This window comes from Neltuma alba, unplaced genomic scaffold (assembly GCF_004799145.2).
Source record: "Neltuma alba isolate B1F8T4 unplaced genomic scaffold, ASM479914v2 tig00012076_pilon, whole genome shotgun sequence".
In the NCBI taxonomy this organism is placed as follows: domain Eukaryota; kingdom Viridiplantae; phylum Streptophyta; class Magnoliopsida; order Fabales; family Fabaceae; genus Neltuma; species Neltuma alba.
Genome location: NW_021636636.1, coordinates 28,009 through 100,097, shown reverse-complemented (window position 1 = coordinate 100,097; position 72,089 = coordinate 28,009). Strand labels below are relative to the sequence as shown.

Genomic DNA, 72,089 nt, shown 5'->3' with positions numbered 1-72,089 from the left:
TAATATGACCTGGCATGTCTAATAAGCAGGTGACGTGGCTTTTCTCATTAATTCCTTTGTTTTGTCTGAATATTATCTCTAAAATATTGCGTCTGGGGTGAAACGACTCGCAGAGGAAAAACGAAAGTAGGCTTTTCTTCTCCATGTTTCGTCTTCAACAAATAGTAATCCCTGTGGTGTGAAATTTTCTTCTCCGACCAAATTGATTGAAGTTTGTACTTGTTTTCCTCTCTATGTCAGTGGCCGCACCCGTTGAAATCTGAGAAACATTGCTCTTCTATTTGTGCCCCCCTTTTGCATTTGAAAATCTGATGGGTGAATCAAACTCAGATTCGATGGCAATGAGCAAAAGAAAGATTGGTTTGGTTAGACAAGTTGGAATAGAGACCGAGTATGAAGGGCGTCGAAGGAATTGCTTGTTTGTCTTGAATATGTTCTTGAATATATTATAGAGAGCCGGTCAGACAAGTTGGAATAGAGACTGAGTATGAAGGGCGTCGAAGGTTCTGTTTTTGTGGTACAGTGGCTCCTCGATGGACAGCATGGAGTGAGAAGAACCCTGGCAGAAGGTTTTACGGGTGTCGAAAATACAACCAAGTAAGTTAAATTGATAGTTAGTTGATCTAGAAATTGGTTGATCTGAGAAACATTGCTTATCTATTTGTGTCCCCCTTCTGCATTTGAATATCTGATGGGTGAATCAAACTCAGATTCGACGGCGACGAGCAAAAGAAGGATTGGTTTGGTCGGACAAGTTAGAATAGAGACCGAGTATGAAGCATCAACCAAATGTATTTTCTGGTGCAGCCACTGACATAGAGGGAAAAACAAGTACAAATTTCAATCGATTTGGTCGGAGAAGAAAATTTCACACCACAGGGATTACGATTTGTTGAAGACGAAACATGGAGAAGAAAAGCCTACTTTTGTTTTCCTCTGCAAGTCGTTTCACCCCAGACGCAATATTTCAGAGATAAAAATATATATTCTTAAATTATAAATTAATATTCACTTTATTTTTATCATAACTTACTACTCAAATTCAAGATTCAAAGCCTAATTTTAACATTTCAAATTAAGCTTAACTTATATTAATAATAATAGTTTTTATTTTTTTTATAAATATATATATATATATAGGCGGGCTGGCCCGCCAACCCACTTTGGCGGGCTCGGGCTGGCATTTAGGTGCGGGCTACTTCAGCCCCCACCGCTTTTGGCCCATACCGCCGCGTGCTGACCTGTATCCGTACTGCCAGCCCGCATTACCACCTCCCTATTGAGGCGTGCTGATAATTGAATGCTAAAAATGTAGGGCTGTTGAATAAGGTGTTACTGAAGATTCAGTGGCTGAAAATAAATAGTGCTCGAGCGAGAGTCTGGCTCCAAAATTTACTAGACTCAAATTATTTCCAATTAGCTGAAGAAATCTTCTTCTTTTTTTCAGTGGAACAAGGGAAAAGCTAAAATCAAGCTAATTACACAGTAAATAAAATACTCCTAGAAATTCCTGGTCCATTAATATCTTCCCGTAAGAATCTGGTGACGTCCTTATCTTCCTTCAGGGGGTGCGGTATCTCTCTGTACCTAAAGAAATCACTTTGATCACAATGCTAAAGGACATTCTCAGATTTTTTTTTAAACATAATATCTTTCTATTCAAGTCAATCTTATTTGAGATACTATTAGACATTAAATATGAGTACCTCCCACAATGAGAATTCGAATTTTGATTTATTACGTTGTGAAAAACTAACTCTTTCCGTTAGATCCAATTCTTTTGATAAAAAACATCGTCAGATTTTATTTTAATTGGATTTTTGTTTTTGTTTTTGTTTTTGCCCAACAATTGGCTTTTTGCTTGTGTTATGGGTTTGTCGAATCTCTTGTAGCACTGTTGTTTTGTTGGATATTAAATTTAGCTATGGTTTCTAGTTTTCCATGAGAAAGTCCGCAAAGGAAGATAGATGAAAAGACGATGCTTAGCTATGGTTTGGAATTCTTAAATTTAAGAACCTGATTTAAAACTAAATTATGAGGACTGTAAGGTTAATTTTTTCTTTTTCTTTTCATAAACGTAATTATGTGTTAATTAATATAAGTGTAACAAATAAAACTGTCAAGCATAACCCTTATATTCTGGATTAAGTAGCTAACAAATCGGGGACCACACTTTGAGACAAAAGTATTTTAACATGAGATAATTAGGAAGTTTATTTTTTTGTTTTGGGTTAATACAAACTTTGATCTTTCAAATTTACTTACATTTTAGTATTGGTTCCTCAAGTATTAAACCATAATTTTTGGTCTTTTAAATTTCTTTTCATTTATAATATTGATCTCTATAATCTAATAAAGACTTAGACTATTTTGCCCCTTAAGGGATCAAAACCTATGATTTAAAACTTGAGAGACTAAAACAAAAATGAGGACAAATTTGAAGAATAAAAAATTTTATTAACCTTTTGTGCTATTTAGTAAAGCGTCCAAGTTCTATTAATTATTAACTAATTTAGTAAAACAGCAGAGCTATTTAGTGGCTTCAATTAGAGCAATTTGAAAAGGAAAAAAGTGATTAAGGACCGCCGTAAATGTTTGTTCTGTTTTGTGTCTTAATGAAATGCAGCCATTTCTCTTTTTACTGATTGTCTTCAATTTCTTAAATACGATATTTGCAACATGTTTTCTAATTCAAAGTAGTTTAGTATCTTTTCTTCTTTCTTTTTTTTTTTTGACAAATTAGGAAAATTGGTTTATTGTTGTTTCAATGAGGGAAATGAATATCAGGAACCCAAATATTATTTCTGGCACATGACTCGCAGGCTATGATGTTATGGACTTTTTTGTTTGCTTAGGCTAGCCGGCATTTTTTCTGCTTTTGCCTTTTTCTTTTGAGAAAATCGCAAAAAAAAAAAAATCGATTTACTACATTTTAATAATAATTGATAATATTTAAAAAGCCATTGACAACATATTTTTATAACCATTTCTAATTTGAGATTTGAAATTTCAGAGGTAATTTTTTGAATTTTTTGAATTTTTTTTTCCAGTTACTTCGCTTTTTAGTTTGCTCCGTATGCTTTATCAATTTTACTATTTTTTCAGTCTGTAAGGAAACTTGCTCTTGACTTGGAAGTAGTAATAAATTAATAATATGTCTTGCTTTTCATAAAATGTGTGTGTATGGTTGAACAACATGAAATATTATTTCTCGAACTGCGCCTTTTTTTGTAAGAGATAAAATTATTCAAAACTACAACTTTGATATATATATATATATATATATATATATATATTATATATGCATATATAGAGAATAAATTTGAATTTTAAAAATAATTCCAAATAATTTTTTTAAACTCTAATTGTTTTGAATGTATTAAGCCATCAAATGCAATCCTTCCCAACACATATGGTCCTATCAATCATATGATTTTTTTATATCACCTTAGCAAGCGACCTGATGGGTGCTGGTCAACTACATTTAGGTCGATAATTATTATTAATTATACCCAATTACAAGGATGATACAACTCAACGAAAAAATATTCAAAATAAAACAATACAAGATTATAAAATATATATATATATGGAAAAAAAAATTATGTGTTTCAATACTTTAAATACTACCAAGAAAAATACATACTGCACAACTAAGTATTTTTCTAAACATTGAGTGATTTTCTGATAATGAAGTAGGGGGACCAATTGATAGAACTGATACTATTACATATAATGCACCGTTTTTAAACAGAATTACACTTAATTATCTTATAATTTTTTAGCCTTTTTTGGCCTAAAAACTGTTTTTATCTTTAGTACATATATTATAGATTTGACTTTGGGAGAATCTCAATTAAATCCGGTTGAAATATCAAAATCCAAATTAAGGTTTACACTTTTAACAAATCCTTAATTAAGTGAAGGGGCCTTATTAAGAATTTTTTAATGTTATTAAAAGACTAAAATATCCCTTTAAGTTAACAAATTAGTAATTGCTCTAATCAATTTATGACCTTGCTTCCTTTCTTTTTTTTTGACATGCTACCAAATGATATATCAGCTTTATACATTCTATGATTTTTTTCTGTATAAATTTATATTAAGTAGTTCATATTACTCCATCTGTCCCATCAAATGTTAGAAAAATGATTTAGATTTCTAATGCAATTTCATCTTAATTATTAGTATGAACTTTAATAATAAGATTATGAAATATAACATTATGAGAACCTCTATATGGCAGATATAGCGAAATACTTGAGAAAAAATAACAAACTTTATGCACAAATCTACAAATATATTGAGATTCTGATTTTTTATTATAAGAAAAAGATTTCTTTGAAAACTTATTAATTTAATGGTCTTCGAATCAAGTAATTAAAAGGTCACTGTTCCCATTACCAAAAAAAAAAGTCTCTATTCCCATAAATTTCTTATCAATACATTAGAGTTAGTATAAAATATTATATTATGCATTGTCAATTTTTTGCTTTTAGCATTTTCATATTTTTTTTTATGTAAAATATTTTTTTAAAATAAATACTATTCAAGTTTTTATGGTTTAATTTTTTGTCTTAAAATTAATATTATTTAAATAATAATAATAAGGCATTTTAGTCTTTTAACAATATTCAAAAATTCTTGTAAAATATTAGAATACTACAAATTTATTACAGTTCAATTGGCAAAGATTCTGTACAAGGTCAAGAGTTTAAAACTTGGAGAAACTCATTGTTGCTCTGATACCAGTGTTGGCTGCTCTAATATCATTGGAGAATACTACTTCATAATGAATTAGAATAGATTTGGCAACATGACAGAAATATCAATGCACAAGTTTTTCTTTATTATATAGGCACATGTTTCATCCTTCTTATTTATTATATGTTTTATAAATTTTAATATTTGTATTAACATAGAAAAAGTATTTGTATTAATATTTGAAAAAAGGATTCAACATGTACTTTTAATGACGACTATATAATCACCAATAGCATGATAAGTAATATTATCAAGCAAGATCTTATACTTGCAAAAGATCAGCTACATACCTTTTTATGTATTGACTGATTTATTTGTTTGACATTGATTGTGCTTATATTAAGTATCACCCAAAATGGAGGACCATAATGATATAGCCGAATATATTATCCTTGACATAATCAACATGGCACAAGGAATTTTCTGTCATGTTGTCCAATGTTGCATTTATAGGATTCCACAATTTTTGAGGAGGAATTGTAAGGAAGCCCTCATACTATTCATAGTTTTCATCGACCTATTTCGTCATGATAATAGGAGATTAGAAGAGATATAAAAATAGAAGATGATTACTACAACTACTTTTATGACAGTCTAACCTTGGAAAGAGATCAAGAAAGAAAAGTTTACAGAATTTTACAAAGAGGTTGGATGGAAATAAGAAAGAAATGTGGACCTTCACTATATAATATTTCCCGAAATCTTCACTATATATAGGTATGTATATATAATATTATATTATATGATTGTGAAATTTGTAATTTTCATCGAACCATTAATGTGCATATGGGTAGAGTACTCAATAGTGGACCTGAGCTTGCTTTTGATTTCCCAATAGTGATTATATATATTAAAAGCTCATGTGGGCTTCTTAACATTTTTCATGCCTTGCCTAGAAAATCAATAAACACTGTACATACTCTAATTAAGTTCCACTATAATGGTAGGGTAGGGCCGAGTTGCAGTGAAAGGGCCGAGTTGCAGTCGCAACAACTGATGAGTGTGGGGATGTTGTTAGAAAACTTTTGTGGGTGACACTTATTTAGCAACAATCTTAAGTGGCAAAGAGCATTTATACTTTTTCTATTGTAATGAGCAAAAATGGGCGAGCATGCTGAGTAGAAGCATGGGCATTAAAGTAATGGTAATGCTTTGTATCTGATCAAGAACATAGCTTTCAAAAACCTAGCTCCATTATAGCCGCTCATTACTTTGCTTCTCCTTAGTTGGCTTGGTTTTTTTCCTATTTCAACAATTGGTGAGTCTTCTTTGATATAGGCTTCTATAATCAATGCATCTTCTCCTTTTATGACTGAAACTTTAGTTTTTGAATTTTACTTTTAAGAATAGTAAAGTTTTGTCATTTGGTGACCGAGGCAATGAGAAGAATGATACCTATTGGATGGCTTTTACAACCTCCATCCTCTTTGTGTGATGTGTTAGATTCTAATTTAAGCTCCTTTGTGGCTTCTTATTGTAATAGATCTAGTGTAAGTTAATTAGTTTGCTTTGCATAGGTTAAAATGGCATAGCATTCAGTTGCCAAGCCATTTTTAATTCCCTCATTTAGGTTTTTTAACTATTTTTTTAATTTTCTATTATTCTATATGTTTGACATTGATTGTGCATATATTAGGTAATTGCCCCAAATAGAGGATCACGTCGATGTAGCCAAATATGTCATCCTTACCATAGTTAACCGGACATATGGAATTCCCTATCGTGCGGTCCAATGTTACATCTACATGATTCCGCAATCTCTAAGAAGGAATTGTAGGAAGTCTTTATGCTACTAACGGTTTTTATTGATCCATTTTTACATGATGACAGGAGATTAGAAGAAATAGAAAAACAAAAGCACAATATTTCAACCATTTTCATGATGGTTTGACTTTGGAAGAAGAGAAAAGTAAGTTTAGAGAATTTGCATGGATGTTGGACGAAAAACAAGAAAGAAATACAAGTGTTATATTCTAAAGAACTTACAGGGTTTAACAAAGCAAAGCTTGTTTCTTATGACCTTGTTAGATTCCATATTCATCATGGAAACACTCTTAAGAAAGAAAGATCCAACTCCTATTTTTAATTATGATTATTTAATCACCAATAGCATGATAAATAACATTATCAAGTGAGATCTTCTGTTTGCGGAAAACCAGTTACCTTTTTATATCTTGACTGATTTATTTGATTGGATGGTATCAGGTAGGCGGAAATATGGATATCAAAGTCTTATAAAGTTAACATATAACCATTTTTAAAGTTATGATTTACAATTTACACTGAGGGAGGATAAAATCACTAACATGGTATTACTATATGTAAATTGGAATGTGCTTAAGCATTCTATAGATTTGATTTGAGCTTTGAACATTTCAATTGATTTTAGGAATAAAACGAAATCTATTGGTCATGGTAATGATAAGAAATCTGGAGTTACCCCATCATTAATGAAGTCTATAAAAAAATTGAAAAAAATTATGTATAATCTAAAATTCAAAATTTGTTTTATTTAGCATTAATATGATATTAAAACTTGGAGAAATTGATAGCTACTTTGATACCAGTATTGACTGCTCTGATACCATTTGGGATTACTACTTCATGATAAAGTAGAATAATGTTGATAACATGATGATAGTAACAGTGTGTGAGTTTTTTTTTATTACATAGGCGCCCGCTTCACCTTTCTTATTCATTATAACTTTTATAAATTTTAATATTTTTATTAATATTAAAAAAAATATTTATATTAATATTTAAAAGAAGAATCAAATCCCTACTTTCAATAATAATTATTTAATCACTAATAGTATGATAAGTAACATTATCAAGCAAGATCTTATGCTTACAGAAAATTAGCTACCATGAATTTTTTTCTTATTATATGGGTGCCCACTTCACTCTTTTATTTATTATAATTTTTATAAATTTTAATATTTTTATTAATATTATTAGGAAAATATTAATATTAATATTTAAAAAAAGGATCCAACCCCTACTTTTAATAATGATTATTTAATCCAATAGCATGATAAGTAACATTATCAAACAAGATCTTATACTTATAGAATATCAGCTACCTATTTATATCTTGACTGATTTATTTGATTGGGTGGTATCAGGGAGACAGAAATATCGATGGTAAAGTTTTATAGAGTTAGCATAACTATTTCCAAAGTTATAATCCATGCTTCACACTAAGGGAGGATGAAATCACTAACAAGGCATTGTTGTATGCAAATTGAAATATGACTAAGTATTTTTGTAAACTTGATTCGATCTTTGAACATTTCAGTTGGTTTTAGAAGTGATATAAAATCTATTAGTCATGATAATGATAAAAAATCTGAACCTACCCTGTCATTAATGAAATCTAAAAAAAATTGAAAAAATTATTTATAATTTAAAATTTGTTTCATTTGAGATTAATATTATATTAAAAATAATTTTTAAAGAAATACAAAAATTATAAATACAGGTGTAACATTTTAATGGGAGGGATGGAGCCACAGAGAAAATGGGTAGAGGAGAGAAGCTGCCCCCAAATTATAAAATATAAATTAATACTATAAATGGATAGCAAGATTTTCAACCACGAAAAAGTACGAGCCCTAATTCACATTCTTCTCGGTTCTCAGTTTATAGTATGTTCCTCTTCATCGTCCATCCTCTTCATCGTCTTTTAGTGTCCATCCTCTTCATCGGTGCCATGCTGGTCATTCAAGATTTCAGTCTCAAGTGAGTTGGAATTGCTGTATGTCAAGTCAATAGTTATACATTTGTCCTTCTTTGTGTTCTTTTTAGAATAAATTACCTCTGGTATTTGATTACGGTGTTTCTGCATCCGTCAAAGAGTTATCTAGATTGGGCAAAAAGTTACTAATATGATGAATATTTGGGTCCATTGAGGGTAAGATTAGAAGTGAGTTATGTGTTAATGTCCATCCCTTTGCAGAAGCATGTCTCATATACCCAAAGCTCCCCTGGGAGATAGTCTTTCGAAAAAGTGGTTGGTTTTCAATAAAATAAACTTCACTTCAGCGGTCACATAAATCATTTTTGTACCAAAACATTGATGCCCCATGTGGGCCATTTGGCGCTGAGTCAATAGATTCATTTTAAAGTGTAGTAATCAAGCTTAAAATGAAGATTTCTTATCATTAATTTCCTTTGTGGTCTGACCTCTTTCTCACTTCTCTATCATTATTTTCCCTTGAGGTGACCAGAGGGTATCTAGTTTGTTTGGATAATAAGAGATTTTTGGCACATAAGATTTTTGCAAAGCTTTAAATAATGATTCTATAAAATTTAGTAGGAACTTTTTCCAGCAATTAGTGAATTCAAAGAGGGATATAAATTATTGGAATTACTAAAAGAGTTTGAATTTTGAAAATGAAAAAATTTTCCTACTACCAGGAGATGGTTTATAAGAAACGTGTTTGATTGCTCAGATTTGACATCAATATATAGATTTGTAAACTGTGCGGCTTGTTGGAGTTTTCACTGTAGATAAATTGTTGTATAGACTAAGAAATCCTCATTTATTTGCTCCACATGTAGAAGAAAAAAATAAGAAAATGAATATTACAGCAGGTTATGACAATGATTTATCCATGTTTTATTTTTATTGTGATTATAATTTCTTGCTACATGAGCTCTTGTCTCTCGATAGATTGCATATTAAGATGACGCTTCGGATGATCCGCTCGAGAATGGGGAATCGAATTAGTAAAGAAAGTAAGTATTATTATTTTTATATTTTGCCTTTTGCAAAAACTCAAGTCCTACCCAATGTCAAGGGTTCAAAACTTGAAAAAGTTGATAGTTGCTCTGACACTAGTGTTGGCTACTCTGATACCACTGGGAAATACTACTTCAAAATGAGGTAGAATAATTTTGACTACATGACGACGATAGCAGTATGCGAGTTTTTCCTCATAATATTTTTATTAATATTGGGAAAATATTTGTATTAATATTTGAAAGAAGGATCTAACTCCTACTTTTACTGATGATTACTTAAGAACAGTTAAAATTGATTAAAAGTAATAAATGAGTAAAAAATCTTTTTTGCTGAGAGATTGGACGAAAACAAGAAAGAAATACAAGTGTTATATTCTAAAAAACTTACAAGCTTTAACAACGCAAAGCCTGTTTCTTATGGTCTTCTTAGATTCCCTATTTATCATGGAGACACTCTTAAGAAGATAGGATTTGACTCTTACTTTTAATGATTATTATTTAATCACCAATAGCATGATAATTATCAAGTGAGATCTTATGCTTGCGGAAAACCAACTATCTTTTTATATTTTGGCTGATTTATTTGATTGGGTAGTATCAAGTAGACGGAAATATGGATGTCAAAGTCTTATAAAGTTAACATATAACCATTTTCAAAGTTATGATCTACAATTTACACTAGTGAGAATGAAATTACTAACAAGGTATTACAATATGCAAATTGGAATGTGTCTAAACATTCTATAGATTTGATTCGATCTTTGAACATTTCAATTGGTCTTAGGAATAAAACGAAATCTATTAGTCATGATAATAATAAAAAATCTAAACTTACCACATCATTAATGATGTCTGCAAAAAAATTGAAAAGATTATGTATAATCTTAAATTCAAAATTTGTTTCATTTAGCATTAATATGATATTAGTATTGATTGCTACTCTGATACCAGTATTGATTGTTCTGATACCATTTAGGAATACTATTTCATGATGAAATAGAATAATTTTAACAGCATGACGATAATAACAGTGTGCGAGTTTTTTCTTATTATATAGATGTCCTTTTCACCTTTCCTATTCATTATAACTTTTATAAATTTTAATATTTTTATTAATATTGAAAAAATATTTATATTAATATTTAAAAGAAGGATCCAATCCCTACTTTCAATAATGATTATTTAATCACTAATAGCATGATAAGTAACATTATCAAGCAAGATCTCATGCTTACAGAAAATTAGTTACCATGAATTTTTCCTTATTATATAGGTGCCCACTTCATCCTTCTATTTATTATAACTTTTATAAATTTTAATATTTTTATTAATATTATTGGGGAAATATTAATATTGATATTTAAAAGAAGGATCCAACCCTTACCTTTAATAATGATTATTTAATCACCAATAATATGATAAGCAACATTATCAAACAAGATGTTATACTTATAGAATATCAGCTCCTTTTTTATGTCTTGACTTATTTATTTGATTGGGTGATATCATGTAGACAGAAATATCAATGGCAAAGTTTTATAGAGTTAGCATAACTATTTTCAAAGTTATAATCCATACTTCACACTGATGAAGGATGAAATCACTAACAAAGCATTGCTGTATGCAAATTGAAATATGAGTAAGTATTTTATAAATTTGATTCGATCTTGGAATATTTCAGTTAGCCTTAGAAATGATACAAAATCTATTAGTCATGATAATGATAAAAAAATCTGGACCTGCTCCATCATTAATGAAGTCTAAAAAAAATTAAAAATAATTATTTATAAATTAAAATTTTTTCATTTGAGATTAATATTATATTCAAATAATTTTTAAAGAAAAAAAAAATTATAAATAAATAGTAAGTTAAATATTTAAAAATTATTTTCTCATAGTAATTGTTAATATCAAAATTATCATATATTTTTATTTAGTTATAATACATATGTGTCTATATATTTATTTTAATCAAAAAATATTACATATGTATATATATTTAATTTTATATTAGAATACCACAAATTTATTACAATTCAACTGGCAAAGACTCTACACAAGTTCAAGAGTTCAAAACTTGGAGAAACTCATTGTTGCTCTGATACCAGTGTTGACTGCTCTAATATCATTGGAAAATACTACTTCATAATGAACTAGAATAATTTTGACAACATGATGGAAATAGCAATGCACAAGTTTTTTCTTATTATATAGACACCTGTTTCACCATTCCTATTCATTACGTGTTTTATAAATTTTAATATTTGTATTAACATAAGAAAAATATTTGTATTAATATTTGAAAAAAGGATTCAACCTGTACTTTTAATGACGACTATTTAATCACCAATAGCATGATAAGTAAAATTATCAAGTAAGATCTTATACTTGCAGAAAATCAGCTACGTACCTTTTTATGTATTGGCTAATTTATTTGATTGGGTGGTATCAAGTAGGCGGAAATATGGATATCAAAGTTTTATAAAGTTAACACATGACCATTTCCAAAGTTATGATCTACACTTTGCACTGAGGAAGGGTGAAATCACTAACAAGGCATTGCTATATGCAAATTGGAATGTGACTAGATATTTTATAGATTTGATTTAATTTTTGAACATTTCAATTGGTCTTAGAAATGAAACAAAATCTATTGGTCACAATAATGATAAAAAATCTGGACCTGCCCCATCATTAATGAAGTATACAAAAAAATTGAATACAATTATTTATAATTTAAAATTTAAAATTTGTTTCATTTGAGATTATTATTATATTAAAAATAATTTTTAAAGAAATAAAAAATTATAAATAAATAGTAAGTTAAATATTTAAAATTATTTTTTCATATGAATTGTTAATATCAAAATTATCATATAATTTATTTTTATTTATTTTATAATATATGTGTATATAAAATTGTTTAAGTCAAAGAATATTTTTGTATATTAATATTCAATTTTGTATTAGAATACTGCAAATTCATTGCAGTTCAACTAGCAAAAACTCAAGCCCCTACAAAAGGCCAATGATTCAAAACTTGGAGAAATTAATAGTTGCGTTGATACCAATATTGGCTGCTCCAATACTATTAGGGAATACTACTTCATAATAAGGTAGAATAATTTTGGTAACATAACAGCAGTAGCAATATGCAAGTTTTCCCTTTTTATGTAGGCACCCGCTTCACCCTTTCTATTCATTATAACTTTTATAAATTTTAATATTTGTATTAATATTGGTGAATACTACTTCATAATGAGGTCGAATAATTTTAGCAGCATGGCGCTAATAACAATATGCGAGTTTCCCCTTATTATATAGGCACTCGCATCACCCTTTGTATTTGCTATAACTTTTATAAATTTTAATATTTGTATTAATTATTCGTGAAAGAATAATGCGAGTTTTTGTTATACATGCTCCCACCAAAAGAACGTCACTGGAACTGTTTTGCAAGACAACATTTGAAGAATGGTGACGCCTTTAGAGCCCATTTGAAAAAAAAAATTTCGAAACAGGGTTCTCCTACTTACAGTTTGACTTCACAAAGAGGCGGAATGATTTTTTTTTTAATAATACTAAATAACATTACTAAATAAAGACAAACACCAATACAAAAGAACTAAATTTGATCAACATCCACCCCTTCGATTAGGGGTGAGCAAAACCGAACCGTAACCGAAAACCGAACCGAACCGAATTTAATTTTGGTTTTTCGGTTCTGTTATTTCGGTTTTCGGTTATATATTCGGTTTTTATTTTTAAACAATTTGGTTTCGGTGTTCGGTTCGGTTAGTAGAAAAAAATTTCGGTTATAACCGAATAACTGAAATAAATATATTATATATTTATATTTAATAAATATTATTATAATAAATATATATGTGGGTATATGTGAACTTTTTAAATATATTTATATTCAATAAATATGGTTATAATGAATATTATTATAATAAATCACATTGAATGATGAAATATTTATTAATTAATAGTTGTAATTGTGTTTTATTATTATTTTTAATTTAATATCATTTTTCATATTTATATATTTCGGTTAATCGGTTAACCGAACCGAAATTTTCGGTTAATTCGGTTTCGGTTCGGTGTTTAAAATTTACTCTATTCGGTTAATTCGGTTATTACCGATAACCGAACCGAAAAACCGAATACTCACCCCTACCTTCGATCCAATATGAAGATTGATCAAAGATACAAAAAATTTCTTCTAACCTATGAGCAACTTTCGCTAAACTATCAGCATCAAATAAATGACTCCTGTCCACATGTCTAATTAAGACTTGCCGGCTCATATTAAATATTCCAGCACATTTGCAATCCATTAATGATTCCAATTAGTTCTGCTATTGCTGGAGGGACTGAGGTTAATTTGCAAGAAAACCCACAAGTCCACCTTTCTTCCTCATCTTTTATAACTCCTCCACAACTACTTCTTCCGTCCACGAGCACCGAACCATCTCCAAAATGATTTCAACATGGCACGATGGCGGCATTCAAAAGAAATCTCCAAAAAGCAGGTAAGTCATAAATGTGAATGATGCAAGTTTTGTTGGGAAAAAAACGCAAGTTTTTCTCCTATTATGTATGGGCCCAGCTTCACCTTTCTCAATGTGCATTAGCTATAATTTTTTTGTAAATTTTAATATTTTTATTCATGTATAATCCACTCCACCAAACATGACATTATGATCTGGCCATCCACACTAGAAAATGCATTAGTGAAATATGGTCATGTGTTTATCGACGGAAAATTCGAAACGACGTCGCTTGGGTTAGGTTCTGCTGGCTGGCCCTCCTTGTGAACGGTGATCACGTGAGAGCCACAAACCATTGCACGCTTCAAAAGCCTAATAGCTCTCTTGCTCTAGCGTCTTACCTTCACCGTTATTGTATATTCAAAGATGTAATGCAGACAAAATTTGAGTCTTACATATAATTATATTCCTGACCTTTCCAGGAACTGGAACGGTGAAAGTAGGAAAAAGCCTGCGAGCAGAGAAGAAGTAATGGGGGAACTGATAGACGTGGTAAATCTAAATTAGAATTATGACCCCGAATCTTTCGAATAATCGGATTTTTACAATCTCATTCCTCCTTGAAGTAAAGCTTGGTGGTCTGATTTCTAGCTATTTTTGCAGATAGAAACACAAATTTACACCCCGAATAGCATAAAGAAAAGAAGACTGTTCGCGTGGAGTGCAAATGCCCAATCTTTGGGGGTATATTTAAAGATTTTCATAAGATTGTTCATGGATATTAGAAACACCATGGCAAAACCAGACCATCTGATTCATCTATCACTGTTCTATCAGTTTGTGGATGATGTTGAGTTTTGGTTTCAACATGTGAAGAACTCATTTGTGGGGTATCGGTCTGCATCAAGATGGGAAACTTTGAATTTGATGCAAACAGAAAGAGAATCAAGGACTCCTCCATTCTTCCTAAATGTAAGACTCTTTTATAGTCTAATTTGTACTAGAAAAGAGTTTTATATTTAGAATCAGAAGAGTAATATACAAGCATAGCATCACTCTCTCTTTTTTTTTTTTTTGTGTTTTCGCTCTACTTGCATGCATATTGGTATGATTGAAAGAATCTTACTGGGTTAATACAGGCATTGCGACAAGAGTTGAGAAGAAAGGATGGGCATCTCAAGACACATTATGAGAACAATATTGTGCAGAAAATTTAAGTAATCATAGCTGCCATCAAATTTAATTTAGAATCTCAGCTATTGTTTGATTGTTTCTTTGAGAAAAAAAATCATAGCCTGGAATGATATCTTCTTGTACTGGACTGCAAAAGATCAAGCAAAGCTTTAACAGTAAAAGCATTCTGGTCTCAATCCTTGTTTCTCCCCTTCCCTTGCATATGAATTTCAACCAATTCAGATATTGTCTGTACCACATGTGGATATTTCAACTCGTTTTTCATTAAAAATAAAAGGAAAAAAATTGGGACTAGGAATTGAAAAACTTGTTAAAAAAAAATTTAGTATAAGGAATTGTATATTATTTGGGATTCTTGTATAAGTGGAATTGGATTTATTTTTACCTCTCATTCTCAATGCTCCCTACCAAACAAGACCTTGAAAGTTGGACTGTTTAGTTAAATTTAATGGTAAACTTTCTAAAATGTTTATTATGAAGTTGTCTGTCAATTAAGATTTTACCGTTTCTTAATAATAAAAAAAATCATTAAATGGATTAAAAATACTAGCTTAAAATTTATATGTATATATATTATTATTCAAAAAATAAAACTTAAGGACTTCGGTTAACATATAAAAATTGTTCTTTTCTAGCTCCAATTAGAACAGTTGTATTTTCCTTTTTTCTGTGCATGTAATTTTAAAAGGAAAATATTCCAGTTTCATTGGGATACAATAAAGTAAATGCCTAAGTTTCTCCTTGATAAATATTTCACCTAGATTTTCTCCTTGCTAAATATTTAGAAAAGATCAAGGAGTGATTAAATTAATTGCAATCAAACTATTAATTTTAACTTATTTTTATCATTTTTTAATCAAATTTTACATATTCTAATTTTTTTTAAGGGTTCTGCTTTGTAGCAGTATTCATTTCACTGATTTACCCATCAATCTAGTTAACACAAATTTCTTTCAAAAAAAAAACTGGGGAAAAAAGTCATTTAGTTATGTTTAAATTGACAATTTTGATAATAAACACCTAAAACCCGTACTTTATGCTTTCCCAAATTTAAACGCATTAGACACAACAGAAACTCCTCAAGCCTAATGGTCATGTATTATTGATCTCATATCAACCACCATCCATGTTCTCTGGGTTTTCATTTTCAACTACATTACTCAAAAGTGGTTCAGCATCCATCGATATTGAGTGGGATCTATTGTTCAAGTGAGTATCAGAATCTACTGTGTCAGACATAACTGTGGACACACCGTTGGCAGTGTTCTGCTGGCTACAATCCTTTATAGTCTCCGATGGTGATCCACAAGAGGCACCATTTTTAGAAGACATGTCACTCCCTGTAGGAGTCAGAGCCCTCTCTTTGTCCATTGGCAACATGTTACTCATAACAGCCTCATCAACAGAGTACAACCCTCGTGGGATCGGCGAAACACAAATCACCGATAGGTCGACATCCATGTCGGCCGGTAACATGCCTGAACCACCATTTACTAATCCAGGAACTTCACTTCCTTCTGCAGAACTGTCACCTTTACGAGATGAAGCAACATTTCTATGTCTTGTCCGGCCCAACAATGTTTCTAAACTGGATGTTTGTTGATTGGTGTAATCAATGGTCTGTTTCTCACTAGGAGGATCCATAACATTCTGGCGGCTTTCTGAATCAAGCAGCATATTTAATTGCTTCTGAACAGAGACCGCCAATGACACAGCATGATCACGAATCAAAGAATCATAGGGTGGGCAGTGCAGCATGTCGATTAACGCCTGGTGGTACTGAAATAAACTGATAGATGGGAGAATGGATCTTTTCTTCTGACAGATACTAACAACTTTTAGGATGTGCTCACAAAGGTTGCCTTCCTGTGCCCAATTACAATTACAAATTCCAAACATAGAACCAGGATTCCAGACAACATAAACTAATTCATCGAGTTGATCGATAACCTTAGCACATCCATCTTCTTCCATGACAGCATCAGAATCTGGCAACTTCAGTGCTTTGCGCCATGATGTTAAACCACTTGCCCATTCATTTTTCCAATATCGTGCAAAATCATCTTTTCCTGTATATTCATCAAGCCAAAAATAAGAATGAACTTTGGTGCCCAACTTGTCAACCAACCAATCAGCACGCTGATAAACACTGATGTTTTTCTCATTCAACAGTCTAATCTTCAGTTGGTTGTGGTAAAATTCTATCGCTGCACAAGTCTCCTGGCTGGCGAGAGGAAGAGTTTTTAGTGCACTGGTCCACCTCCCTGGGTCACATGCCAAAAACGTCATAACACAATTCAAAACAATATCAAACTCGTATTGCTTTTCTCCTAAAACAAAAATGATTTTATTCATCAATTGACAGCCACTAAATTGGCAGACCAATTACCCCTAATTACCAAGAAGTAATGTCTAAAAGCACAAAGTAACAGCAAGAGCAACATGAAAGAGGTTTCTTATCATAATAATTTCAAAGTCTAGTTTCTATATCTAGTTTTAAAACTCCATGAACAACTCTTCAAGTGCAGAGTTTCAAAAAAGGGGGGGGGAAAAAAATTCTCATCATTCTGACCGAGGCAAAACTATTCCAAAGTAGGCGCTGACTGTTTTTCCTACTTTCAAAACAAAAGGGCACTGGTAAACAAGCAGGAATGTTCAGTGGGAATGATATTCTGTTAGCCAGATAAAATCACCAACCTATTCTGGGATACCAGGTAGCCTTAAAATAATCCAAAAAATCCCATTCATGAACAAAATCTTCCATAAAATCTTCAAAGAGGGACTCTGTTCCCTGGCCCCGGCATATTTTGTCCACTATCTGTCCAAGGCGTCTGGATATTTCCGCTTGCACCCCAGTATCCGAACACTTCTTCATAATGTTTTTATGCAATGCATGGCGAATCCTCCAGAAGCTTATCAATACTGAACACTGAAAAACATCCCTGAGGAACATATAGGAAAGACTGATACTCAAAACTCAGATTTTGACGAAGAGAGGAAAAAAATTTAAATTTATTAAAAAAAAAAAAAAACCCTTTCCTTAAGCTTGCATTAGTCATCAGCAATCAGCATATTTGAATTTGAATTTTAATGAAAAGGCTTCAAATCCACACAGCTTCATGTTTGAATTAGTCATCAGCACTACCATAAACACAAATCTAAATCATCTGGAACATGTCTCATGACAAGGACAAGAGGACTCGGTCATAGTTACAGTTCATCTCACCCATTTTCTAGTGCTAGTAACGTATACATATAATATATATATATATATATATATATATTATATATATAAGTGTTTAATTCTTATTGTTGGAACTTTGATAGGGAGGCCTATGCTAAACAGACTTACACGAGAAGGCATAAATAAATACAAGAAAATGGGAAGGCCGCTTTATAAGTTGACTTCCGGTTTCCTACCTTTTTGGAGTAACTGTCAGTAGCCTAGTTTACTTTTGTGTGTTTTAGACCTGTGACCGTATTAGGGTATTTTTGGAGGCTGTGTAGACGAACGTTTTGGGGGCATATAGTCGTTGGTATGTCCAGGGGAGGGTAGGTTAATTTTTGAGCAGTGTTCTGTAAAGAGAGCTAGCCTCTCGAATGCTAGGTCCCGTTTGTATTCTTGGTGAGATGTTATTGTAGTCTGAGTTGCAGAACGTTCTCTATCTCAGTTAAGGGAGGAGAACTAAACAATATTGTTTTGATTTGATCTATTTATCTCGTGTTCATTCTGGTTCCTATCAAACTTAAAGAATGAAAATGAAAAGGGTCAATTTTTGGTTCAAAGAGAAAAAAGAACACATGAAGCACTGATCCCATGTTGGCAACAGTGAAAACAGAAGCATCTACATCTGTTTCCCAATGATAAAATTCAAATATAGCTGTAGAGGACTGGTTTGGAATAACTTATAAGTAACTTTTCAATCATAAATTACAGAATACGAGATAAGGATGTGATGGGAGTTTTGTCTCAACTCACACAAAACGCACTTATAAGTGTTTTTGAATGCTATCCCAAACAAGCCCGGAGTCACAAGTTTTTTGCACTGCATTCCAGAAGTACCTAATATTTATAAGCAGGTATCAATTATCAATAAATTTCTTCACTCCCTTGCACATCGTCAAAGAGAAACTAGAATTTATTCTACTATTTGGAAGTTTAAATCTGCATATTAGAAGCAAGTTTAAAAAAAAAAAAAAAGCATACATAAACACAGCCAACCTGATCGCAAGGACATCATATAGAGGATCATCCACTATAAAGCCAGCCAACTTCCACGCAGGATCTTTAGTATGGACTCTATTATAAAGGGCTCTCATCCATCTATGTGAATCCAAACTTGAAAATCTTGGTGTTACTATCCAAGCCACTGGTATGGTCTTCTTGTCAGAGTTGAATACCAGAAGACTGTGAATGGGGTACTGGATGCATTAGTAAATGTGCTTCCAGTTAGTTTCCGTAAGACTAATAATCTGTGATAAAATGTTTTTACGATTTTCATTACTTCAGATCAAAGAACAGAAGTCAACAAACCTTCAATTTGTTTGTACCAAATTTTGAATCTGAGATAAGGAGACTGCGGTTTCCAAATCTAATCATCTGTTGCAACTGCCACTCAGTTTGAATGCCTAAAGTGAAAGGGTCTGAATCAGAGAAATCTTCATAAAACAATACATGATTCTGGTGGCTTTCAACCCACAAGCTGATACTGACAGCATCATCAGGATCAAGTTCATATGTAGACTGGCGTATTGCCGTTCCTGCCGTCTAACATAACGATGGGTTAAAAGGTCATCACGGTTAGATGGACCACCTTGTCTCCCCACTGTTTCATTGTGCCTCTGCATAATGGTTTCCACCGAGACACCAACATAGAGAAGAGATAACACACGGAGTCTAAGATCTTCTGAGATGTATGGAGCAAACATAGCACGTGTTCCATCAGCCATCTTGTCCTGAGGACCATGGCATGGCAATCCCTTTTTATCTACATGCTTATCATCATTAAAAATGACAAGGGCAACTGTTGGTTCAGCTATCAAGCGTTTCACAATAAAGTGACATGTGCATCCCCTCTTAGTATTTGGTCGACCAGCATTTTTTTTCTTTGGAACATAAGTACTCCGACTGGGCCGCACAATGCCACCCTTCCTGTGGTCATCAGGACCAAAGGAACACCAATACCTACACACCAATAATAAGATTAATTTCTAAACCCAGGGGATAGTAGAAGTTGGAGCATCGACTAAGAGTTGTTTACCAAATAATTTTGCAACGTACAGAATATATTCTAGTATGCCATCAACCTTTGGCTTGTAAGGCATTGATGGAGGCCTCCTGCGTCTGGCTTCGACATGAAATCGTGTGGGACAATCTTTGTTGGAGGATTCACCCCGAACAAAATCATCAACTCTGGCAAATGGGATTAAAGCTACTCTATCTAATTTATCATGCCAACCTTCAACTTTTGACCACACTAGATCAAGAGAAGAAAACTCCAATGTAGGAGGATTTTGTACAGGAAGAGAAAGAATTGCATCCCATCTAGCCATCTTTTATCGAAGCCAAAGAAAATTCACCTGCATAGGGATAATTAGGATGAAACGTATTACTAAATGGACTTGCATGGTCCAATAGCCAAAAGAATCATAATCAGCATAAATGAAATGTTCCTAACATCTCTCACCATGCACGGCATCAAAATCAAAACTTAAAAAGTATCAATGAGAGAACGATGGCAAGATCCTTTTAATGATTGATTGTTAACGTAACTTTCAAGATTCAAGGAAGGCACGTATTCAGATGAGCTATGACCAACTCAAAATGCAAACAACTGAAGAAGGAAATGCTCAGGAAGAAAGAAAATGAAACATGGAGGTGAAACGTATCAGTTGACCAAAAATAAGAAGTATCAATACTGACAAGTGATAACTAACACCCAACGGTAAGGATATAAAGGAAGCGAAAGGTCATCTTCGCAAGCGAAACCAATACATTCACGCGTATTCGAGCAACGAAAATTCGTCCAGTACACTCTATTTCCAACAAAATTTACAATCATAGCAGAAAAATGAGAAAATAATAATTGAGGAAGAGCGAGAATAATTGAATAATGAGGGGCAAAGGGAAAAATAACAGAAAATCTATAAAAACATGAGCTGACATTACCTTCGTAGCAGATACTTGCGGCGGCGGCGGCGGCACGATGGCGGGTAGTGGCGGCGGAAGAGAACAGAGGTTGGAGCTACGAGAGAAATAGAAATGAAAGTGCGAAGAGAATGGAGGCCGCAGCACCAAGTGCACAGTGGAGAGAGGTCGCTTTTGCTGGCTTGCTTGTCTGTAAGGTACAGCGTCAGCGTGCGAGTCTTCTTCAAATTTTCCTTTTTAACTTTTCTTTTTTAATTGTTTAAATTTTAATAAACCAATGTTTGCTTTCTTTTTGTTTCTTTAATTTTATAAAATTGTAACTTTGTTTCTATATTTTAAACATGGTCCAAAATTTCTTTTCCTACTCTACTCTATTTAAAAAAAAAATTGTCTCAAATTAACAATATGTTTGGTTGAGGGTCGAATGAGAATTTTTATTAAGTAAATAAATAATAGATATAGAATTCAATAAATTATTTGGTTTATCATTAAAACTTAGTGGAACTATGACATGGGAGAGCAAAATAACATCACTTTAACAAAATTAGGAATACATCATTCCATGCTCTTCCGAAACAAGGAACTAAAGTAAATTAAAATTTTTATATAAGCTAGGCTTAAATGAATATATGCCAAACTAGACTAAATAAATAAATAGATGAAAATAATTTTTTGAAAAAATAAATTAATTGCAACAATTCCTGAGTTTATTTAGTTTCTATTTGTCTCTGCACCAAAACTTAAGTGGGCTGAGCCCAATAAGAAAGAGCGTACATCTGGACATGAGGGTTGGTCAGGCCCATATTCATCAGGAAGCACACTAATTAGTTGTTTTTATGAAACCAGCGGAGCCTTCTAATGTGATTCTTTTTTTATTTATATGAAATTCTCAAGTGATTCTTAACACGTACAAGAGTTATGCGTTTGAAGCTCATGGAATGACTATTGCTTGGAAACTTCGTTTGAAGAATATTACTCCTCTGCTCTTTAATGTAAAACCTACTTAACTAATTTGATTAAGTTAGAAAAGTTTAGTATTTTTACTTTTATCATAAATATAACATTTTTTCTAAAATATCCTAATAATTTTTCTTAGTATCCTCCCTCCTTCTCCCACTCAATTATAGCAGAGGAAGTATCAATAGGGGTAATTTGAAAAAAATTAATAAATATGAAAAATGGGTCTTATATTTATAATTAAGACCAACTCTACAATTATATCCTACATTAAGAACTGAAAAAAGGTTTTTCTTTTAATCTGATTACAAATCGATGGTTGATATATTAACAATGACTTAATAAAAAAAAAAAAAAACAATGACTTAATATCCAAGTATGTATTCTCCACAACTGAGACGTGTAATAAAGAGATTGGTTGGCATAGTCCTAAAAGAACATTGATCTCGATTGACTTTTAGCGGCATTTTGGGGAAATGGTGATCTGAAGTTTTTAAATTATCCAAGTTGAGATACCTGTATGTATCTCCAATAGATAATATGCCCAGCTAGTTCGCGTAATTTGCTCATGAGCCGACCATTTGAAAAAGTGCTAGTTTTTCTTCATTTTGGTTTTAAATTTAAAAAAGAATTCGAGAACCATATAGTAGAGACACAATTGCAAATTTTTCTTTGTACGTTAGGCTTGAAAGGAAAAAAGAAAAGGGGAGGGGGTTTTGGCTTGATTTTTGATTTTACAACTTACAGGACAAAACCATCCACACCATATGTTGACCAAATTCAACAGAGTTCAAAACACACACTTAGAGATAGAAATTAACCATGTAATCACAGTTAAAGAAGTCAAAAATAGTCTTTTTATATTACTTTCTGATTTAAAGAGATAATTTGATCTTTCCACGTTATACTCGTTATGATCCTCCTACTTTTTCTTTTCCCTTTTTTTTTTTAAAACCAAACATTGCTTTAACAGATATCATTACATTCTCTACGAGACATCTGATAGCCAGACAAAGCAAGGATCATCCTATCCTCTTTCCTTTTGTAAATAACAGGGGGTCCCAAAGAAAGAGAATACTCTTTTTAGGGCTAAGGGTAAGCTGGGAATAACACAAACTACGATGGCATCCTTGGAAAGGTCTCTAATCCATTCAAAACACCAGCAGATCCACTCCGCCTTGCACCAAACGTGGCCCAAGTTCCCAAAAATTTAGAGAGAGAATAGGACACGCACGTCACATCTCATTTTGCATGGCAAGCATTGACTTGTCGTAAAATATGATACGTCCACTGGACACACACCATGCACGTAAACATTGGTGTCCGATTTTCGACTCAACCTACATTTATAAAGCGATTAATTTCCCAGATTGGGAGACTCTGGTGCATAAACAACATCAAAAGCATAAATCTGGTGAAATTGAGAAATGAAAGATTACACCAACAAATCAAGTCATAAATAGGCAAATAAGCTGGCATTACATCCGAAACATCTTACTCGATATACTGCATGCCGCAGCTTCTACCTAAATCAGCCGGGGAAATTGAAGATACTCTACCTGACAAAACCTAGCTCCAAGTCACTAACCTGTCAACAACTACCTCCTATGGTGATAGAGAAAACATAGGTCTCTCATTCTGAAAGCAAATCTAGATGATAACATTAATAAAAACAAACACTAGAAACATAAACTAAACAGCACAGTCATGAATAATCTTTGTTGTCAGCAGGACTTTTTGAGCATCATCTTTAGCTATCTGGCAGGGAGATGTTAATGTCGGTAGCTGACTGTCTCAAATCTGGCATAGTGTGCATGTTCACCCAGTTTTCTCGTCGGAATGATGGGGGAGAGGTTATGTTGGAGTTCAGGTTTCCAGAATTTTGCAGGACATGTCCACCACCCAAGCCATCTTCCTTTTCAGCATTAGTTGAGGGAGGTGCAGAAGAAACAGCGACGGTTGGTGGGGTAGCAGTAGCCGGAGGTGTGTAATCAGGTTTGGACTTCTTTGGTTTTGGGTCTTGCTGATTGCTTGGTAGAAAACTTCCCACCACCACCTGATATAAGCAAAAGCCGTCTTAAGTGATCAGTCATCTTGACAAAGAAATGTGATTCATTTACGAGAAAAATAATATCTGCGATGCAACAGGTGCACTGTGCCGTTCGTCAAGGTATGCTAGATTGCCAACTACCAGCGGGCAATGGGTATGCAATATATTTCATTTTCTCATGTTCAGGGAAAAAAATATACAGGGCCAAGCCGAGCCAATCTTAAGCCTACGGAAGAGGTCTAGGGTCTATATACTCAAGATAAATTATTTAGATCTTCATTCTTTGTTTTATCATTTTCACTTTGCTACAAAGACCGGTTTAAACAATCTTACTGCCCCAAATATGATAAAACATGCTCAAAAAATCAGCAGACCCGTAGATGAAAGTGTTAAACCCCCTCCCTTTTTCCCATTTCAAAAAGAAGGGTGTATTTACCTGCACAGGACTGGCAGCAATAAGAAGACCAGCAACCCCACCGCCTACAACACGACCATCAGGGCTTGCCAAAGAGACACTCATTCCACCTGACCTGCTTCTTGTTCCTTGGTTGTCAGTAGGCATGAATGATCCAGACAACGATAGTATCTCAAAGCGACCCTACAAGAAAATATATGTTTTCAGAACCCGGAACCATAGCATCCATTATGCATAGATACCAGTGATATAAAATGTACACTGGGCAAGCCATATGCGAACTTTAATATCAAGTAGCAGCAACGAAAAAATAATTGCACACCCAGGCTTTAGGTTCATTAATTGCAGCCAATCCTAACATCTTATTTTTCTTGTCCACAGTAAAACATACATCTTCAAATCTTCTTAAACTGCATAAGATCTCCCATCCTTAAACAAAAAACTTAGCTCAGCTTGTGTTCCATCCATCCCACTTGATTCTCAGTTCAAACCTCTAGGCATTTGATCTTTAAATAAGGAAGAAATTTTGATTCCAAAAATAACATAGCAACAACAGCATAGAAACAAAAAAGCATGCCAGACACAGAAACACAGTTGAAGATGCTTGCAATACACAGTAACCAGACACGGTAGAGAAAAATAAATCAATTGACTGCCAACAACTTTCGACAACATGATCAAATTTATAACAAACCACGTCTATGAATACAGCTTCATACCATATCAATGACTTAACATTCAGAATTTCATAATTGATTTACTAAATAAAAATGTCTGCGAAACAACTTTCACATAAATTTAAGATTTCCATAATAACTTCTCAATTTCACAGTGCTAATGATAAATTCTACAATTTCACAACGGACTCCCCCTAGATTACATTCAAGTAGTTAGTTTAGAATCACTAACATTTACATTGCATATGCATGCAGAATTTATGCAAGCAACGGAATTTTCAAACATGTCAAGAAATATTGGTTTATCTCTGCGTGTATAGGGGGAAAAATTGAACAAATCGAAAATTGCAACCCATCCAATTAGAATTGCATTGACATTTATATAATGATATCATTTGCTGCCGCACCTCATAGGTCAAAGTACCCCCTGAAGAATCAGGCTGACGTAGGGTAACATTAGAAATCACACCAGTAGCAGAGAGGATGCATATAGCCCGGGGTCCTTGTTGAGAAAAAGATATAACCTTCATTGTAATATCCTGCATGAACCAAAGAGAAAGCAGAATTAAATTAATCAATCATATCATAGCCAGAAAGAAGTAGCATTATGCGAAAAAAATGTGTTTTTCCCCGGAAGCAAGTATACCTGAGCCAAATGTTTATATCAAAAGACATAGAAGAGGCAGATCCTGCCCTCTCTAGTCAATAATTGCTCTATGCATCTATGTACAACTTCCATTTACAGTGCCTTAACATGTGTGATGGAATTACATTCCTTTCTTGACATTAAAATGTGACAGCATCAATTTATGTGACTGTCTACTAATGCTCGTTTTAACATGAAAATATTGAAATAGATATATGGGGAACAAAATAAATTTGAATCTCTCTTTCATGAGATTCAAAATAAACAAATGGATAAATAAAAGAAAACATATTTCCTTGAGATGGTAGAGGGGGCAAGCTATAGCTATTGTTTTCATCCAACAATCGAGAAAGCAATCCCATACACAACGCTTATTTTGAACTTAGCCAGTGAAAGCCAAAGGCATAGCTCTGTAGAAGTCTGAAATACATACATATTTATATATTATAAGCTCTTGAGAGCAAGTTTAACCTAAAACTAATGGAGATAAATTTGAAAGCAAAATAATATGCAATAAATTAAAGACCCCCCCCCCCCAAAAAAAAAAAAAAGAAAACAAAGGAAAAAAAACCCAACCCTAGGCATGCATACCTCGCCAGTATTGACTGTGATGATATGAGGCATGAAGTTTGTACCAAGGGAGCACGCATTCAAATCACCTACAAACATAACAAGAATATACGTTAACAGAACTAAGTTGAATTATATAATAGCTACAGAGAGCATTCATGGCTTTCTCCCAAAAAACATACGCCTTCGCCCATAGGTAGAATTGAGAAAACTTAAAAAAAAGATTGATTAGTGCATTGATCATTTTGTTTGTCAGTCTGTAAATAGAGCAGTGCAGTTTGAAATGTTCTGCACACTACATGCTTTTTACTGTAGATTCGTAATAGGAATATTCCAAAGCAAGCAAAATCTACCTTTTACTGTAGATTCATAAGAGGAATATTCCACAGCAAGCAAAATCCAACCAAGTCATGTCTCATGAATCAAGGAAAAGTGGAAAACCTAAATTTCAACCCCCAGTACCTTTGATGATGCAAGCGCATGTGACTTCTTATGTTGAGAAAATCATTAATCTAGTCACACATGGAAAACAAGCCTCAAATATTACATGTTAATAGTTTTCTCCTTGTTTCCGGGTAAAACTTTCTGATTATATCTTCTTTTCTTTTTGGCGATTACTTATTATTTATTAGATCTACCCATCACTTTTAGTTTTCATACCATTTCTAGTCAAAAGTCAAAAACAAAGATTTTGTCCCTTTCTAATGGTCATGGACAATTATCCCATCAAATTCAAATCTTCTCATGCAGAAGTGAATCGCTCAAATATCTTATGCTTGGAGACATCATTTACACCCAGCATCTAGGAAGCATGAATACTGAGATAAACATGGCAAGATAACAGAATTTACACTATCCATATGTAATTTGAAATGTCACATCGTGTCTAAAATAAGTGTCCAGCATGAACAGCTCCATAGCCATGCAGTTAGCTGCCACGCACCGCCCTATCTCCTCCCAATAAATAATTATCATCTCATAAATACAGTTTACAATACTCTACCTTCTTTGACTTAAATCCTTGATAAAACAACCCTCAAGAAGAGCAAAACGGAATAAGCTAGATAATTAACCATGCTAAAACAGCTACAGACATTATTTGTTGTATAACATCATGCCCTCCTTCACAAGCATTCAATATCTCAAAAGAATATCATATATCTTAATATGAATCTTAATTTATACCCAAAAATAAGATTAAGGCAAAAAGAAAGAACCATGCAAAGAATGAAAAACCCAAGGGAAAAATCATACTGCAACCACAAAAGTTCCACCTTTTCATTCATGGAAACAGCATCACACTTGCAAAGTAATAAAATCCATTTTGATCAGCAAAATCTTTCCACACACGTACCCTTCCAAATAAGGTACTTAGAATTAAAAGTTGAAATTTCCTAAGCATTCAAGTAACGCTAAGAATTTTCAATGCACGTTAGCCCAAAGTTGGACGCAATTTCATTATCAGAAACAAAAAAATACTAGTCTTTTAAATAATTTGGGTTTCCATCAAAATGAAAACAACCCAGTGAACTATATTTCACACATTATTTTGAAATAAGCAGTTGGAGGCAATGCATCATGAGAATTATAAGTATCTACGATACATTACCCAAATGATCCAATCCAAGTTTCTTATGTTTCTTGTACTCCATTCCTGCTGATTTGCCCCGCTTCCCAGATGAGAAGTCATTAGAAAGGGGAGCAGAAGATGAAATTGGCAAAGGTGACAATGCCATAGCCACAGACCCGTCGGGACCATACTTCCTTGGTCTACCTCGTTTCTTCTTGACTGCTGTTCCATCCATTCCCACACTCACTGGTGAAGCACCAACATTTGGTGCTGCTGGTGCAGCAGGAACTTGAGTCTGGCTCGGAGCCTCAGTTCTTGGTGCCACATGATAGGCTGAGGGAGCTTCCGCTCCAATTACCGTAACCCCTGAACTGATTCCTTCTCTTGCTTCCATAGATATAATTTATTTTCCCTTCGATGTTTATAGAATCAAACGAGCATCTGCAACATCAGAAATCCGGAATTTAGGAGGAAAAGAAATGGAATGCAACTGAAAACTACAGATTTGCTTTCGATAACCATCAATGCCTTCAACACTCTTAGAATGCTACAAGGGAAAAGTGAAATCCATGAAACGATTCTCGACCATGCCCAAGAAAGAATAAAACAGAGTAAACGATTTTGAGTTGAAACGACTGGGTCACTAAACTAGCGAAAATCCATTTCAAAGTTATGCGCTAAATCGCAGAACCGCAGGACACTAGGTCACAATCGTAGGACAGAAATGCAGTTTTGTTAGATCAAAGCTTGGTTTTCTCTTTGTTCTTGTCTCTGAAAAGCGGGCAGTTTCATCGCTCTTCAAATACCGAGCCAGATATTCACCAGAGAAGCACAGCACAACAGTAGAAGCGCAAAACGAAAACCGCCATTAAAGGCAAAATACGAAAAATTACCACAAATTAAAAATTAAAATTTAAAAAAATTACTGGTTTAACGGGGATGACGAGATGTTTCAGAAAACATAATTATTTTTTGCCCTGAAATCTGAGAAAGATAATTAAAAAATTAACAACTCTCACGCAACTGTTCGTTCAAATTTTGGTCTGAGAGAAACTCATTTATTACACCAACTATCTCTAATCTTCTGCTCCTCAGGCGAAACGCATCAGAAACTACCAAAGGCCTTTCAGAAACATAAAAACTAACTATATTAAAGATTTTTTCCAGAAATCTACTTCGTAGCTACCCTCTCCACCATCTTCAACTGTAGAAAACCCAAACCCAAGTAAATATTTAATAAACCAGAAAAAGAATTTCAAAAAATACACTTTTAAGACAAAACTCCATATTTTCCGGGAAAAACATTAAAATCAAGCTTCGGGAAAATATTCAGAATGCAGAGATCATGACCTGCCAGTGTGATTCCACACTTCAGCAAGCTTCTTCTAAGCAGTAAACCTGTACTTAGATTTCTTTTCACAGCTTCCAGAAACTAAACCAGCCAACCCCAGAAAATTAGAGAAACTATTATCAAACCGCAGGGAAAATACAAAACTGAAAAATAAAAGAGAATAAAGAGAGAGAAATGAGCAAGAAATAAAACTAATTGCAGCAGAAATTGAAAACAACTTACAAATTCCAAGAGGTGAAAAACCAGTTGGCTTGTTGGTTTTTCCAAAGCTGCTCGAATTGAGGGATGAAAAAAGGGGAAAAGGAAAAAGGGAAAAAAAAACGGAAAGCAGAATAAATCAGAATAAATCAAACACTTGTTACCACAGCATTAAAAAATTTCTCAGGGAGAAAAAACCAAAGAGAAAACGAGGATGAGTAATAAAGTATTTAGATACATATCTAGAATTTATATTTGAATAATAATTTGCTAAACCCGATAAATACAATTTGGTTAAGAAAAATTTCACGTCCGGGAGGGACAATTAAAATATATTAAAATAAAGTGATTTTTTTTAATTTGAAAGGCCTTTTTTTATTGATGGGTAATACCGTAAATTCGCACGAAAAATAAAAAGACATGAGAACGAAAGTGCTGGCTTTTTCTTTTTCACAATTTAATTTTTTTTTCTATTTAAAGCTGACTCGGACGGCCGACCTTTCTGTTGCGCTGACTTGTTGTCTGTTTTGTCCAAATTAAAGATCCCTTGATACAATGTGCCCTTCATTGCCCCTATTATTACCAGATATGCCACTGCAGTGAGATGTGTCTTTTTCTTCATGTTTCTTCCAACCCTGATTTAAATTTAACCGAAATTTCACGTTTTGTCGATGAAAATGCCAGTTGTATAACTTATTATATTTCATAGCTCTCATTAAAATTTCAAGATGATACTCCCTCCCCTCCGCAGCATTAATCAGTCCCAACTAATTCAACCGAAGTTTAAAAAAAATTGATAATTCAGTCATTAAATAAAATTCTGCGTTTAAACATTAATTATAAGAATAAAATAAACAAATAATTACTCTTCTTGTACTCTTTATGAGACAGAGAGAACATTTTTCTTATTCCTATTTATAAATCATTTTATTTAATTTTTATCATGAATACATTATATTATCCTTCATTTGTTATAGTGTAAATAGTTACTCCTCTCTTCCTATTTATATAGCAGAGCAAGAAGATATTTTTTGGTCTCGTTTGTAGGGTAATGAGAGAAATTTTTTATATAGATGTACAATTTTATTTTTCATTTATTATTGTATTAACTTTGTTTCTATGAAGTGTAATGTATACTACCTCCAGTTCTAATTATAAGAACTAATTGACTAATTTTAGTGGATTAAAGGAATAAGTTGAGTTAGTTATTTGTAATAAATAGGTGTTGTATTTCTTAAAATATCCTTGTTAATCAAGTATATTTATTAGAACTACTATTATTAGAATGACTACTTGGAAAAAAAATGTATAAATATGAGAGATAAAGTGGATTATGGTCTTATAATTAGAACCAAACTAAAAGCCAAATGAGATCTTATATTAAGGATAGAAAGTAGTATTAAATAGGAATAAAGATAAAAAATTATTAAATTTTAAATGAGAATTAATAAAACATATTAAAACTGACTTATAAATAATACCGGAAGATTTTTTTTTTTGTTGAATTGTGCATATACTCCTCCGGTCCTTATTATAAGACCCAATTTGACTTTTTATTTGGTCCTAATTATAAGACCCAATCCATTTTCTCTCTTATATTTATGCATTTTTTTCCAAGATAATCCTTCTAATAATGATAGTTTTAGCCAATATACTTAATTAGCAAGGATATTTTAGGAATAACAACACTTATTTATTATAAATAACCAACTTAACTTACTTCCTTAATATCCTCAAATAAGTCAATTGGGTCTTATAATTAGGACCGGAGGAGTATTAAATAGGGATAAAATTTAAAATTTGTTTTATTTTAAAACATGTTAATAGTGTCTTATTTATAAATAGGAGTAACAAAGTATTAATTATTTTGCAAGTCACTTGTATTGTGAACCAAAAAATTTTCCTAGATATGACTTATATTAAAATCTAAATAAAGTGCTCAAATTAATACTCTTTTAACACAACCATTATTTAATATAAACAATTTCAAATAAACTAACATTCTACGCAGTAATAATAATAAAGTAAAATAGAATACTCACATGAAAAATTAATGATGCCACTCATAATCAAAGCTAATAAAACTCTTTTTTTCTTATTTATAAATAGTATTAGAGGGGGGAAATTAATACTTTCAACATAAAAATATGGTACTTTATTTAAATATTTCAAAAAAAATTATTTTCTGCTTCCATATCATTTTTTTTATCTTTAGTTTTTGTTATCACAGCTCTATACAATAGTTTCAAGAAACAACAGTGATAGCAAATTTTGATCTCGGTCATCGAAATGGCACATTGTCATTGTGTACTAGTTTTAAAAAAGGAATTGCATCTAATTTTTTGTTGGGATGTTATTAACACTTTAATCCCAATTTTAATAAATTGTTAAGCTAGTGTTTAATTATTATCATTTTCAAAATATTTATGTATTTAAAGCATCAAACTCTCATTATTTTTCCTAAAAAATCCCAAACATCATTCATTCTTTCTTTTTTAATGTCAGCAAAGTTTAATTATTAGAAAAGGCGTAATTAATCAAAAATTTTCAAATATTATCCATCTCATGGCTTGCATGGGATAACATACCCAACTTACTTTTAAAAGATCATATCACAAAATGAATGTGATTGAATGAATTATCAAGCGGCTGAAATTTAATAGGAAACATGGTTTTAAATTTTTCCCTTTTTCAACTCTGAATTTTTAAATGACACAAAATACATCCACATTTCAGTGAAATGGCAGGAAAAGGTATTTTTTAATTTTTCTCACAGCGAATATATGTTAGGGTATAATTTAAATATGTGGAATATAATAGTATAATATAGGCTCAATAAAAGTTTATCTTAAAAAAGAAACGGTATATTTTATTACATAATAGAATCTAAAGGAGATACAGTAGCACGTGATAGTGGGGAATGGTCATTGGGGCAGGTGAGCTCTCACCCGTGAAAGAAAGAGATAATTAATATTTAATTATTATTATTATTAGTGTGTGTGTGTGTAAAGAAAAGCCTTATTATTATCTTGCCCATAAAGTCATTCCCTACTTCGCTTGCATCAACAAATTTAAAGATACGTTTCATCACATTATCCATATTATTAATTATTAATTATTAATTTATTGTTATTACTGGCTTGCCGGTGTTAATAATTCGATGTTGAGTTTGATTATTTTAAAATTTTAATGAAATCCGTTTTAAGTATTAAAGTTTCAATTTTTATGCTCAGATACAATCTTTGGCAATTTACGTCTTGACTTGAGGGCAACAATTAATTTTTTTTCCCGAACACGGACAGAAATTTAAACTTCATTGTTTATTTAAATTTCTTTCTTTTTTATATGAAAATAATTGCCTATACCTTTTTATTTTTAGCAGTGCTCCAAAAATTTAAAAAATAAAGTTCAATGTGGGACATTCATTAGTTATTAGTACTTGTTTATTTAAAAATTTTATTTTTTTATTTTGACATGTGATATTTTTTTTATTTAATGTATGTGTTAAATATTCCTTTTATAATAACATGTGTATGATCCTTCATAAAATATATTATATATGTTCAAATTTTATTTATAGTTAAAAATAATGGGTAAAATAGCATCCTAATTTTTTATGGTTCATCCAAGCATCTAATGATTTTTATTGGTTATTCCAATACTATAGTCTTATTTATAATTTAAAGTACTAGATGCATTCAAAAAATAAAATTAGAAGGTTAGATACTACTTTACCCAAAAATAATGTAACCTTGTCATAAATATGAATCTCATTTATCATCAATATAAGTTTTATAAAAACATAACAAATTTATAATTAGAGAGAAACACTAATAATTGTATATTTATATATACACAGTTATTTTTTAGGAGAATTCTCAAAAAAATACCTCTAAAATTTTAAAATCTCAAATCAAGAATAACGACAAAAATATTTTGTCATTTGTTTTTCAACTGTTATTAATTATTATTAAAATGTAGCGCAAAGGTATTTTTTTGGATTCTCCCTTTTTTTTGCCAACATTTTTATATATATAATTATGTACTATATTGATTGATTTATTAATTAATAGATATATTTAGATTAAAAGTCACATTTAGAATCTGCCGACGCCGCAACGTCCCCACAATGTTCTTTCTTCCATGACAGCTGAAGTAAAATTTCAATCTTCAAAAGCAAAATAAATAATTTTAGTCTCTTTCTCATTTCAACATATTAATTTTTAAATAAAACTCCGTATTAAGAATGTTATGTAATTAACTTTTTGAATGAGAATGGCATCTTTATTCAACCTTTTTCTTTCATAATATATATCAAACACAATCATGGAGCTTTGATTTTTTTTATGAAGAATTTTGTTTACTTTATTTGATATCATTATTACCATATCCTCAAAATATATTCATTTCCAAAATCGAAGATTTATGTCCTTAAGATTTTGTTCAAAAGGAGTACAATATTCTCAACTTGTTTCTAATATATTAAAATAATAATTCATTAAAAAACCAATATGTGAATTGTAATTAAAAAATTGCGGCTCTGATATACTACTTTCAATCCTTAATATAAAATCATAATCCACTTTGTCTCTCATATTTATGTATTTTTTTCCAAAATAATCCTTCTAACAATGGTAGGTTTAGAAAACAAACTTGATTGGCAAGGATATTTTAAGAAAAACAACACCTATTTATTACAAATAACTAACTTAACTAAGTTCTTTAATCTCCTCAAATTAGTCAATTGGGTCTTATAATTAGGATTGGAAGTAGTATTCTATTAAACTTGTTAAGTTTTTTTTTTAATATAATTATCTAACTTATCAAGTTCAAGCATTATTGTCCAAGTGTTTGAGGTGTCTGTTGATTCCCACCAACTCAAACCAGAGCATTGTGTTTAAATAACCAAAACGAGTTCCATTATGACCAGTGCCTATTAGAGTCTTAGTTTAACTTAGTAAAGTTATTCAGGAATATATTGACTGCAAGGCAACAAAAAAGAGTTTTTTTTTTAAGTGAGAAATATTCAGTTGAGGGATTTTTTAAAAATGAGAAAAGTGAAATAATTACAATAGCAATAAGCACGCATAAATATTTCCTCCAGTCCTATTTATAATATCCCAAAATTTGAATTAGTTTAGTCCTTTTTATAAGATCATGTTAAGAATTGTTGTTGAACATTAAATACTTTTTTACTAATTTTACCTATTATTAATTCTTTATTCTCTTTTATTTTTTTAATTTCATAACTCTATTATTCTCTCTTATTTGCTACCTTATTAAATAAGGAGAGCAAGTAATAGCATTTCTTGAGCATCTCTGACTTGATTCAAATGGAGCATTACAACAATAGCGAGAACAATTCGAACGTAACACATGCAAAGCCAAATGCTACTTGTGATATCCGCTACAACAAAACATGACTTTCACATCTCTGTCACAAAAGTGAACTTTAAAAGCTTTTTTCACATTGATTTTAATTTTTCCCGTCATTTAAGATAATAATAACTAGCATAGAAATTTTTTTAGAAAAAATAAAAAAAATTGTTATGAAAAATGAATTTATTAAATCATTTTTCCCTAATTTTTCTAGTGCTCTTCAACTCTTCTCTTCCCGCCTCACCCGTCAGCTCTCTCCGCCTCGTTTCACCGTCTCTCGAAGCCGCCAGAATTTTATCGAAGTTTTGGGGAGTAATGAGAGGCTACAAATAGAGATGAAAGGAGTCAGTTGTAGCTTGTTGTTTGAATATCTAATGAATATCTGAAGAGATGTTTTGATAAAATAAAATCATGATTTTAAAAATATTTTTAAAATATACAGAATAAATATATAGAAGAATTTATTTCAATTTATGAAAAAAACAATTTTAAAAAACATTTCTCACACCATCCAAACATCATCTAAGTTTAAAATCGATGGTAAAAGCATTTTTGAATGAAGCTTAGTACTACCTTTTGCTATGGCACTGACCCCATTACGTCTCAATCCATGTACTCATGACTCAATGAAGTCATTCGTGTTACTAAATGGTGAAACACACGCTCCTACTGTTTTACATGCTAACTACTACTATTCTGATTCTTAATATAAAAACTAATTGATTCATTTGAATAAATTAAGAAAGTTAGTTAAATTAGTTGTTCATAATAAATAGGTGTTGCATTCCTTAAAATACTCTTACTAATCAAGTACTACTTTCGGTCCTTAATATAAGACCCTATTTGACTTTTATTTTGGTTTTAAATATAAGACCTCAATCCACTTTGTCTCTCATATTTACTTTTTTTTTCCAAAATAGTCCTTCTAATAATTGTAGTTCTAGTCAATACACTTGATTAGCAAGGATATTTTAAGAAAGACAATACCTATATGGGACAAATAACTAACTCAACTTACTTCCTTAATCTCCTCAAATTAATCAACCGGCTCTTATAATTAGGACCGGAGGTAGTATTATTAATAAAACATTCAATATGTGCAACTATTATAAGGACTACCTTAAAAAAGTAGATAAATATAAAAAAAAAATGATTTGAGGTCTTATATTTAGAACTAAACTAAAAGTTAAACAAACTCTTATATTAAGGATCAGAGGTAGTATTTCAATGAGTTGAGTTGAGATTTACTTGAAAACATTTTTAAATGTGATCAAACAATACACAAAGTTCAGTCCTTGAAGAAAGCAAGTGAACTTGCAAGTAAAAATTCTATCAGATCACTGGATGGTGCAACTAATGGGAGCGTGGGACTACCAATTGGACTCATTAGCAGCTCGTTTTACGTCTCTCAAGTTTCTTGGTATGCCCACACATCAATTTATGCTAAAATCACGGTCAAAGAAAAGCATGCTAATATTAACGGTCTTTTCAAATTATCTATCCAAATAAATGCCTCACATACGTTTTAAAGGTGGAAAAGACAAGAAAATTTCAATATTTATAGGATTTATAATAAAAGGCTTTAAGCATTCAATTTCAAATTATTATTATTGCAGAATAAATTAAAGGACTTGATTTTCATCATGAGTGAATAAAAACATCGTTTTTATAATAAGAAGTTTAAAGCTTTTACGCTGATAACGATAATTATTTTGATAATTTTAAGAAATTCATATATTTATATATATAATGGTATTTATTATAAATCTACTATTGACAAATAATAGGTTTTTCTTTTAAAGAAAAAGTTCACATGACATGGAACGAGCGTGAGCATCTAATATCCCTCGTAGCGCATAAATGCGGATTAATAACGCACAAAAAAGTAGGAGGAAAAAAAATGAGATGGTGTCCTGACTCCTGATACAAAGAATGGAAACCCCAGGAAACTACCTGAAATATTATTTTTCATCCTTAATGTACAAATTAGTTAGGGATTTAATTTGATCATGATTATAAGATTCTAATACATGTTATTTCCAGTATTTATCTATTTTGTCCAAAATAATTCCTATAATAAATACACATGTTAAAAAATTTTCATCAAGCGATAGCTCTAACACATATAATTGATGGGGGTATTCTAAAAAATATTACATCTATTTATTATAAATAATTAACTTAACTAATTTTTTTACACCCGTAAATTAGTTATATAATTCTCATGTCAGACTCAATTCTTTAAAATATAGATAATTCTACACACAGCCCACACAGAGCATGAGTTTGTAGCGTCTGGCAGCCAATTTGAGTTAAAATTCTTTTTTTTTTTCAAATGATAGAAGGCACGTAAACTTGATTTAGTAGTTGGTAGCTGCCATATTGGCTAGAATTTGAGTTAAAATTCTAAAGTTGTTTATATAATTATCCAATTAATAGAAAATGCTGATAAATTAATGGGTTAATATAATCTTGATTTCTTAAATTTGTTCTCATTTTGGTTTCACTTTTTCAAATTTTAAATTATCAGTTTTAATTCCTTAAGGGCAAAATAGTTCAAATTTTTATTAAATTATAAATATCAATATTTTAAATTCAAAGAAATATGAAAGACTAAAACTTATGGTTTAAAACTTGAAGGAGAAAAATTAAAGGGGTGTTTGGATGAAAACCAAACCATGGTTTTAAAAGTAATTTTACGGTATACAAAATAAATATGTTAAAGAATTTACCTCGATTTACGAAAAAGTACTTTTCAGAAATACTTTTATGTGACGCCAAACACCTTCTAAAATGAAGATAGAATTGAGAAATTAAAAATTATATGAACCCTAAGTAATCTTCAGTAGCTGGTAAAACATTCTAAAATTCCCCCAAAAAAGCGTTAAATAAAATCGTCACTTTACGTTAAACTTTTTACATGAACACCATTCTTTTTTTTTTTTTACCAGCATACATGATCACCATTACTAGACTTCTTTAACATCTCATCTTTGGGAATATATGAACTTTGACAGCCTCATATTCCCAGGAAAAAAAAAGATGGGTGACTTTTATCTAATAAATAAAATTATTAGATTATAATACTATCACCAGTCTTTAATATAAGAGCAAGCTTGATATTTAATTTGGTTTTAAATATAAAATCTTAATTCATTTTGTTCTTTATATTTATTTATTTTTTAAAGATAATTCTTACAATAGTTACACACGTTAAATATTTCTTTAAATGGTAAATATAGTCAATACACGTGATTAATAAGAATATTTTCTAAAAAATAATACATATTTATTATAAATAATTAATTAAATTAAATTTTTTAATCTACTCAAATTATTTAAATAGTTAATAATTGAAAGGTAGCATAAATATTTTTAAATGCTTTGTCGGCCGTTAAAAAAGGTTTTATCAGCATATTTATTTATTGCATTAACCATGTTAAAGTTGGCAGAAAAAAAGGTGGCAAAAAAGCATTAACCATGTTGAAATTAGGGACCAAATCGTCACCACAAAACAAGGTTAAACCGGAAAATTAAAGGACAAAAAACAATATATTCTGTCATTATATTATTATTAATTATGAATGTAAATGATGAGGTAAGATAATTTTTTATTTAAAAAATGGATCAAAGTTTGAAATTTTTGAAAAAGGAAAACTATTAATGAGATCCAAAGGACCAAAGTCCAAAGTGTATGTGCTTTGTGGGACAGGGAAGGGGCACAAGGAGGGACATCTGTCCTACATTTGCTTCCGCTTTCAGACACCCTTGGTGGGTCCCACTCCCCCTCTCAGGCTCCAAAATTTTGGTTTCTGCCCTTGTCTTTTTCTCAATTATATTTAAATTTAATTAATATCAAGAAAATTGTAGATCGCCAGATAAAATAGTATTAGAAATTTTAAATTTTAACCTAAATATTTTAAATTAAAATATAAGAGAATAAGAGGATTTACGAAAAGCAGAGAGACAGAGAGAGAGAAGATGAATTCACTCTCACTCCATCTCCATCCAATTGCAAGGCCACATGCTGTGCCAGTCAAACCCTGCTATTATGACCAGGGACCACACGCTCTTTCAGATTCAAATTAAAATCAGTCTTGCGTTTATTTTAAATTAATTACAAGTTATCAGGAAAAAAAATTAATTCAAATTTAAAACCATTTTTGGTGCAGTTTATCTCATCAAGACACTCAATTTTTTCATTAACAAAATAGCAATCCCCCAGTAATCTTAATATAAGAATTAGTTAAGAATTAAATTTGATAATAAATAAAATACTCCAAGCCCATATGTCTCTCATATTTATTATTAATCTAAATTAATTTATCTAACTCATATATAATCTACTCCTATTGTCCTATTTATAAGATAGAGAGAAAATACATTTTTTATCCTATTTAATATTTATAGGTACTGAGAGAAATTTTTTGTATGAATATACAATTTCGTCCTTTATTTATTATTATATTAACTTTGTTTATATGAGTTATAATGTATATTAAATAGTGATAAAGTTGGAAAGTTATTGGATTTTAAATGAGAATTAATAAAATTTAAAGTTTTTCTTAATATATTTGAAATATATTGAAAATGACTTATAAATACAACGATAGAAGTATCTAATATTATACATATATATATATTTAACGAATATTATATATATTTATTATAATTGGCTAACGCGAGTGAGCGTTTAAAGCAAGACCAAACTTCCATAATTTACTTAAATAATTTAAGTAGCTCTTATGTTAAGAAATAAAAATAGTAATTTAATGTTGAAAATATACGATGTCCATATTTTTGAAAAATGTAATCTCAATAATTGATGATAAATAAAAATAATAAATTACCCATAAGTGAATAGTAACTAAGTAGCAATTGAATAATAACATATGATTTTGATATTATATATAATAGTATTGTAACTTAAATTTTAACTGAAAATTATTTATATAAAAACTTAAATTTTTTATAAAATATAAAAAAAGAAAAGATTATTTCTTTTACTACTGTAAATTTTGGAAGATCAATATTTACCACTTAGCCGGCCATATTTAAGCATAAGAGGAGAATATGCCCTGAGAATAAAATAAAGTGCAATGACACTTACCAAAAATAAATAAATGAATAAAGTGTAATGATAATATAATTTGAATTTGAATATTTTATATTGGCAAAAGATATGGGCTACATGATATATACAAGAGAGAGATTAAATAATTAGATTTGTTTGTTGATAAATCAAATAAAAGCACTGAGATTAGGTCACAAGCACTACACGCCAACCAAATTTTAGGGCCATATTTGGTGGTTGTCTAATAACCATTCATAAACAAAATGAAGTAAATTTTTAAATTAGAAAAAAATAAAAAGGTGATAGATTGTTGAGTAAAGGGGTCAAACTTGGTTGGTATTAATTTAATAGATGCATTTAATGGAGAACAAATTTCAACTGCTATTGGGAAAAGGATCAACCAAAACCGTCCAAATCAACGTGTTTGAAATTTGAAGATAACTAAAATACTATAAAAATCAAAACAACCTGATAATACTAGAAACCTCCATAATTAAGAAGATAATTACAATACCTAGCTACCTTCCTCCATTTTTAATAATTTCTATAAAGGAATTTCAAATCCTATCTAATTATAGCCAAGCACAATACGTATCCACAAGCAATTGGAATCAACTAAAGATGTCATAGATTTGATGGACGACATGTTTATGTAAAAGCTTTACAAGCGTGTTGTATCCTTACAGAATATAACTTTTTTTAAAAAAGTGTATGTTTGATTTTTTAACTCCATATAAAGTTTTGAACAATGATTTTTTTTTACTCATCATTCTTATATTTAAAAAAAATTCAATTTAATATTTTAGAGTTTAAAAATATTTTGTCAATATTTAAAAATTCAATATTACCCTCTTTTGTTAGGAATATTATGGTTCTTTTCCATCCAAAAAGAGTATTATGGTTAGATAACTGAAAAACACTCAATAAAATTGAAAAGTCAAAATAAAATTGTGTAAAGTTAAGACATAATGTGCACTTTTTCACTAAAAAAACAAATTAGATCATGAAAAACTTTCATTTATACAATAAAAGAAAATTATGCCTTTTGAAAAAAAATTTACTCTTCTTAATGTTTTTGGCCAAGTTCCAGCATATTCTCAGATAAAAGTAATTCGTATTGGCCGCATTTTAAAATACTCATGCATACAATAAAAAAAATGATAAAATTAGAATTGGCTTCAATAATACTTATTTTGAAGCTTGAAAATGAATATTTTTCACATAATAATATGCTTAAAAATTGATAATAAGCACGAATAAATTTAATCCAAGGAAAAAAAAAAGGAGAATTAATAAGAGTAGGTATATACAGATGCGATGAAAGAAAGAAAAAATTAATGAAGAGTCCTGAAGTCATGGTCCCTCGTTATACGAGTAGGCACAATAATGGATAAGTTTGACCCAAAGTACAATACGTGTGCTCACTAATCAAACCCCAAACCACTATCCCCTATCACTCTGATTAAAAAATTAGTTAAAATAAACATGTAAGATTTATTTTTTTTATTCAAAATATCTTTATTTATGGGAAGAGCATAAAAAAAATTAAAAAATTATTATAATAAAAAAATTAAGAAGGAGAGAGAATGTGTGATAAATAGAGATGATAATTTGAAAAAAAAAATGAACATATTGAGTATTAAAATAGATAATAAATACGGTCAAAATAAAAAACTGTGGCACAGATTTAAGATAATTTGCACATATTGTTTCTATTTAGAGATAAAAAGAAAATGGTAATTATTGTTTATAAAAAAATACAATGAGGTATTTGCTTATTTTCTATAATTAAACAAAACGTTTTAAAAAAATAAATAAAATAAGAGGGACAGACCATTTAGAGAAAGGAAGAGAGGACAACAGAATCTGTCAGCAACCCGTAAGTCTTATGTTGACTCAACTTTCACTTTGTGGGCGCGTGCCACTGCTTCACTTGCCCTCCACTTCCTTTCTCTGCTTTCATCACAACTTTTGATTCTCTGCTTTTATGGCTCAATTCTAAACCTTTTTTTTTCAAAAAAAATAAAATCTTAAAACTTGTTTAGAATGAAACCTTACTTCTTTTTTCTTGTGCAAAAAAATAAAAATAAAAATCCTAATTAAATTTTCTTATCGATTCATTGGCTGATTTGATTAACTCCAATTTCCCTCCACATCCTTTCTCTGCTTTCATCAATCAGGTCGGATAACAGGATGATCGTTTGTGCTCATTAGTCAAGCTAGTCCTAGTCTGGTCCATTTTTTTGGATACAGATATCTTTTTTTTTAATTAAAGAGAATCCTAATTAAAATACCGTTAAGTACTAAATATGAGTACTTTTTTTTAAAAGAGACTCTGATATTGATTTGTCATATATTATAAGAAATTAGTTCCTTCCACTATATTCTATGGGCAATTCTGGTAAGTAGTTAAAACCTTGCATTGGGAGGGCCCAAGGCCCAAACTTTCCTCATTTTATCAACTTCAGCGACTTCTTGGTTTTTATAGGTTGAACAAGATATTTTTAAATTATGTCAGATTTGAGACTAATCTTTTTCAAGTCAGAGTTTATGTTTTTTTCCCCATCTTGTTAGTTGAACAACTTCTTTTTCAATGATGATAATGAGGTGTTTTTAATATTGCAAATTTATTTTTTAATTTAATCTCATAAAATTTAATCATTTTATTTGGTTGCAAATTGTCGGGATATTTTTTTTTTCTCAGTTCTGTTGTACACGATGATCATCAATGATTAATAATTAACTAATACGATTGGATGCCTTAACTTAGCCTTAACGGGGACATAAAAATGCTCCCAAATTATTAAGTAACCAAAACTTCCACACGGACATGATCATATTTCGTTGCAAGTTTCAATGGAGATTGATTTAGGGCTCCGATTGAATTTAATACTAGGCCACACCATTCTTTCTCCTTCCTCCGTTGACTTCTTACATTGCTACCAAACATGGCCTAAAAAGTCTGAGGAGGGATACTTTGTTGTGTTTTGGTTATGGAGAGAGAGCGCGCGCATATATATATATTTTTCGTATCCTTCTATTAGAGACAATCATCACCGTCAAGTACTAAATATGAACATCTTTTTCATTAGGGATTTGAATTTTGATTTAACACTTTGTTAGGATTAATTTCTTTCACTAGACCCAACCCCAATTGATAGAGAGCACATATATTTGTCCTTAGGGAGTGTTTGGATAGAATCAAAAATATGGTTTTAAAAGTAATTTTACAGTATACGAAATAAATATATAGAAAAGTTTATTTCAATTTGTGAAAAAATGATTTTTACTAACCAAACACCCTCTAATATAAGATCTAGTTGAAGGTTTAATTTGGTGCTACATATAATATTTCAATTTATTTTATCTCTCAAATTTATAATTTTTTTCAAAGTATTCTTATTGATTATATATATTAAGGGGGTTTTTGTCTAATGATAGTCATGATTAAAAATCATATTTTAGAAAAATTAACTCATATTTATTACAAATAACTAATTTAACTTTTTTTTTCATATATTCAAATTATTTAAGCCGGTCTGAAAAATTGGCAGTGTTGAAAAGTGAGATGCAGCACTTACAATTAACTAGTCGCCCAAAAGAAAAAAACCTACACTTGAATAAAACCCCAATACCTGCACTGGAGGCCCAACAAGGCCCAGGTCAACAAGGAAGATGATACGCTTGAATCAGGATGTTCATTTTTCAACATATGACAACAATTTATCCTCATCTATAGGCCCGGAATTTTATTTGCTTTCATTGTTTCTTTGTTTTTTTTTAAAGGAAAATCACCCCAAAAAAAAAAAGCGAAATTACAAAATCACAAATTGGAAACTGTTACAGGACCTTCATATGTTTTGACAATAATAGGATTGAAAATAACAACACATTTTTGACAAAATACCTGCTTTGCAATCTCACGAATTTCACTGCATTTTCTTTTTTGGTGATTTCCCCTCTTCTTCGAAGCTGAACACCAAAGGTTGGATTTTTTTTTTTTTTTATAGATTATGATTTTAAATACTCCCTCCACCTTTATTTTTAACACTCTTTCTATTGATCTTTAATATAAATTTTAAAATCATACACAAAATTTGTAATATTTATCAGGAATAATTTTTAAGAAATTTAAAATTTTACATTTAATTAATCCTAACTACCTTCTTTAATTTAAGAGACAAGGTAGATGAATGTCTTGTATTTAGAATCAAATCTAACACCCCAACTAATCTTTATATTAAGAACAGGAAGGAAGTAGTAGTTCAAATCTTCATGAGAATGATGCCTAACATGCTTCTTAACAAGTAAACAAAAAAATTCTTTACATATTGTGGAGAAGGTTCATTAAAGACATGATAGCCAAAAGGGCATAGCAATTTTCATTACATTGCATTACAAGTCAGCCACTTCAAAATAAAAAAGCATATTAATTTCCATTACACATGATAGCCAAAAAGAAGTTGCTTACATCAAAAACAAGTGAAAAGTGAAATGCATTGTCAATCAGATTTCCTTCGTTCCACCCTCTCTCTCCCTCTCCCTCTCTCCCCATTTAGATTTTCTTCTCCCCTTTCACTCTGCATATTTCAATTTCAATTAAAATCTGTCAATTAATTAATCAATTATAAATGAGAATGGGTGAAACTGTTAACTAATTACCTTGATACAAAATCTCCGGCTAAAGCTTGGAGATCCCCATCATCATCATCATCATCTTGATGCTGAAGATCACAAGGGTTGAGCAAAGTTGGGAACTGAAATGAATTAGTTGGATCAAAGGCAAACTCATTGGTAGAAGATGAGGTTTGAAGTTGATGAGGTAGAGCTCCGACCCCTGCCGCTGGCAGACGCTGCAGTGTTGAAAGACGAGCTTGCACATAAGCTAACTCTGCCTGCAAGTTCATCACCTGCCACCAACAACAATACTTGAATTTGGATTACTTTGAATTCTAGTTTTATAAACTACCCACTACAAACTAGATCTTATCTTTAAGATTGAAGGTAGTATTTTAATACATATTGTATTACAATCTTATATTTTTCAAATTGGAGGTAGTCTTTTAATGTGTATTACTTCTACAAATGTGTACGTACAAAATTATCACTGTTTAATCTAATATGTTTAGATGAAAAAAGTTAAAAAGGAAACCATCGTGCTAGTCAAATTATCTCATTTATTACTCTCTAATAATGGGGTCACGAGCCCATGAAAAGAAGAAACAGATTCAATTATTCTGCAATAAAGTTAAAATATTGTTTTAACTCTCAGGAAGAATAACAAAAGGTTCCCCAAAAAAAAATAGTTATTAAGACAAATGAGCATTTATTATTTACTATCTCAAAACTTGTCATTACACGCTGATTTGTTATTATTAAACTTTCTAGTAATTATAGTTTTTACTTGAAACTCTGATAATTCTCCTTAACTTTTATGGTTGTCACGTTAAGTATGAGAAGATAACTTTTACTAGTGATTTTTTTTCTTTTGCTTTTTCTTTCCTTTCTCTTGGTCAGGACCCTAAATATAAAGATTGATTCTATCAACTTTACTCATCAAATGCTTGTTAAGATGTCTGTCTAAGGAATTGAAAAGAAGACAAGTCCTTAAAATCCACGATCGAGTTTGTAGTTTAAAGACCAACCCTCTCCAATCATGATTAAAATGATCTAATTAAAATATATAAAAAATATTCACACACATATATAACCGTGAAAAGATAATATTCAAATAAAAACATATTAACACACAAGTAGATGATCATATATAATATAACAAAATAAAAGTTATCAAAACACAAATGTCAAACGGTTGGTTTTTCCAACTCAAAACAACATTTTACGGTTGGTAACGGGAAGGGGGGGAATCTAACAAGACCAATCTGTCCAAAATTTTAGGCTTTTTAAAAATGATTTTATAATGTATAAAGCAAATATGTAAGAAGAATTTTATCTCAACTTATGTAAAAGCACTATTTTTAAGTGTTTTTAGTGTTTTCCGAACACCCCTATACACGATCCGGATTAGATTTTAATATATACCACGTGTATATCACACTGCAAGTTGCCTGATCTCCTAATTAATAATGTCTGAGGAGTTCAAGTTATACAAAACCATGACTCAGCTGATCTTTATGAACTTTGGTTTTTTTAATCAGAGATTTTGGAATTATACCTAATTAAAGCTAAGGAATCTATTGGCGCATATGTGCCCAATTATATACGGTCCCAGGATTCAAGATAATACGGCCATAGTGCAGCGTGCAACTTTTAAATTACCATGTAAATCTCTTTACACACACACATATTGTACTCTCCATGGCTGAGCTTGCCAATTATTGCACTTAAGATTTTAGAATGTACTGCATTCTCTGTAGATTATGCATTAATCCATGTTCAAAGATAAGCTCAAACTTGACATCGAATCAGCACAAGATTATATTATATTTGTATATCGAACCTTATCTACTACGAACGTAAATCCACCAATAACTTTCAAGATTTGGGGGTAACTAAATGTATAAAAAGAGTTTTGTTTTTACTTAGGGGTATCCAAACTCCTCCATGTCTTAGAAAAATGAGTTTTATATTTCATGAATTTCTTTGTTCACTACTACGGGAAAAAGAGATTAAAGAAGTGAGAAAAACAGGTTATTATTATAAGTTTTTTTTTCTAACAGTGATTATAAGTTATGTAATATTATATATATAGCAGTTAAAATTTTATGAACCATCACATTAAAAATATACTTTTTTAAGCATCAAATGGCAAGCACCAGTGATTGATCAGCCTTAAACTATTATACACGTAGAACTTCCTTCTCTTTAAAGTTTAAATAGAAAATAAGAAACAGAGAGATTATTATATATAGCAGAATTTAAAAAAAAAAAGTCATATCTTTTTCACTTATAATTTTTTTGGGAAGAAATTAAAAAATAGGATAGATAAATTATAGGCTTATTTATATTTGGGTAGGCATGTGGCATTGCGTGCTACAAGCTTTCGGGCTTAAATTTTCAAAAGTGAATAAATAAATAACATAATTTTTCGTTGGAACAAGCACAAACAGTACATTTTAGGTGATTAATCAATTAACTAACTAAATAATAAGTTTATGCATTGTTAATTAGTGTTGAAAGTCAAAATTACATATTAGCCCAAATTACAAATATTATTTATTTATTTCTCGAGCAACTAATTAAAGTTGCTTAGTAGCTCCGGCAAGCAAACCTCTATAGTCAGACTCAGACGGCCATTTAGCATATGCCACTTCTCTCTCATAAAAATTATAAATTACATAATTAAATAATTGATTTTTTCCTCAATTAAATAATTCTATTGTAGATAACTAGTAACATGAATTTGCGAATATTTATTAGTCGAAACCCTGATCTTTTTTCCCATGACCCATTGGCTTCAGTCACCCCACTGTTTATAGCAAATCTAGTTTCTGATTTCTAATAAATTTAACAAATTTTGTGTGTGGACTTTAACTATATTAAATCATAAATTAACTTCATTCAATAGTCCTAAATTTGGAAACCCTCAACATGAATTGAAAGGACATAAATAAAAGTCATCAATTATTTGATTTAGTTAATTTTATTGATTATCCATAAACAAACTACTGAAGATCAAATATCGTACAGTATCTAAACAAAATAACAATTTTTAAATCACATTTATAATCAACTAGCACTTAAAATTGTACTCCTCCGATCCTTAATATAGGACTCAATTTTTAAATTGGTTTTTGTCCTAAATATAAGACCCATTTCTCATATTTATCAATTTTCTCTAAATTACCCCTATATATACTCTCTCAACCATAATTAAGTAGAAGATGAAAAGGGGTATTAATAAAGATAATTATGGTGTTTTAGGAAAATGTGTCATTTTTCTTATAATTAACTAATTTACCTAACTTCCTTAATCTAATCAAATTAATTAAATGGGTCTTATGTTAAGGACCGGAGAAGTAATATTTAAAGAAGTGAGTTATAATTATCAATTTATCAATGCCCATATGAAATATCGTTTTTATAGCTTGCAGTCGTATTTAGAATTTACAAAGCACAACTCAATCGTAATAGTAATCTTCAAGTTTTTGAATCCTAGTGAAAAGTTACCTTTTTTTTTTTTTTTTACCTCGGAGAAAAGTTACAAACTTCAGATTTTTTTTCCTTCTCATCGCAGTCCTTTAAATGGCATGTTTCTTATAATACAAATGTTACGCAAATAGACAATTAAGAAGTGATAAATAATTAGTACATAAAAAGGGGAGCTTTGAGGTCTAGGAATTAGAAAACCATAGATAGGGGCCACGTTATATAGATAGAGAAGTGGCAGCTTTAATTTCTTAGAGAAGGGTGACCAAAATTGTCAAACCAAACAGTAGTAGTATTACACAAACGTCGTGCATCATGTGAAAACCTTGACCAACCCATTAGCACTTTCCTATACTTTCTCTTCTTGTCTCAAAACTTGAGCTTTTGATTCATTCCAAATGCCCCCATGGATTAATTAATTAATTAACCACATGCACTCTCTTCTAGCTTTTCATCACATATTCTTATTTCTTAATTAATTAAATTTAGAGAATATGTGTGTTAACTTATTTCAAATGATTTTAAAGTATATAAAAGGGTTTTGCCCCTCAAAAAAATTTTTTTAAAAAACAAAAATTGATGCTCTTATTTCCCAAACGACCCTCAAGTTCTGTCCTAAAAATGCAAATCCCTCAACAAAAAAAAAAAAGACAAGCCAAGTACTTACAAGCAAATGAATGGAGAGAAGCCACTTCCTAGCTTTAAGTTTGAGAGACAGAGAGAGAGTCCAAATGAATTTTTTCAAATCATGGTCATTTTATTGGCTTTAGGTTGTTGTTATGAATTAATGAAGAAAAACCCAGTAATATAAGTGGCCAAAGCAAGAGAAACAAGACCCTTTAATTTATGCTTAATTAATATACCAACATATTATCTCAAAGCCAAGCTAAGCAAGATTAGAGAGAGAGAGAGAGAGAGAGAAATTTGAAGCAAGAGTCATTGAAGGAGATAGATAGAGAGATTATGATATAAAAGTAGCTAGGCAAATTAGTAAGATAATGAAGAAGGTACACGTAACATACCTGTTGTTGAAGGGCGAAGATGTGGGCGACGCAGCCATAGACGGGATCTCGAGCCCTAGAGAGAGCCTCGTAGGAGAGAGTGATGACGGCGTCCAGACGGTGGTGAGGAGGGATTCGCAGCAGAAGCTTGGCGGCGTTGCTGGCTCCGAATACCTTGTGCACTGCCGCGAAGTGAGCCGTGCCTTGATCGGAGTCGAAGTAGGGTGCAAACACGCATCCCCTCACGCATTTTCGTCGAAGGAACTTGCACGCCCCACAAGGCCCTCTCTGACCACCATGATCACCACCATCCCCGCCATTCTTATTATTCTTACTACACCCACAATCCATCTCTCTCTCTTTTCTGCAACAGATCGATATGAGGTTGGTGATTGGCTTTTTGATCTTTTCCTTGAACTGGGGTTCAAGTAAGCTTCTCTTTGTTTTCGTGGGTGCTGAGAGAGAAGATGAAGCTGGGACCAGAAGACAGAAAGAGAGGGTCTTTTGAGAAAGGGCCATGAGATGTCGTTTATGTATATATAGCAGGGTTTTGTTGGGAAGTGATCTCAGGGAAATTTGTTTTCATGTGTAATATCTATATTTGTTTTTGTCTCTGTGACGTATTATGTGATCCTTAATTATGATGTTTTAAATCAAATTTATTTAAACAGCTCCATTTTTTTTGGTCAATAAAAATAGCTCCAATTTAAAAACGAAGGGGTGATCAAATTACATTCAACATTTTGATTTATTTTTTAATAACATTTAGTATTCTAAATTAATTTAGAATTTATCTAACATTCTAAAATATTTCTTTAGTAACATTCTTTAAAAATATTTTAAAGATGAAACTGAACCAAAAATGCTTTAAAATACTGGACCCTAAAATATGCTTTAGAATGTTGGACTTATTTTAACTTTTTAATTTGTTTCCTAGATCTCTATATGCTATTGTTATTCATAAATAATTAGCATTTTTTTATATTAGGTTAGTCATAATTTATATAGTTGGTTATAGCTTTTAGTTAATTTATTTAGATAGGTAACAATCAGGAATTTTTTTTTTTAACGGTGAGGAATACGTCATATATGTTTCAATAAATCATCATATGAGCTTATATATTAACATAATATATACACTTGATGATTGGTATGTAGTTTTTGTCTCTTTAGGGAAGGAAAAGGTGTGATGAAGAGAGGCTTTTGGTGGTGGGTCACGAGTTGAGATGGACAGGCACGTTAAGTTTCGAATTCAGATTCAATTCATGAGCTTGAGAGCACACAGAAAAGAGAAGGAAGGGAAGGGAAAATGAATTGATATATAGGAAATTGGTTCGAAGTTTCAGACTTTAAAGCCACGCAAGCCAAGCAAGAAGGGAGGGTAGGGTGAACTAAAGAAGAAGAAGAATAGTAAGCAAACACAGACAGAAGGTAAGGAAAAAGAAAAGAAGGTTGCGTGAAGCAAACACACAGACACGCACACACAAATATGACAGCAGAAGAAAAATGAAACAAGTTGGCTGGTCTAGGTAGCAATCTCCGAGGGAGGCCACGTGGCAGACCACATCCCTATACGCCACGTGGGACAGTACAAAAATACAAACAGACAGACATCCTGATCCTATTCTGATTCACTTGTCACCTCTCTCTCTCTCCCTCTCTACTGAAGATGGCCGTGAGAAGACACTTGGCCACTCACTCTACTGTTATTTTCTTTCACCATCTTCTGACACTGGTTCTTTCTTTGCCACTGTTGAAGTTGCAGGTTTTTACGACACAAAGTTGTTTGCTGTTCTTGTCGATCTCTCTCTGTGGGGTTGTCACTGCCGCTTCGAGGTGAAACTGATTGACCCTCGTCTCTGTCTCTGATCTGATGGCTTCCAAATAAAACTTTACACCAAAAGCAAAAGATTTAACCCGCTCCATTGCACGAGGCTCCACACCCATATATGATTGTTCTTTTCTTTTGTATAGACACACACTCTTTTGGACAATTGTTTCTTTCATCCTATTAAGACAGTGGGGGAAATTTTTTTATATAAATATGAAATTTTACTCTCAACGTAGCATGGAATGATCATGTTGAGCGAGTTAATTTCCATAAGCATTAACTTAGTTAAAGTCATGTTTGTAAGTAACTGACCAATAATCCTACGTGATGCTCTTGACATGGATTTGTCTAAAAAATATAAAAAAGGAAAAATCTTCTTTTTAACCGATTTCTTAACATATATGCTTTTAATCTTATAGAGGATTTTTTTTAATAAAGCATTATTTAAAAAAAATGTTCCATATATGAAGATGAGATTTAGAGGTACTCGATCTGTCAAAAATCAATATAGAAGATGACCTTTATCCTTTCTTGGAGTGGAGGATATATGTCTTTGTTTCCATCTCCTGTTGTTTGCAAGGACGATATTGGTGAGTTACACGTCTTTAGCTTAAACATTTGAGGTTTCCCTTAACGACCAAGCATAAATTAATATTAATTTACTTTATGATAATCATTAGTACACGTATACTAGTAGCTATCGTAATATTTACCATAAATTGCGTAAGAAATAATACATCAGTATAAAATATAAAATGTATAGACAAAATGTTACATCCTTACGAAGTTTTTAACAAGAACATAAATTATTAGTATTATTTTTTAAATGTATCTGTACTAAATAAGGATAAAGTTAAGATAAAATTTTTTTCGATAAGATAAAATTATTAAATTTTAAAACAGAATTAGTGAAATTTAGTTCAGTTTTATTAGATAAACTATGTTACAAGTTATTTATAAGTAGGATCAGAGAGAAGAATTATTGTATCTTGTGAAAACTTAATTATTTATTAATTCTCTTAATTAATAGAGGAGAAACACATTTTGACCAGGTGACAGCCAAGCTTAAAGGCAGATTGATCACTATGCCCCAAGAGGAATGATATAATTAAGGGAGTTAAGTTTTGGATTGGGCTATAAAATTTATAAAATTAGGTCCAACCCAAATATATAAATAGCTCATGCAACTTATTAATCATAAAGTCTCTTAGTCTAATAATGACAGGTGGCGTAGATAACTCGGCCTACCCCATGGCTTCCAACCGTACATATTAAGGGCCTTTATGCTTTTTCTTTTTTGAGAGTGTCATATCGTTCACACTTTTTTTTTGGCCTTGAAAAACTGTTCACACACCATACTAGCTGGGAGCTAAAACAACTTCTTTGCATTACATAGAGTTTCGAAAATAACAACATTGTTTACATAACTCATAAATAATGTGGTTTGTTAAAATTTTTATGATATATATAGGGATGATTTAGAAAGAAGGTGTCCTTTTAGATAGGCACAATTTTTTCAGATAAATAAATAAGAAAAAATATTTTTGTTAATTTTTTATATGCTTATTTGTTAATTTAAACGATATTAGTTTTTACAGGATTATCGTCATTAAAGCTAAAGTGATAAATACTTCATTGTTAACCAAAATTTGATAATTAAAAATGAGACATTTGACATTCAAAATTTTCACTTCATTGTAACCATACAATGAACAAAAAGAGTATCAAAATGCTGGTTAAGGTGATAAGTGATTTTGTCTTTGTAAGAAAGGGAACATAAATTTAAATTTTAAAGAGCATATTTATCAATGAAAAAAATGACGCATTAAACGACGCATTCTAACTTCTTGAATCCTGACTAATCAGTTGCTAAGATACTTGATAAATGTTTGAAAGCTAGAACCCAAAAGCAAATGCCCCGATATTGGATCATAGTATTCCCTTATGCCCAAAAAAAAGAGTGAGGATATAGGCGATATAAGGGTGTGTTTGGATGAAACCAAACCGTGGTTTGAAAAAGTGATTCTGGAGAATAGATTCTGGGAAAAATAGATTCTGTGAAAAATAGATTTTGTAAAAAAGTGATTCTGAGAAGTGAAAGTGTTTGGATAGTTGTTATTAGAAGCACTTTTTATATATACAAATTACTAAAAAAAGACATAAGTTAATATGATAATTACAGAAAAAATAGATTTTATGATATATTTTAATTTGAAGGAATAAAATTGTTAATAATATGTTTTTTACCAACATAATTAATAATACATAAGATAATATAATTAATAAATAATTAATGTGTATATATATTTATAAAATATAAGATTAAATATATTTATAAAAAAATATGTTTATAAAAAAATAACAAGATACATATCATATAGGCCCTCACACTCTCCCTTTTTTCTCCAAAAGCAAAAAAATTTTGCTTTTTCCAAAACCATAGTTTTGGAGTCAAAACCATGGTTTTGGTTTTTGGAGGGGGTGTTTGGGTAGATTATTCCCCAAACCATGGTTTGGGTCCCCAAACCATGGTTTGGGGTGTCACCCAAGGGTGTGTTTGGATGAAACCAAACCGTGGTTTAGAAAAGTGATTCTGGAGAATAGATTCTGAGGAAAATAGATTCTGTGAAGAATAGATTTTATAAAAAAGTGATTCTGAGAAGTGAGAGTGTTTGGATAGTTGTTATCAGAAACACTTTTTATATATACAAATTACTAAAAAAAAGACATAAGTTAATATGATAATTACAGAAAAATAGATTTTATGATATATTTTAATTTGAAGGAATAAAATTGTTAATAACATATTTTTACCAACATAATTAATAATACATAAGATAATATAATTAATAAATAATTAATGTGTATATATATTTATAAAATATAAGATTAAATATATTTATAAAAAAATATGTTTATAAAAAAAATAACAAGATACATATCATATAGGCCCTCACACTTTCCCTTTTTTCTCCAAAAGCAAAAAAATTTTGCTTTTTCCAAAACCATGGTTTTGGGGTCAAAACCATGGTTTTGACCCAAAACCATGGTTTTGATTTTTGGAGGGGGTGTTTGGGTGATCTATTCCCCAAACCATGGTTTGGGTCCCCAAACCATAGTTTGGGGTGTCACCCAAACACACCCTTAAGTGAAGTAACAATTAAGTGCAAAATTGATTGTGATTCTCACATTCACATGCTTCCTCGTATTAAAATGTGGGGACAATAGTTGTGAGTCAAAAAATACAGGGAGAATTAATATTTGACAAGAAAATGAAGCCGTAGCAAGTAAAGAAGCAATAATTCTTTGCAAGTCTTTTTTTGAAAAATTTTAAAAAAATACTTCTGAAATTTTAAAATCACAAATCAGAAATAACAAAAAAAAAGAGTGTTGTCATTTACTTTTCAGATATTATTAAATGTTATTAAAGTGTAATAAATAAGACTGATTTGAAATTTTGAAATTCAAAGTTTTTTTTGGGATTCTTTTTTTTTTTAAGTTATGAAAGATATGAAAATGATATATACTACTTATCTCGAGTTCTTAATATAAGAGTTAGTTAAATAATTTGAATAGATTAAATAAATTTATTAAATTAATTATTTATAATAAATAGGTGTTATTTTTTTAAAAAATATTCTTAACTAATATTAAAAATCTGAAGTAGTAATAATTATTTTCAAACAGGAATGATTGGAACAGTGGCTAATCTATGAGCTTTATTCCAGATGGCATGGCTCAGTGCATAGTACATGAACATTGACCCAAATCTATCACTTTGAATTGAGTGCCGCACTTTTGTTTAAACGAAAAAAATCGATATTGTTTTGGCGGAAAAGATAGCCTAAAAATTTTGTGAACACTGTGCTTTTTTTTTTCTTTTATATATTCAAATACCATCGAATGAATTGGAATGCCAATAATTCCCAAATAATATCGCTTGCAATAATAAATTTATAATTTTATATTGATATTGAAACATTTTACATGATTTTTTATACTATAATCATATATTGTCAAAATATTTAAAAAGTGAGATTAATTCACCTCATACTTTCTTATTGCCTGTGGTAATCTCATTGACTGTTGTAATATATAAACTAGAGGAGCTTACCCAAACGGCACTACTTACACACATGTATATTAAAAATTACTCTTCCGGTATTTAATATAAGACATAATTATTAAGTTGATTTTAGTGACAAATATAATACTTATTTCTAATATTTACTAATTTTCTCTAAATTATTTCTATGAATACTCCCTCAATTATAATCAAGTAGAAGAAGGAGGGAGGATATTAAGAAAGATGATTATGGTGTTTTAGGAAAAATATATCATATTTTTTATAATTAACTAACTTACCTAATTTGTTTAATATAATCAAATTAGTTAAATATGTTTTATATTAAGGATCGAAAAGAATATTTTATATTAGGCGCAGCTATTTATGACTTTCTTTCACACACACACGCACAAGTTGATGAACACAATTAATTAAATATATATGATTCTTTGCTTTTAATTAGGCTCAAGAAACATCATCGCCTAGTTAAAAGAAACCGTCAAGTCGCTTTTCCGAGTCTCCTCTCCTGTTTTTGTCTTGCTTTTTTATATTTTTCTGGGCTCTGATTTCAACAAATTTTTTTCATGTAATTAGTACGGTACGAATATATACTTAAATTTGTCTTTTACTTAAGATAAATCATATTATTCTCTAAATGATTGAAATTTAATGTTAATGACTAATTTGGATTTGAGTTGCGTCGGATGCTATTTCCTTTTTCCACAATAAAATAAAATTTTTGTTTATAGTAGGAGTACATGCAATGATCAGTTTATTTTGTTGTAAAATACTAAAAATCAAATTAAACAAAAAGAGAATCTCGGAAGAATAACTCTAAAATTTCAAAATACCAAATCAGGAATAACTACAAAAATATGTGGTCATTTGCTTTTCAAATATTATCAATTATTATTAAAATGTAGTGAACAAAAATGATTTGAAATTTTAAAATTTAAGGTTTTTTTTAGATTCTCCCTTAAACGAATATAATTAAATAAAATAAACAGAATATGATATAAAAAACCGACCCAAACCAAAATTTTGTTTGAAGGATATTGAGTTCCATTCATTTTATCAACCCATACTACGGTTAAAAGTTAAAACCTTCTCGTCCCACTTTAAGAATAAAATTTTGATAAAAGTACGCTCTTCATCCTTAATTTTATATAACATTTCAAGTTAGTTGGTTAATTTTATAAAGTATATTTAATTTTGATATTATTAGTTTCAAATGATGATTTTTCCTATCAATCAGTTTTTTTTAAAAAAAAGCATAATATATTAGTATTTGAAAATATTTTTATCAACATCAATTTTTTTTGGGGTATAGTCAACCTACAAAATTTTAATATCAATAGCGTCAGGTTAAATGATTGAAAGGATGCATTATAAAATTCAAAGACAGAGATAAAATCTTGTGGGAAGTTAAAGATATTGAGTTCAATTCTTTCTCATCAATTGTTCATTTAAAAATATTGACACAAAGTAGGCATAGTAGTGTGAGGCCTCGCTAAATCTCTTTAGATTTCAAGTTTAGTCCTAGAGAAAACACTTGCGTTGGGAGGGACATTCACAGATCCCAATCAAATTAGTCGGTTTGTTTAAATAGTATAAAAAATTGCTGATAAAAAATTATTGAAATTGTAGCTGAGGTCCTTGATTATAATTTAATCTTGTTAAAAATAATACCCTTGACTGTAACTTTCCCATATAATTAAGCAAAGATGCATTGTCATATCTATCTTAGATCTTAGTTTACTTTCTGTATGAATATAGAACTTGATAAACAAAAAGTGACAACGAAATATCTTAAACAAAATACTGGCTCTTAATTACACAAAATAGAGAACCATATATAGCTGGAGATCATCACAACAAACATAAATAAACACACAAAAATAAAATAATAATTGAGGAAGCTAGCTTAGCTAGCCCTACAACACCACAAGATTTTCTTGTTACTTTGACTAGGAAATCTATCTTCCCTAATGTTCCAAAAAGCGATGGAATTAAGAGTCATCATTTAGGGTGATGATTGAGATTAACTTTTGGTTTGACTCATTTAATCCCAATCCTAAGCTATATTTTTTTTGGGGTCCTTAAGCAGCTAATTTGCCGCATGTTCAGGTGACATCCTCAAGTATAAAACACCCTTATTCAATCCGAAAATCCGGCAAGTAATTAATCATAATTAAAGGCACAATTAATTTATACCAATGCCCTACGTCTTGACCGCACGGGTGGATCCATTCCATACGTGGGGTCCTAATTGATTAATTAATTAATAATTAAATAATAAATTATCATTGCCAAATTATTAATTAAATTATATATTGCTGTCACAAAAAGCTTAGGCATGCCTAGCTACTTAGAGGGCACTAAATATAGAGACAAGTTAAGGATGAATTCAAAGAATTACAGTTTTGTTAAGTAAATCTGTCTCTTGTATTATATATCATTCATGTGCTGCAATTCTCACAAGTGGGTCTTCTTTTTCCCTTTTTCCCTTTTTTCAATTTTTTTCAAATCATTTTGGGGACAGTGTTGCTTCAACCACCTACACGATAATGACGTTAGATTATTAATATTGATGACTTGCTTTGTATGTTTAAATATTATAGTATTAGTTAACATAATTAGGGGCTAACTGTTAAGTATAAGTACTAACAAGAATGAGTTTAGTGTCTGCATGAATGTTGGCACATCTCTTAATTAGAGGGATGTTGACAAGGGTACTTAGTAATATTATTATTTTTATAAACAATCTCTTTTATCTTTTATACTTGTGGATTTTGTTGAGGAAACTTTTTTTAAAAAAAGAATTACACTGTTCATAACTTATACGAATAATAAAGTTTATATTATTGCATTAGAACATTATATTATATGTTAGATGTATAAATTCTTGAATTTGATTGTTGAAGTTAATTATCGCAGCTGTGGTGAGTTGAGAGTTGAAATTTTGCCACCATTGTGATTTCGAGTTCATATTGGGGTAAACTCGCAGGCCAACCCATATTATTATTGTTATTATTATTTATTCTGACAATTTACATAAAAGTGAGATTACAATTCAATTTGCTTCAAATATATTGAACCATTTCAACTTTTGTACTGACTTTTCAAAACAAGATTCAAAGTTACTATAAGGAAGAAATTTGAAGAAACTCATTCCATGTTTTACCAGAGTGTTCTACTCAGTTGTTTGGTGAGGTTTGTGCCAATGAAATTTGTAAAGATTTAATTTAATTGTTTTTATAGTATTGTTGTTTACTTTTTATAGTATACTTGCAGCAACTAACTCTAGACTAGTTTTATTGAGAACTATCATGGTATAATTTGCTATGAGGGAAAGCTGCTCAAAGATTTCTTATGGCAAAACCGAACTATTGTAGGCTCTGATTTTTATTACAAATGCTTGCAAACTTCTCTTCTATGAATCTACAACTCCGATTTGAGTACCTGACAAGCTATTTGTACAAGTTTACTGTGTTGAAAAGAAATTTCTTCAGCTCCAGGTAATGCTTTCCTCCTTTCTTAGCATCATTTGACAAGAAATATTTTTCCATATCCATAATTTCTCATTATTTAATATTGATATCATTTTTAAATCTTGTTTTCTTAACTTTTTTTAAGGTGAAACAAAAGTATCTCAAGCCACATTAAATTTGAGACTATTTTTCTTAACTTTAATTATGTTAGAGTATGACTGTTAAGCATTTGTAACTCGTAAAAACCTCATTTGCTTTGAATGTCAATTTTGTCATTGATTGAAAAAAGAAGTAGTATTTTGAATTTCATGTCATGAGAAAATAATAATAATAATAATAATAATTCTGATTGGTCAATGTTAAAGGGAAATGGCTGAGGCGATCAGCTTTAGGAGTCACCGAACGCCGAACTTCGTGTGTTGACTGATTTAACGTTTTATCACTTTTTTCCATTTCTTCATAACCACTCATTCTTCTAACGCTCTCCCTTTTTCCCCTCACATTGTCTTCCTAATTTCTATTGCTACTTATTTGCATATAATTAAAGATATAGGAGTATATACAACAGATACTTCTAACCCATTTTCCAAAAACAAAAACGAAGCCTTTATTTATTGTGATTAGATTGGCATTAATAATGTCATAATAAGCACAAATATAATCAATATAGGTGACGTATGGTCATTTAAAGAAAGACCTGCTATGAAATAAATCCTCATAAAAGAACTTGAGTAAGGCCTTTTTTATATAATGTTATTCATTTATGTCGACTCTAATTTGAGTCACGTCGTAAAAATATACGCAAGTTTGACATTAATTAATGTAAATGATTTGTTTCAAATAAACAAAAAAGCGATTAATTACTCTATTTGACATAAGTTATACACTAATTTTGAGCAAAGGACATTTTTCTAGGTAAAATAAAAAAATAATCAATTCCGTTTTTACATACTAATTTTTTCTTTCCTTCTCTTACTTAGTCATTATTGAAAAAATATTAATAGAGTTAATTTGAGAAAAAATTGATAAATATGTGAAATAGCTCTTACATATAAAACCAACATCGACTCTTTATTTAGACCCGATATTAAGGACCAAAGAAGTGCTTCTTATTCTTTATTTTGTGTAATGACTAATGGTTATCTAAGTTTTAGAATATTAAAAAAATTAGTTAAATTGATTATTGTAATAAATACTATCCCCGGTCTTTAACATAAAACCAATTGATTAATTTAAAAAGATTAAGAAAGTTATTAAATCACTTAATTATAACATATGTTACATAATCTCTCTAAAATATTTATATTTATCATTAGATTATATAACCATTTATAAGTGAGTCAAATTAGTTTGGAGAAAAATGATAAATAAAAATATTTTAAATTAATTTAGTATCTTTTTTAATCTCCTCAAGTTATTTAATTGTATCTTATATTAAGGATAGAATGTAATATGCATTAAGTTCCCTAAGCTATCTTATTTAATAATGGGCATTGAAACTATCCCTTATTGGTAGGAACCCCTTATAATTACTATGTCAGAAATAAAATAGATTGAGATTTTATATTTAAAATTAAATCTAATCTTATAATGAACTTTTGTATTGAGGATGGAAAGTAGTATGATGTGAATGAAGGAGAAAGAGAAGGGGGCGTATAAGTAATTTAGGAGGCAGAAACTGAATTTGGAAGTTAGTGAAAAATAGGTAGGGGCGGGGGTGAGTGAGAGTCTTTTTCAAGCATTGGGAGAGAAAGAGAGAGATGTGTGATTGAAAGATTATTGAATGAAAGAAAACACAGAGTTGGCGTCTTTTGGCCTCCACGCTGCTCAAAACACGCTCTCCTCTCTCTCTCTCTCTCTATTTATCTCCTTCCTCTTCGCATACACACGTTTTCCCCTTAATTAAATTAATTTTCATCTCCCACTAATTATTCTACTAATATATCCTATTAATATTGGTAACAAAACACACACATATATGCGCACACATAAAATTTTAAATGTTGGGTTTGGTTGTGGTCTGTAATGATACCGAGTTCCCCATTCTTAAATGTGAAATTGTAAGTTCGAACTTTCTGTATAATTTTATACATGTTAACTAAAAATTTGCGACTAGATTCAAATATTTCGCTCACTTAGTACCTGTTATTACTTAGCTTATTGAATTTTTCTAGCCAACAACCTCTTCCCAAGAATATTTATCTACAATATTGTGTTTACTATTAATTACAAAAATACAAAATAATTTCCTTCTTTCTTAGAAAAGTAGTACTCGTATATAGAACCCATATTATTATTTTTATATACAAAAGAACTCGAACTAGACGGATTATTTATTATTCTTTTTAGACAATTATGAAAGTTTGATCCCACACTATTATAATTAATTATAACGAAGAATACACGAAAATTTATTTAGAAATTAGAAAGAAAGATAAACAAGGTGTTAGAAAAATGAAAGGTAACAACATACAATTTTGGTAACTACAAATTAATCAAAATCATAGAAGATGCCACTTAAACCAGAGTTTCTAAATTAAATACACCACCTTTCTGTTTAAGCCTTTCCTTCCTTTTTTTCCCCCCTTTATAATATACTTATTTGTTTTTTAATTTCTCTCCTTTTTGACTATACAACAAAATCCTCTTTCAAGAGAAATACATCATCATCGCCATCACTGCCATTAAATCAAACCTATCTTCCCTCACATAAAACTCATCTCCCCCCTCATGAATGAACATATACATCTCTAGAGAGAGAAAGAAGGGAGAGAGAGAAGAGAGACAAGAAGATGAAAGAAGGAAGGAGTTCGAGAAATAATAGGTGGTAGTAAGAGAGGTTATCGCATGTTTGCTTCACGCAAACAACTAAATGTCGTGTGTTAACCCCCTCCTCCTCCTTCCCCTTTGCTCCTTCGCGTGGCTTTAAAGACTTCTTCTATATCCTTTCAAAATCCCTCTCATTAAATATACTCTAACCCCACCAAACCCGACAATTTTCATCTCTCTTTCTCTCTCAAACACCTCAATCATATTCTCATCATCATCATCTTCCTCTAAACCCTAATCTTCTGATTCCTGTCTCAGAAGATCAATCATTGTTCCCCGTTAAAGATGAGTACGAGCTCCACCAGTAACGTTACTGGTAGTGTTGGTGGAGGAGGAGGAGGATGCGGTGGGGGAGGAGGAGGTGGTGGTGGTAGCGGCGGCGGTGGAGGGCCGTGCGGTGCCTGCAAGTTTCTGAGAAGGAAGTGCGTGCCGGGGTGTATCTTCGCGCCGTACTTCGACTCCGAGCAAGGCGCGACGCACTTCGCGGCGGTGCACAGGGTGTTCGGAGCAAGCAACGTGTCGAAGCTGCTTCTGAATATTCCGGTGCACAAGCGGCTGGACGCGGTGGTGACGATTTGCTTCGAGGCTCAGGCTCGGCTGAGAGATCCTGTGTATGGATGTGTCGCCAACATCTTCGCTCTTCAGCAACAGGTACTATAATTAATTAATTAATTCAGCTATATATATATTTGCTTAACTTGTTAATGAATGAATAAATCAATCAATTTACATTTAATATACATCCATGTGATGCATTGCTCATGTGATCTCTAGATAAGGATTGATGAGGTTTGTTGTTGGCATATTCTTCTGAGAAATGTTCGACCATACCATTTGTTTGTTTCTTTCTTTGTCTTTTATCATCGGTACTTTGGTTTGGTCTCTTCGATATATATATATATATATATATGTGTCTGTAGCTGACTACGGTACGGAAGAAGAAAGAAGAAGAAGAAGAAGCTGGGTGTGGGTGAATGAATCTTTAGAAAGTGATCTTTCGAACCCGTTTTGATTTCGGAAACTCTCAGAACACAGTACGGGGTTGAAACTTGGACATTGACATAGTCATTTCTCGTACGGCTATGGTGTGTTCTTAATTAATTAGGATTCTTTTTAGAGTAAGATTTAGATTTTTAAGGTAGGATTATTATGGGCTATACTTTCCTTAGCTCCTATTATAACACACTTCCAACCATTTCATCGGAATTTACAAGTACAATTAAGTGAATAAATTTGACTGAAAATAAAAAGAAAACCCAAATTTAGTATTATTTATGAATCACACTTTGAGAAGTGAAAAAAGAAAATTGTATCAAGCTTTAAATAGGTGTAATCTTGAAAAACTGTAATTAATACTCATTTGGTGACTTTAATCTCGTTTAGAAAGCGTCTTTCAATAAGGATTAGAAAACTGTGTGATATATATATATATATATATATATATATATATATATGGGGGGTAATACAAAGTTGTGAGGAAACTGACATTTATTTGATCAAGTAACCCACTATCTCTGTTTTAATAGTTTGTTTTTTAGCTCAAGAGTGAAAAACGGCTTTGACCCAGATCCCTTTGATGAACACATCTAATTTGGATGGTGGTTTTTATGTCAATAATTTATTTGATTAATAATTCAAAGGAGAAAAAAGTGATCAAAGGAGTTATTATTATTATTATTATTATTGGGAAAGGAAGAAGTTGGTTTTAACTCAAAGTCCTCATCGGCTTTTATATTTATAATAAGCATAAATACGTACTATTAAATAGACCTAACTTCTAAAAAATGCATAAACTAATTAACGTAGTGTCAAGTCATTTGATTCTACACGTCAATAGAAACTTTAAGTAGGATTTTAATTATAGTATAAACTATATATATGATCAAAAGCATTACCTTAACCAGTTTTCACTGGTTTATTTTGCAGTCAACTCACACGATAATTACTCGAAAAAGGGTTCCATTATCAGAACTATACTTATCTAATATTTTCCCCAACTGGTGAAGTTAAATCTTTCAAAATGTCATCAATTCACCATCAATAACTAGTTTTTGTGATTAATAATTTATTTTGATTGCTTATTACATACGTTGCTTGAGGGATATATATATATATATATAGAGAGAGAGAACGTAAATAGATCTTCTAGAGTCTAAATTATCCCTGCATTTTTTTTTTGGTTGCCCAAAGAATATGCTTAATATATAGCTAGGTAGTTTAAATATTGCAAAATTTTCATTTGTTAATTAGAATTATAATTTTTCAGTCTTCGGTTAAAAAATTGTATATAACTTAAATGATCCGGATAAAGAAGGTAGGAAAACCCAAAAACATGAAGGGTGGAAAGACGTTAAAGAGAAAAAATTGAAAGAAAAATGGAAAGCAAGAAGGTTAGGGAGGATGGCATGAAACCTAGGAGGACAGATTCATGCTTTTTGCTGAATTCTATAAAGAAACCCCTCACACATCTCTCTCTCTCTCTCACTCAAATTTAGGATGAGATGGTGTACTATAGGGAAAGATTTGCAAATAAATTGTAGTATTATTATTATATTATTAATATAAAATTTATTGGAAATATAGGGCCCATGTATAGTTTTAAAAAAAATAATTTAAAGAATAGTATTTTGAAAGAGATGAGATGAAGTGGTCGGCGGTTACCCGCTGGGCGTTCATCTCCCCCTTCTGGGTTTTGCTTGTTTTGTGGATTTGGTCGGTTAGTTTCTCGGTTTCCTCCATTTTTTCTGTTTTCTCTCTTTTCTTTTATTTTGTCCCTATCACGTCTTTTCGGTTTCAGCCAACAAAATAATAACAAATAAATCATTTAAAACAAACATTTGAAGTAGACAAAAAAGTGCTACTTTTTTTTCAATCTAGAAGGATTACATTTTAAGATCTATGTATCTTTTTAGAAAATGAAAAAAATGGGTGAAAAGACCTTGTATAAAAACTTGTGGACCTGAATTATTTGATACTGACACATTTACATGTATAGAGTAAAACACCTTTATTATCTTTTGTATCTTGCCCTTCTTTTATTTTAAAAATATACACTTAAGTGCACATTGTTAACTACATAAAAAAAATTCTAAAATAATATTTTTTAATTAGAATTTTTATTGAAATAATTTAATCTTCATAATACTAAACCTGTAAATTTTGGCCAAACATTTTTTAAAGAATCTAAAATTTTTTATTTTTCTTAATTTTATTTTTTTACAAAAAATTTTATTTAATGTTTTAATCATATTCTGATATAAAATTAAGTAATTTAGTTAATATAGAAATAAAAAAAATGAATGGAAATTTGATTAATTTTTAAATAAATATATAATTAGTCAATAAATTATAAATGTTTCTAACAAATTTTTTACCTAAAAATTTTAAGTTATAAATTTAAATGATTTTTACAATCTCTCAAAATTAGATAATTAATATTATATGATAAAAAAATATGTATCAATATATTTTATAGCAACTTAAAAGAAACATAAATAAATAAGTTTCAATATATGTGATGAAAAATTATAAAATTTTATAATATAAAAAATTAATAAATTTGATTACATTTTAAAAATTTTGAAAATACAGGAATTCAAATTATTTTTCATTGTATTAAAAAATATTTTTTTGACAAGTACAAATGTTTAGATAACTTTTATATTTAAGATGTGTATTTTGATCAAAACAAAAGTGTAAAAGTCAAACTTAATAATGAACTAATAGTGAAATAGATGAAAATGAAATATCCAATATATAAAGAAGGTCCGTGTAACATACATTTGAATTTTAATAAAAATTTATACATGTTTTTAAAATAAAGAGAAGGTTTTTATAATTTAAATAAAATAGAGGGGTAATTAGTATATTTTACTTTTATATACACACACAAAAAGTAACAATATTTCACATAATTTTATGTACAAAAAGTATTGGTACTTGAATTTAGGTCTTCCTGCCTAATAAAATTTTCAAATAAGTTTTTCACCTATTTTTCGGAATAATACTTATTCTTAGCTTTTATATTTATCTATTAGTCTACCCTTTATTTCGTAGAAGTAAACCAAATTATGTTATTTGGCTGGTTAAAATTATTTTTTCGCTACGTAATTTAATTGTTTGTGTTGAAGTATTTGAGTGATTGAGTAGCTTGACCCTAAATTATTTTATAATTGCACTATTGTGTCCTTGAGAATAAGTTCAAATTTTTAGTTATATACATTTATATAATTGATAAAATTACACAAAAACCCTCTTTAAATTATAAGTACAAATAATCTCAGTAACTTTTAAAATTTAATAACAATTTTTTTAGCTTTCAAGTTTGTGAATCATAATAATCAATTATATATCCTCTTGAGCCTTAAGCTTGATTTTTGTGCAGCCCCCTCAAAAATATTCATAATAGTAGTACTTTATTGTTGGGAGACCATGAGGGTAGATAGATCCAAAGGGGACAAATTTTCTAAACAGACAAAGTTACTTTAGAAGTTTATTTATAATATATAATTAACTATTATTAGTCAATCCTCTCATTACTTTTTAATATTTTAATGATCCTCATTACATATTGCCGTGTGAGTGTTTAACTACTATTAGCCAGCTCCTGGTCTTTGATTAATACTAGTAGCCAGCCCCATTATTTGATTTAATCCCCATAACTAATCCCCATATTGCTCTAATTATTGGTCACTCCTCTCAAATTCCGATTAATTAACGAAAATCATAAAAGAAAATATGTATATGACAATTATGTTAACTTTTACTAGCACTCATAATAAATTTCTACTCTATGTAGCTATCTTATTAAATGTATTGGTAATTTAAATATATGACAATGATTAAATTAACACACACAAACACATCTTACATCCTTGATGTTATTTACTGAAATTATTCTAATGGGAAAAAATGAATAACTAATTTATTGTGGGATGTAAACATAGGAACAAATATAGTAATCATTTGGTGTTATTTATGGGGCAGGGAAAGAAAATAGTTTTTGGTCTTATTTACAAAGCGGAGAAAGAAATCTTTCATATGAATGAATAATTGTACCCTTAATTTATTATTGTGCTGATTTTGTTTTCAATATGATGTATATAGGGATAAGATTGAAAAGTTGTTAAATTTTAAATAAAAATTAATGAAATTTATGGTTTTGTCTTGGTTTCTTTAAGACATGTTAGAATTGACTAGATAAAATCAGAAGAGCATCAAGCAGTGGCTGGCCAAAAAAAAGGGGAGTGTTGAATACTGAAAAACTAATGAGGATTGAGGGTTATTAGATTTATTATAATTTATACAATAATCTTTGTGTTTTCCATTAGTTAATTAGGCACGTATTTGTTTAATTTTTCCAATGACGCGGTTTATTGAAAAACTCTACTTTAAATGTTTTATGATTGACCTCAATAAGTTTGTTTCAAAGTCAACATTTCATACTTGTCATTCCTAAGTTTATACCCACCCTTATCGAAACTCTCACACTTATTCGTTGTTCTATGCTTAATGATATATATATATATATATATATATATAGTTTAAAATTAAATTATTCTGTGTTAAAATTCACATAGACGCACGCAAATGAAGGTAAATTTCAAAACAATCTTGTACAATAGGAGTATTAAGAATTAAATGATGGATCGACATTTTAAAGCCACTTGACATTTACATCATCATCATCATCATTATTATTAAAGTTGATTGGTCCAACAGGTTGTGAGCCTACAAGCAGAACTTTCATACTTGCAAGGTCACCTTGCTACATTAGAGCTGCCCCAACCACCACCTCCTCCACTACCACAAGCAACACCGACGCCAACAACTCTCTCAATCGGTAACGTCCCGTCCGGCATAGCCACTTCTCTTCCGGTAACATATGATTTATCTTCTCTCTTTGATCCGATGGCCCAAAGTCCTTGGCCCTTGCCACACCGGCCCATGGATTCCCACCAATTTGGATCTAGTGGCTTACCGATAATAGGCCGTGGTAGTGGTAGTGGTAGTAGTAGCGGTAGCGGTGATCTTCATGCCCTAGCAAGAGAACTGCTCAACAGACATGGATCTCCTCCATCTTCAGCACCCATGGCTTGCTCCAAAGCTTCATCTTCATCACCATCATCACTTTCCAAATGATGATATTCTGATTCCAACAAACCAATCTTGGTCTCCTTAGGAAAAAGGATTTTTATATAATTTCTTAAAAGGAATTCAAATTAGCCGGTAATTATAATAACTGTTCTTTAAATCTTTTTTCTTTTCTAAATCCCAGTCCCCTTTTTGAGCTAAGTACTAATTAATGAACTTATATTATAATGTAGCCCTCCATTATTAGTTAATCATTTTCAATCTTTTGCTTTCGTCATCACTTAGTTTCTTGTTTGTCTTGGTAACTTGAGAGATGTTACAATTATTCTGCACAATTTTTTCGTTTTAATATGAAAGCAATATAATTAGAGACGTTAGTCACATTACAAGTAAAATATTTCTTCACTCTCTTCTTAATAGTATTTATTTATTTAGCTCATTCGTGATTTAAAACTTGTGTAATTACTTGAATTTTGATTTTGAATTATTTAAACTTGTATTTAAACTACGTGTTAATTTTTTTTTGGCGAATATGTTCTATTTTATGATGATACCAATTGTATCATAATTGCGGGCGCAGGTAATAGTAATTCCGGCCCTCGTATCACTCTTTTTCTTATAAATTTTGGGCTTCCTTCTTTTTTGGGCCAAGGTCAATTTTGGGCTTTCTTTGTTTTATGGGCCAGAATCAAATTTGGGCTTTCGAAAACCAAATACATCCCCATATTGTCTTCTAAAATCTCAGATTTGCAAGCTTTGTCAGAATCATTTTCAGCTTCAAAGCAACATAATCTCTCTCATTTTAACTCAAACTTTTGATGATCTTAATGTGGCTTTTAGAAAACTTATTCCACAAGCTTTTCAATCATATAAATTAATTATTGAACTTTCTTGTATGTATTGAAAATGAATAGGCCCCAAATTTTATTGTTCAACCATAGTTTTTTGGAAAAATGTTCGTCTCATTTTCCTTTGATGGCTTATGCATTCTTTCCCAACTTTTTTCCTTTGATTCAAATGAGGAAGCCAAGCCAGGGTTTTTATGATTCATTCCTCTCAATAGGAGATACAAAATATAGCAACAAGATCAATCTAATCCTAGGATGGGTTTTCAAACACTACCATATGTTTGATAGAGTGTTATGGTGGGTGAGCTGGAAAATGGAGAATTAGGTAAATAGGCTAGTCCGTTAAAAATAGGCTAGTCTGTTTAGGCACATTGAAAAATAAAAATTTAAGACCAATTATGCTATCATTAGCCAAGAATAAATTAAAAAAACAAAAAACAAAAACAAAAAACAAAAACAAAACGGCCTAATTTTACTTGCTTATATATTTACATATAATTGGAAAACCTTATATTGAGGAATGAAGCTAGCAATGCTGCTTTAGTTGTAAACTCAACGGTTTCACTGGTCACTGTTCAAACTTTGACCTGATTTATAGTCTTCGCCTGTGCTGGTCTCAGGATTATGAGAACGTGATTTTGTTTTCTGATTATGGAAGTATTTAGATGTAATCAAAATTATGGTTTTAAAAGTGATTTTACTGTATATAAAGGGGTTGTTTGATTATTAAGTACTTTTTAACAAATCGAGATAAACTTCTTCACATATTTATTTCATATACTGTAAAATCACTTTTAAAATCATGATTTTGATTCATCCAAACACCCTCAAAATAAATATGTGGAGAAGTTTATCTCTATTTGTGAAAAAGCACTTTTTTAAAAAATACTTTTCTATATTGAAGCTATTAACTTTTTTTTTTTTGCTAAAGCATAGGTATTCTCTTATTGGAGGCAATCCTATTCGAGGCATTGTCTGACACTAAATGTGGACACCTCTCCCAACAGGGATTCGAACCTTAGTTCGTTACGTTGTGAGGGATTGATGACTCGGAGATTTGATTAGGACCATTCGTATAGTGTATCGATAATATAATTCAAAGCCCAAAAGTCTATCTGACCCAAAAAGAAAGCCCAAAAGCCTATAATCAAATGTTGGCCCAATGGTTTTAACCTCTATATTTTTTAAAGTTGGTTTTGAATCATGTTATTGGTAAAAGATAACGGATTTTGACATCAGTATTCGATAATAATATTAATATGAAATTTAAAACAAGTCATATCACATCATATTGATTATAAAATGTGAACTGTACAATCCATTTATCACTCTTTGTATATTTTTTCATCAATTGTTCACAATGTGTGTCGTGAAAAAGGGATTTTGCGTTGAATAGTTTTATCTAATAGACTGTGAAAATGATTATTTAGAGTAGAATTAAACAATCACTTGATAATTTGATCAAAAAATACAAACACGTGTCAAATTTTATTTTAACTTATTTAATATATATATTCTAATTCTTAGTTCATCTTATTAACTAATGTTACTTCTGATTTCCCAAATTAGTGAATACTTCATCCAGTTCTATATATTAATTATTTTCTAAAATGATGGCCCTACAGCTTAGTTATTTTGCATAAAATGATTAAGCATTAATTAAAGTTTTTAAAAGTCTTCCTCATTTATAACTTTTTAGATGTTTCTTTTTTAAATTCATGCTACTATTTCATTTTAAAATCATTTTGATTATATAATTACCACTTTTTTACCAAAGCGAAGTAGTTCGAAGTCTCACATACTTAGGAACAAATGAAGCATAACATAGATAAAGAAACAATTAAACACAAATAATTAATACAATTTTAAAATTTTGAAATTAAAAATAATTCTTCAAAAAGTGATACTCCCTGTTATATTAATAAATCATCTTCTAGAAATTTGTATACTTCTATTTATAGGTCAGTTTTGCCGGATCTGTAAAATAAAATCATTTGTTTCCAATAGTGTAATTGATATGGACTTGTTGACTGATAGGGAGTGGTTGAAAGAAAGAGCATGAATGAGTTTTTGTTTTTTTTTTTTGGGTCAAAAGAGCATGAATGAGTTAAGAATACACTCATTATTTTTGTTATTAAGGATATTTTAAAAGGTTACGATTTTCGAGCTGAATTTTAAAAAGGGTAAGATAATTTTGATAATTTTATTCAATTCGTGTAAATTAATTAAAAATGAAGAGATGAAAAAAGCATAAAAAAGTCAACTGTTTACAATGATGAAGGACAATCATATCATGTATACTACCTCCGATTCTTAATATAAGACCTCGTTTGATTTTTATTTTGATCTTGAATATAAGACTCCAATCAACTTTGTTTCTTATATTTATACAATTTTTTCTAAGATAGTCCTTCTAATAATTGTAGTCTTAACCAACACACTTGATTAACAAGAATATTTTAAGAAAGACAACACATATTTATTATAAATAACTCACTTAATTTATTTTCTTAATCTCCTTAAATGGTCAACTTATATATATATATATATAGATATAGATATATAGGCTATAGATTATAGATTACAGGCGGATAGATTTTTTTTTTTTGGACCTGAGATTACAGATGGATAGATTCTAGATTATAGATTTGGTTCAGAATTGAGTGTGTGACAAGTATGTAGGAGCCAATAAAAGATAAGACAACAATCGCTTCTAAAAGAGGTGAGGACTGACTTTATAGGTTTATTTTTTTGGGTCAAATTTATAAGTTTATTTTGAATAAATGTATTTGATTTAAAATTGACCCAAATCAGATTGAACCAAACAAAGCTTACATCAACCCATGGCGATCAAGAACCATGTAAAACAATTATTTTAAAATTAATATAAAATAGATATTGTTTTTTTTAATAGGATCCTTAATAGTCATTTCCCCCTAAAAGTTTAACTAAGATTTTGATTGGGCAATTAATGTTCTTGTATAAAATTCTATTTGTAATTTTGAAAAAATTGTTCGTAATCTCCGCTGTTTATTTATTAGCGATTAAATTTATTAATGTTTAATAGAGGAGCAACACTAATCCAGTTTTAGAATTTTAGGGTGACGTTGCACTTCCAACTTTCAGAAAAATGGTGCCTTTCAAGAAAAATACCTCGGGACCAAAAATACATTATATGTTTTTCAAAAGGAGAAAATTACAATAATTTTATCTTTAAAGGCTCTGTTTGGCATTTCTTAAAATTATTTATAAAAAAAATAAAACTTCTTCTATATACTTGTCTCATATTCTGTAAATCAGCTATTTAGAAACCATTTTATATAGGCAAAGTCATCCAAAATAAACCAAAAAAAAAAAAAGGAAGAAGCCAAACCAATTCAATTCCTCAGCTATTCTAAATTTTGTCGGTCCGGGAACCAATTATCAAATTAAATAAACCAAACCTTTGAACAACTTTAACTATTATAAGAAACTAGATCTCAACTCATTGTGTAGCATGGAGTCCTCTTGAAACCACGCCATCTGAAACTCTCCATGTGACAATAGTTTATCATTTGCATGCATCGGTTGATTTATGGAAATTTTT

General features: G+C 30.6%; 3 protein-coding genes and 1 pseudogene across 5 annotated transcripts; 1 reads left to right on the top strand and 3 right to left on the bottom strand.

Annotated features, from left to right (window-relative positions):
* Nucleotides 1–16,273: 16,273 nt before the first annotated feature.
* Nucleotides 16,274–21,203, bottom strand: LOC114721931 (uncharacterized; annotated as a pseudogene).
* Nucleotides 21,204–23,705: 2,502 nt separating this feature from the next.
* On the bottom strand, nt 23,706–29,901 carry LOC114721936 (AT-hook motif nuclear-localized protein 7-like). 3 transcript variants are annotated; one of them, XM_028907828.1, is made up of 7 exons: nt 29,807–29,901; nt 29,584–29,665; nt 28,273–28,674; nt 26,685–26,752; nt 25,855–25,986; nt 24,792–24,953; nt 23,706–24,361 (listed from the first exon to the last, which is right to left on the bottom strand). In XM_028907828.1, the coding sequence occupies exons 3-7, from the start codon at nt 28,625–28,627 to the stop codon at nt 24,056–24,058; spliced, it is 1,023 nt and encodes a 340-aa protein (XP_028763661.1). In that variant the 5' UTR covers nt 28,628–28,674; nt 29,584–29,665; nt 29,807–29,901; the 3' UTR covers nt 23,706–24,055. The 3 variants fall into 3 exon arrangements, with proteins under 3 accessions (XP_028763661.1, XP_028763663.1, XP_028763664.1); XM_028907830.1 differs by lacking the exon at nt 29,584–29,665; XM_028907831.1 differs by lacking the exons at nt 29,584–29,665; nt 29,807–29,901 and adding an exon at nt 29,258–29,387.
* A 15,082-nt stretch (nt 29,902–44,983) lies between these two features.
* On the bottom strand, nt 44,984–56,352 carry LOC114721935 (LOB domain-containing protein 19-like; the record flags this gene model as incomplete). Its single annotated transcript, XM_028907827.1, has 4 exons — nt 56,347–56,352; nt 50,988–50,997; nt 49,367–49,704; nt 44,984–45,145 (listed from the first exon to the last, which is right to left on the bottom strand). Coding segments are annotated over exons 3-4 (492 nt in total), but the record flags the coding sequence as incomplete, so codon positions are not given.
* A 5,195-nt stretch (nt 56,353–61,547) lies between these two features.
* LOC114721930 (LOB domain-containing protein 30-like) lies at nt 61,548–67,896 on the top strand. Its single transcript, XM_028907823.1, has 2 exons — nt 61,548–62,213; nt 67,284–67,896. Exons 1-2 carry the CDS (start codon nt 61,848–61,850, stop codon nt 67,701–67,703), a joined length of 786 nt encoding a protein of 261 aa, XP_028763656.1. The 5' UTR covers nt 61,548–61,847; the 3' UTR covers nt 67,704–67,896.
* The last annotated feature ends 4,193 nt before the right edge of the window (nt 67,897–72,089 follow it).

Bases quoted from the DNA above. Each gene is read 5' to 3' on its own strand.
- LOC114721936 (XM_028907828.1), bottom strand. From the start codon at position 28,627: ATGGAAGCAAGAGAAGGAATCAGTTCAGGGGTTACGGTAATTGGAGCG. The intron at 25,987-26,684 runs GTATGCATGCCT...TGGTTCATGCAG, and splicing joins TCACAGTCAATACTGGCGAG to GATATTACAATGAAGGTTAT. The intron at 24,362-24,791 runs GTAAATACACCC...TGCTTATATCAG, and splicing joins TTGCTGCCAGTCCTGTGCAG to GTGGTGGTGGGAAGTTTTCT.
- LOC114721930 (XM_028907823.1), top strand. From the start codon at position 61,848: ATGAGTACGAGCTCCACCAGTAACGTTACTGGTAGTGTTGGTGGAGGA. The intron at 62,214-67,283 runs GTACTATAATTA...TTGGTCCAACAG, and splicing joins TCTTCGCTCTTCAGCAACAG to GTTGTGAGCCTACAAGCAGA.